This window comes from Leguminivora glycinivorella, chromosome Z (assembly GCF_023078275.1).
Source record: "Leguminivora glycinivorella isolate SPB_JAAS2020 chromosome Z, LegGlyc_1.1, whole genome shotgun sequence".
Classification (NCBI taxonomy): Eukaryota; Metazoa; Arthropoda; class Insecta; order Lepidoptera; family Tortricidae; genus Leguminivora; species Leguminivora glycinivorella.
The window spans coordinates 35,683,267-35,738,420 of NC_062998.1; the positions used below are offsets into that span (position 1 = coordinate 35,683,267).

General features: G+C 37.1%; 3 protein-coding genes and 1 non-coding gene across 7 annotated transcripts; 1 reads left to right on the forward strand and 3 right to left on the reverse strand.

Annotated features, from left to right (window-relative positions):
• Positions 1-5,721: 5,721 nt before the first annotated feature.
• LOC125241319 lies at positions 5,722-10,861 on the reverse strand. The gene is made up of 4 exons (XM_048149733.1): positions 10,765-10,861; positions 7,845-8,615; positions 7,573-7,650; positions 5,722-6,241 (listed from the first exon to the last, which is right to left on the reverse strand). Exons 2-4 carry the CDS (start codon positions 8,611-8,613, stop codon positions 6,237-6,239), a joined length of 852 nt encoding a protein of 283 aa, XP_048005690.1. The 5' UTR covers positions 8,614-8,615; positions 10,765-10,861; the 3' UTR covers positions 5,722-6,236.
• Positions 10,862-15,255: 4,394 nt separating this feature from the next.
• On the reverse strand, positions 15,256-16,342 carry LOC125241341 (flightin). 2 transcript variants are annotated; one of them, XM_048149762.1, is made up of 4 exons: positions 16,182-16,342; positions 15,894-16,079; positions 15,519-15,782; positions 15,256-15,398 (listed from the first exon to the last, which is right to left on the reverse strand). In XM_048149762.1, exons 2-4 carry the CDS (start codon positions 16,058-16,060, stop codon positions 15,383-15,385), a joined length of 447 nt encoding a protein of 148 aa, XP_048005719.1. In that variant the 5' UTR covers positions 16,061-16,079; positions 16,182-16,342; the 3' UTR covers positions 15,256-15,382. The 2 variants fall into 2 exon arrangements, with proteins under 2 accessions (XP_048005719.1, XP_048005718.1); XM_048149761.1 differs by having other exon boundaries at positions 15,256-15,782; positions 16,182-16,341.
• Positions 16,343-18,053: 1,711 nt separating this feature from the next.
• Trnat-ugu lies at positions 18,054-18,125 on the forward strand. The gene has a single exon. It is a non-coding gene; the product is annotated as a tRNA-Thr (tRNA).
• A 13,741-nt stretch (positions 18,126-31,866) lies between these two features.
• Positions 31,867-42,722, reverse strand: LOC125241634. 3 transcript variants are annotated; one of them, XM_048150200.1, is made up of 4 exons: positions 42,571-42,629; positions 41,359-41,438; positions 39,159-39,461; positions 31,867-32,789 (listed from the first exon to the last, which is right to left on the reverse strand). In XM_048150200.1, the coding sequence occupies exons 3-4, from the start codon at positions 39,450-39,452 to the stop codon at positions 32,310-32,312; spliced, it is 774 nt and encodes a 257-aa protein (XP_048006157.1). In that variant the 5' UTR covers positions 39,453-39,461; positions 41,359-41,438; positions 42,571-42,629; the 3' UTR covers positions 31,867-32,309. The 3 variants fall into 3 exon arrangements, with proteins under 3 accessions (XP_048006157.1, XP_048006156.1, XP_048006158.1); XM_048150199.1 differs by lacking the exon at positions 41,359-41,438 and having other exon boundaries at positions 42,571-42,722; XM_048150201.1 differs by lacking the exons at positions 41,359-41,438; positions 42,571-42,629 and adding an exon at positions 42,044-42,149.
• Positions 42,723-55,154: the final 12,432 nt, after the last annotated feature.

The following is a 55,154-nucleotide window of genomic DNA, read 5'->3' on the forward strand; positions in this document are numbered from 1 at the left end:
CTAGCGCTTCGTTTCGTGAGCGTTTCGTGAGCGATTGTGCCATTCGGCTAGCCACCCAGGTAAGGGCATTTATTTGTGTGATGAGCACAGATATTTATTCCTGAGTCATGGATGTTTCCTATGTATATAAGTATGTATTTATCTATCTAAGTATGTATATCGTCGCTTAGCACCCATAGTACAAGCTTTGCTTAGTTTGGGGCTAAGTTGATGTGTGTAAGATGTCCCCAATATTTAAGGGCATTTATTTGTGTGATGTGCACAGATATTTGTTCCTGAGTCATGATGTTTTCTATGTATATAAGTATGTATTTATCAATCTAAGTATGTATATCGTCGCTTAGCACCCATAGTACAAGCTTTGCTTAGTTTGGGGCTAAGTTGATCTGAGTAAGATGTCCCCAATATTTAATTATTTTTTTATTAATAATTTCGTACCTTTTGGCGTTGAGACCCTTGGCCCGTGGGGTGCAAACGCCTTAAATTTATTTAAGGAACTATCCAAAAAACTGTCAGAGGTCAGCGGTGACCGTAGGGCTGGCAGCTTCCTCGCCCAAAGAATAAGCCTAGCGATTCAGCGAGGAAATGCTGCCAGTGTCTACGGCACCATGCCTAAGGAGTTCACCTAGTTTTTAATATTTTTAGTTTAGTTAGGTATTTGTTTTTAGATTAAGGTTTAAATTATCATTAGTATTATTGTTTTTATTTATAATTTTGTACCCAATAAATAATCTGGAAGTCGTTATTATTATTTTTATTTTATTTATTTTATACTCCATAATCCAAAATAAAACATTCTGTAAATTAGCTTTATTGTACTAAACAAGGAAGTAATAACACGAATAGTGTACGAAAACTTATTAATAAGTATTTAATTTCAGATGTCGATTATATGGGTAAAGCTAACAGGAAATGAGAGTTTGCGTATTCACCTTATAAAAGGCTGACTTTAAACAAGTTCGTGAGTTCATTTGTGAAAATCATCTTTCATCCAGTGTCTACAAATAAATAAAGACAGGTTAAAGAAGGAATGCTATAACAAGATTCGATACCGATTTTCATCTCGGACACACAATTTGTTTATTTTGGTAGAGTCGTGGCCAAGTGACCAAGTTATTCAACGGTCAAGATAACGTATAATTTCATAGAATAGAGTATAAAAATAACACTTGTACAAGTGGAGCTCTGAACTTAAGTAGCAATTCATTATTATTATTCGTTTGTCTTTTTCTTTTCTCCGGACATTCCAGACGTGGCGCCGAAGTCAACAGCACAGAGGCCCTTTAAGCCTATGACTTTTTAGTCTAAAGGCAAGGGATGCACGTGGTGGATTCGAGTCGAGTGCACAATGTTTACATCCGGAGATGGTCCCCGCCACCTGCAGACTATTGCACTTTTGTCTGCGACGGGAATTAAGGCTATTGTTGTTGTTGGATGAACTGGATAATGGGCTACGGAAGGGACTATAGGATACCTTCCGTCATAATGAGTCTCGGAATAGTAAAAGGCAGGCGGTGACTTGCCAGCTGAATGAGTGGGCCCTGCAAATGGCTGATTGAGTGGGCCCTGCATGCACAGTGCGACAACAGAGCGACAGTGGCTAAGAGGTTGTCAAGAGGTGAATCTGCGGTAGCCAGATTCCGGAAATCAGTTCAGTAGGCCGCCGGAAAAAGCAAGCACACAGGTAAGTCTTCAGAAGTTACCCTCGAGGGGTTGTATAAAAATTACAAATTATTATACCCTGGGCAAAGGCTTCGCTCTTCGACTTCCACTCGTCCCAGTTATGAGCGATCGTCGGTCAGTCGTACCTATATATATATATATAAGTATACATGTCCAGGTCGTCTCCGCCTTGGTCCTGGATCTGTCAGCGCTCTGTCCGTCTTTCGGCTAACGTCGCTATTTTAGCCCATCTTTGTGGGTGCATACTGCATACGGCAGACATGTCCTGCCCAGTCTCATTTTATGTAAAATAAAATTACTTGTGTATTTCAACGTTTTTTTATTAATCCTCTTAATTAAAAAAAGAAAACTGTTTCAACTTATAGTGCAGCTGAATGCAGAATTAGCTGCTTATAGTGCAGAATTAGGTGCCAGAAGTGTCAAGCCCTAGCGTTGACTAGTAAAAAATGGATGTACACATCTTACTCAAAAATATGTCTGTCCCATAGCACTTAGTCTGGTGTAATAAGAGCATAGTACCATATTTATGAGACGATTTTTCGATACATATTTTTGCACTTGACTGTTCATAATAAAATTCGGTTCAAGGCTTTTCAAGAGTACCGTCTTTTAAAACCTAGTGATTTAATGTTATTTGCCTGTATGTTATGTTCAAAATGATGCAAGGAGAACAGGCAAGGTGTAAAGCAAAATAATTATTAGTATTAGGTATAATATAAAGCTATGACCCAAGTCAAAAAGTGTACAAGTGCAAGGCGCGTACAGCTCAGGTTGAAAAAAGTGCAAAACTTACATGACATAATGATTTTTTTACACCTAAGTTACGCGAAACGTGTATAGTCTCTTTTTGCAGGAGCAACAAAAGTATTCTTAAATAAAAGATAAAAGATCGTTATCACGTTATACGACTTATAGGCGAGGCGGACAGCAGCATTTTTCTTGCGGTGTTAGATCACCACCAGTAGTTCTTCTGGCATGAATGTATTTACGAATAGTTTTCTTTTCCCAACTGACGCATATTTTTTCAATTGAGCTTCTTGATGCTTTTTCACAAGCCCACGGAGTTTCAAGAACTCTAGTGCTTCATCATCAATTTCGAAATCTAACTTGCATTCTGTAGAGAGATCAAATGTCATGCGTCAATGTCGTAATCAAAATTTCTCAAAAAAAAAGAATTGATGCATATTATGTATTTTCTGTATGATTTAATTGATTTAGTGTGTGCTGCAATCTGACGGTGGAATATTGCCGAAATATTCCCTATTACTATAACGTATCATTTATCGGTGTTAAACTGCCAAGACTAACTATTTCCTTTTGACTAAGTAAAACTACTTAACGCTAGTTTGTAGCTGACTCTAATAACTTTTGCAGGCTGTGTTAAACGGTATAACTCGTATTTACATAAATAGGTATTTAGGTATTACCTGAGTAATATAATAATTGATATAGTGGTGAACTGAACTATCTAAATAGTTGACTGTATATCAAAACCCGTTGATTGACTTGGTACGAGTAGAATAAGTGTATACCAACCTTTGTTTGGAGGACATTCACAATAAAAATTAGGAGCTTTATGAGGTACACTGTCGATTTTTCCAATCAAACGACGTCTCGATACTCTCGATATTCCTGGCTCCGTGGCAGGCTTATCTAGCATCCACCTGTCCCATGGTATATGTTCAGCGAATATTAAATTGATTTTAAGCAGAATCAGTAAAATCGGGAACATGGTGATCTGTCCAAAAAGAAATAAAAATGTTTTATGTACCTACTCAACTTTGTGTGGGTAGTTGTTCAAGTATTATCATTGTTGTGTTTATACATATTATGTAGTTTATATTTATTACTCTGGGAGACAGTGTTACATGCACCTGCACCGACCACAACCTTGCCAAGAGTTTATCACTAGTCTAACACTGTCTCTAGATATTCGCTAGCGTAGCATAAGGGACGCTGATAATCAATAATGTTAAAGTACTTATATTTTTCCTATTTTCGCCCATTTCTTTGCAATTTTAAAGATTTTGTATAAAATGTTGTATTTGTCAGTTTATATTCAGAGATGTACAAAATGGTTTTAAAAAAGCATTTAAATACAAAATGCAAAATACTTTTCAGATTTACTATTTCAAATGCAAAATACCAAATAGTTTTGAGTTTTGTATTTCAAATGCTAAATGCAAAATAGGTATTTTCAAAATACTTTTTGAAAATAAAATACCTTTTGACCAAATCTCAGATATTTTTATTTATTTTCGGTATTAATAATCATGAGAAATAGAGTCACAATGCCGAACAAAAACGTCTAATAACATGGCACCTAATGAAAGTAATGAATGACATTTTGGTCATATTTATCAGTAGGCAATCAATAAATTATGTTATGTTATTTTATTTATTAATAACATAACAGAATTTATTGATCGCCTACTATTTTTAGGTATTATTATACCTATTATACCTACTCACTTAAATAATGTAAAAAAACTAGACTAACGAAAAGAGAGCCATAGCCATGGAGCCCCATTTTGTTGATTGTGCATTGTGCATCTAGTTCTTATATTTCATACCTATATCACCTAAATGCTCTTTATTTATTTTCATTCTATAGCTTAGGATTTTTACAATAGGAATAATAACTCAACACTTAAAAGTAGGTAGGTAATTAAATCAAAATCAGTCATTAGCACTCAGCACCAGCAGTCCAGCAAACAATAAATCCGTTAAATCGTCGGCGTCAGTGGCGTCGCTTTCCATAGATAATATTCGTTTTCGTTTGACATTGACAGTGTCAAATTGACACTAGTCAGTCAGGCGCGCATGGCTAGCAGCATCGGTCAAATTCGGCAATACAAGCGTCATTTGTTCACATTTTGTTTGACTGGTAATGTTGGCTAAACTTAATTTAATCATAAAGTATTTTGCATTTTGAAATGCATAATTATTCAAAATGCAAAATACATCTCAAAAAGTATTTCAAATAAAATACAAAATGTTTTTTACTAAAAGGCATTTAAATGCAAAATACAAAATAGGTATTTTGCATTTTGTATTTGCATTTTAAATAGAATTATTTCAAATAAATCGCATCTCTGTTTATATTCTTTACTTAATAGCAAATATTAGTGATTTTTAACATTATTATTATTTAGAGCCTCATGTCTTCCTACTGGGACAAAGCCTTCCCCCTGTTTTTCCACTCTTCCCTGTTCAGAGGAAAGGCTTCCAAAAAGGAGTCTACGTCATCCCGCCATCGCTGACGTGGTCTGCCGGGTCCCCGATTTTACTCGTGGGGCTCCTACTCCGTAGGTATCTTGGCCCACAAGTCATCACGCAGTCACGCATCCGGCAGACATGGCCAGCCCAGTCCCATTTCAACTTAGCCGCTTTTCGAGCTACTACGTCTATTATTTTAGTTTTAACATTAAAATATTTCGAAACCTTTCATATATTGCGAATTGCATCTAGACTTAAAAAATTTAGTTTTCATCGAATCGCATCGTGCAACATTTGTGCTAATATGAAAGAGTGATAAAGAGATATGAAGCGTTTTGATAGCGTATGTCAGCAATTCCCGTCAACTTTGTACAATGCCACGTCAGCAAATTTTAATTGATCCTATTTTGTTACCAACATTTAGTAATATAATTCGACTTTCGTAAGATATATACAGGGTAATTGTTATAATTAAGAAAATATAGAACCTTAATGACGAAATAAAACTTAATAAAATCTCTATTCATCAACAAAATCTTGGTAACAAAATAGGAATTAATAAAAACAAATTTAACTTTTCCCTTAATTTTTGTACAAAGTTGACGGGAATTGCTGATGTACTCGTATGTGTAGACTTAAAGTTACGCAGACGCTATCGGATATGTCAGTGTCAGATTAGAGGCAAGCTAGTCGTGGCCATAGACACAACACAATTTAAGGGTAAAATTTCTAGTGAAATCGACATTTCAATTACTCATTTCTAACTACCTATATGAAGGTATAATCATCGAAACAAATAAAACAATTTTTGTAAAATGTTTACTACTTGTTTATAAAAAATTATTGCCCTCGGGTTTTTTCTGATGTGATTGGCAACACGGGCATAATTCCAAAAGGTACTAAGCCAATATGTTTTTGCCGCCGTGTCCACTCTATATGTAACGGTCTTAAGCGGTGTGAAGGAACATTATTTCTCCAGACTTTCGAACTCATAGTCCGTTGCATCCTTCGGTCGTTTTGTCCGGGGACAGTGTGAACGCGATGCGAGCTCTTGTCTCTAATGTGTAGATTTTGGGTTTTTCTAATTAATTCGTGTTCCGGTAAATAACTACCCTGAGCTTTTCTAATTCCGAACTTTCCCAGCATTCTGGTCAATGATGTTTTATCTGTAGGAAATACAGTACTTATTGTAAGTTTTGAATGATTAGCGATGGGATATAAATTCGAATCTGTATTTTTATTCCCACCTCCATCTTCAGTAGTCGAATTTTTATCATTATTTCCATCCTCAGTTTCAGTTTGGCCCGGGTAGACAGTGCTTAGAGTGTTGATGATCATGCTGTATCCGGGATACATAGTGCTTTTAGTGTTACGGTGAGGCGTTGGACTACTGGGCGGGCAGGTCACAAAAGGAGGCCTGGTCCTCTTATTACTTAGAAGAACGGTATCGAAATCTCTTTCGTCATTTGGATATAGTCCTTTATAAGCGTCTCTTCCGTAATTGCCAATAAATAAAGGGAACGCCATAGCAAAATTTGTGTCATTGCCGTAGTTACACCCTCCTTCACAGACTCTAAATGGCGCAGTAAATAAAAGTTGTTCGGGGGTTACAGCAATGTCTAAAAACCAATGTGGGAATGGGATAACGTGGTGTCGTATTTTTTTTGTTTTGAGTATCGGTATGGGTACTGGGTAGTGAAGTGCTCAACGGAATAATCACCTACGTTGAAATAATGATACCTACCCACATTAAGCAGACAGTTATCCTACGAGTGGAAAATCCAAAAATGAAGAGGTGCTAACAAACATTACATAATAGTCCGCAGTACGTAAGTAATTAATCATGGGATTGCATTATTAAGCAACGACGACCCTATGCTAGTCGAATTATTATGAAATATGAGTAAAAAGGCAGATAATATGGAATTGCAAGTGAACTATAGAATTGTAATTCTAAAGTAATTTTTATTTTTATAATCATACAGAGTGGGGCCTGTAACAAAGGCGAATAATTAAACTGTAGGCTATTCTCCTTATACAGATCAACATTTGTTCGGCGACTTTTAAAAATAACTTGTATTTTGATTTTTATCACCCTTGAAAGCTTTTTCTAAGAGGTAATGTATTGCGAATTCTGTTAAGTCTAAAGTGTGACAGACAACGTCAATGACAACAATAATGGCGTACATTGAAGCTAATATTTATTTTGTATGAAAAATTTAAAATTTAAAAACTTCATAATTTTTAAAAGTCACTGAACAAATGTTGATCAGTAGAAGGAGTACAGCCTACAGTTCAATTTTTCGCCTTTGTTACAGGCCCCAGCCTGTATAATTGAAATAATTAATAAGCCATTTCACTAAAACTGATATTCTCAAGCACAAGACACAATGTATAATGTTAACAAGATTCTGAGTTATGACCGCATACCAATAACATTTCTTTAATTTTTTTTGCCATAATTTTTAAAGAACCTTCAGTTGAAAAGCAAGTAAGTTATTGTAAATAAAAAGGCAATATTTTGATAAGTAATTACAGCTACGTATAAACAGTAATGAATTGATGATTCATGTTTTAAGGTATTCGGATACTATTAAAAAACTATTATTACAAACGTGTGGTAAGGATGGGCTTAATAGATCAACATCACACATAAATTTTGTAACTCACCTTCTTTGTTGAGCAATTTTTTTACATACAGTTCTCCATCTGTGGCGTCGGCGGCTGAGTCAGCATCTGATCCTTGTTCTTGGAATAATAAGAAATAATTTAAAGTCATGCGAATTGCTAGGAATCGTAAAGTCATATTTGTGTATAATAAAAAAAAAACATTACAACTTACAGATTGTTCGATCCGATTATGGATAGAGCAATATAATTCGTGCAATTTATTTTTCGCAACAAGTTTCATATAGATTGAAAAGTTAGTATTTTTATATTACCTTCGTAGTTTTTATTGCTGTACTCGTATTGAGCCCTCCATATTTGTATCGGTCTTAACAGGTTCAAAGGATCACCTCTCCAGACATCCAAACTCATGGGCAGTTTCATTTTACGAGCGTCTCCGCCGGGGATAGTGTCTACGCCATGCGTGTTCTTGTCCGAAAAATGTAGACTTTTAGTCTTTCTGACTGATTCATGTGGCGGCAAATAATTACCCGGAGAAATTCTATCAGCAAACTTACGCAGTAACTTGGACATTAACGTTTTATACGTAGGAAATGCAGTACTTTTTGTAAATTTAAAATCATTATTATTATTAGGGGTAGTTAATTTTTCAGTGGGTGAAGTTTCATCAGTATCGACAGTATCTTCGGAGCCATGGTCCATATCAGGCGTGTTCTCAGTGTAGCCGTAGCCGGGGTAGCCGGTGCTTCGAGTGCGAGTGTGGATGGCGGGCGTGCTGTACACCGTGCTGTACTCGTATGCCGGATACCCAGTACTTGTAGTCATGTGGTTATTGACCTTATTAATCGTTGCCCTTATGGGAAAGCAGGACACTAAAGGATACATGGTGGTTTCAATAACACTTGGAATCTGATCAAAATCTCTGTTTTCATTTGGATATGGTTCTTTATAAGCTTGTCTTCCGTAACTTCCAACAAATAAAGGGAACATCATTGAAAAATTTGTGTCATTGCCGTTGCCACACCCTCCCTCACAGACTTCATAGGACGCAGTAAATGAATGTTGTTCGGGACTTCCAGCCATGTCTACAAGTAATAAAAAACAATATTGGAATGAGATAATGTTGCTTCGTGGGTATCTTTTAGGTTTCCTGTTTATGTATGGATTCAAGTATTTCATTGAAACAGAAAGCGAAGAAAAATTACACCATTCTATAATTTGACGTATTTAATAAATATGCAATGTGAATTTCTCCAACCTACACCAAGTAACTAACCTTAAAAAATGAACTACCTACAGTCCTACAAACGTATTAAGGCAAATACGGTTAAGTGTGTCATATGGGGAAGTGTGTGTTTATTGAAAGTTCATACGTTTTTCACTAATAGTGAAAGTATGAACTCGCAAAAAGACTTGTGTCACTTGTGTCAGTAAGTAAAAAGGCCAGACACACTTATCCCCGTATGAAACACCTACCCAAATTGACCTTACAGCTAGGTTTTGCCTATTAGCAACTAACAACAAATCTTCGCGCACCGCAGAGAGCGATAACCACGAGAGCTATGAGGATACCGTATACCATCTCTTTAGAAGTGGCATGTGTGCTGGCAGAGTCTCTACCGTGGGATCTAGATGCAAAAGCCCTCGCAGTGGTTTATATCGCAGGCGCGAGGAGGCGCATTTCAATGGAGACTCGACAGCACCAAGAGAAATCCAAGTACGGCGAGACGGAATTCGTGAAGAAATGGTGAAAATTTGGGAGCAGAGACTAGCGCAGCCCAGTGCAGGCCTTCTCAATTGAAACGGTTCGTCCAGTCCTCAAGCAATAGCTTGACCGGACACATGGTGTGCTGATTTTCCGGCTCACACAGATCCTCTCGGGACATGGATGCTTCGTCAGGAAGCATCTCAAGGATAGAGCCAGAAGGGAAGTGACTGCAGTGTGTCCTCACAGCGTCTGCCCGGAGGATACTGCACAACACACTTTGGAAGTATGTCAGCATGGGAGGAAAAACGCAGCACTCTAAGCGCTGTGGTTGCTCATGACCTCTCTCTGCCCTCCGTCGTCCGAAATATGGTGGACATAGATAGGTCATGAAAAGCTGTGCTGGACTTCTGCGAAGCAGTCACGGCCCAGAAAGAGATGGCAGAGCGAGGTGGGAAAGACGATCCAGCTTCCCAACCAATACGCCGAAAGCGTGTGGGGCGGCGGCGACTGCCGTATGACCGCCAACTACCTCCTTAAAGGTTCCTGTGGGCGACAGACTCGGGAACGTCTGCCGCTTACATAAAGGTCCCTGGGGTGGCCAGCACGCTGTATCTGTGGGGCTCTAGGAAGTAATTTGGAGAGCATCATGTAATCCTCCACAGATGTGTTCGTGGCTGGCGAGGTTGCGGAGGAGTGCCGAAATCTGCCTGTGACCTCGTCCTATTGCCCTGAGGCGGCAATCGAGGAGTTTTAGTGGGTAAAAAATGGGTCTTATTAGCCTATATGGGAGGCCCATATAACCATCCCAGGCCGATCCCTGCGCCTGGGATGGTATGCGTAACGCATTCGTTAATAAGGCCTTCCCACACAAATTCGTATAATACAAGGTGAAGTCATACGATTTCATTAACTATATCAAGATGAATCACAACTTTCGATATGTAAGTTGGATAACAATGCAATATTATGGTACCAATGAGCTGTCCTGACGATGAGATGGTCACATGGACGAAGTAACTGGTAAAAAGGTTCGTGTGCTTATTAAAAAGTCCAAATCATTTTAAGCTGTGTACAAATTATGCGCGGCAATCACTCGAACATTGGATCGGGCGGGCAATGTAGTCCGGGTTTCCCGAGGCAGCGCGATTCAATGTTCGAGTGTTTGCTGCGCATAATCTGTACACAGCTTTACTTAAAGTTTTCTCGATCAGTATTAGGTGGCTGTTGAAAAAAAGGGCATCACTGTAACGCCGTGTCTTGCGTGGGCGACGGTCGCGCGACGATCGCGCGACCGTCGCCGTCGCGTCTTATCACGTCGTCTACTTCCATATCGATAAGGTTTGTTTTCGTATGCGTCGCATCGCCGTCGCGCGACCATCGCGCGACCGTCGCCCAAGCAAGCCACGGCGTAAGAGCTAGTATTAAATCATAGTATTTTGTTGATTATGTTGATAACAAAGACATCTATAACTCCGTATAGACACCTCGGAACCCTCAAGAAAATATATAATAACAACTTAACTCACTGTCTTTATTGACATTCAGTTCTCCATCTGTTGCATCGGGAGCTAAGTTAGCATTTGACTCATCTTTTTGGAATAATAAAAGATAATGTAACGCCGCACGAATTACTAGGCAACGGAACTTCATATTTGTAAATAAAAAAAAACATAACGACTTACAAATTGTTCAAGTTCCATTATAGATGTGGCAATATGATTCGTGCAATTTATTTTTGCAACAAGTTTCATATCGTTGGAAAAGTTAGTGTTGTTTTTATTACCCACGTTGCTACTTACGAAATCGCGTACAAATGAAATGTTTGGTTGACAGATGTTCAATACGTGTAATTAGTTTCCGTTAGTCATGCGCTCTTATGCCGTGCGTCGGCCCGGCGTAGTGTATCGTCGGCTGATATTTATGTAGGCACATTAATTTATGTCTGTCACTGACTCCAACGTCTTTCCAATTGGCGAAAGAGTTAACAATTGTCTCGCTGGGTGCGAGGTAAAAATAGTCGCCCAAGACCGTGGCCCAGAGAGTGAGGGAATGTTAATAAATTCAAGTGTAGTGACATAACTCATACGCATCTCTGTTTATACTGAACATGCCAACAATAATTTCAAAAATACTTGTTAACAATAGAAAGCTCGGTGAAGCTGAAATGGACCGGAAATTATGATTATATTGATTATTGATTCGTAACAGTATAGAATCTAACAATATAAAAAGCCTTGGGAAGTTAGTCATCCTTGCGTTATCCTTGACAACTAAGGGAAGTTGGTATTTTTATATAAACCTTGTAGCAAAAAAATGGTTGCCGGGTTGAACTACCTAATAATATGTAGGCATTAATCGCCGATACTTACTCTACATTTCCCAAAGTTTCATAATTGAGAAAATTATAATTATGGCTCTTGCTCTAAAATCAGTGTATTGAAAGTCGTATGCGAGTTCTCGCTCCGTGTAAATGGGCCCTAAGAATTTGTGTGGGTCTGTGGGTATCATTTTAGATTTTTAACACACCGTACACCGTGTTAACGGTTTTTATACACCCTGTTATTTTGTTTTCCTTTAAATTCGACACGTCGTTAAGTCAGGTCAGTATCTGACGGCAAATGTTAAAATAAATCATATTATATTATTAAATAGTAGGTATGTAGTAAAGGTTGTGAATGATTTGTTAAGTTATTAAATTTGTTTAATGTAAATATGTCTCGATAAAAGTAAGAGTTAAGACACTAGTTTCTGATTTAATTGCAATTAACCAGATCAGATCCTTCCCTTAAAGTGAAAGGATATAAATAAAGACAGGTAGTATGTGCCCACATACTACCTGTCTTTATTGATATCCTTAAAGTAATGCGCCCGCATTACTTTGCATCTGATAGCGGTACTCAGAATTGAGTCTATTTCAATAGAAATTGTAAATAAGTTTATTCTTTGTATAAAAATGTCAATAAACATTGTGCATTATGAACTAAAATAATATCCTATGTGGCTATGTATGAGAGATAGATTAGGTTTCTTATGCGCATTTGCGCACTGAGAATAAAAATGAAGGATCCTACCTAAGTATGTCACATACATGTATAATAATGATTTTATTCTCTTTATTCATTTTAATTCTTAGGCTAGGTTTTATAATATGATTATAAAAGTAAAATACAAAACCACATACAAAACAATACAAAATATATAAACACATTATAAAAAACCTAACCTAGGGTGCCGCCAGCAGCGGGGCAGGGCCCAAGCTGCCGGTGGTTAGGGCTGCAGAGAGAGGAACCGTCGGACTATCCGCGCCGTGTCCAAGATCACCGCCTTCTGCATCTGATCCTTGACCCTTTTATTATTATTATTATCACAATCTTATCCTCTAGCCAGTCGCTGAGACACACGTCCAGGTCATCCAGCCATTTCCGGGGTTTTCTTTTTTCACTGTTTTAAGGAACCAATTAAATACTTGAGTTTTAATATCAACTGGATTACATGAAAGGGTCTTGCTCTTGACAAACGAACTGACAACATAGTGATCCGAGATAGTCATCCTAAGTGTAAGGATTCCCTTTCTTTCTTAATTAATTGCCAAACGAACCTTAAGGAAGTTGATAATTTAAATTGTTTTTAACGAACCAAATTATGTTATTTTCCTGTATTTTTTAACTTTAAATTCATTAGGTCCGTCATTAGGTATTATACAAGAAATATTAAAATATAGTGAAATACGTTTTGTTTACTTGTTTTAATTAAGATTTTTAGTTAATGTAGCAAACGTTTTAAGGTAACTAATTAATTTCAACTCTCCCGCCGCGGCCGACCGCGAGGAGGCGTCAAAACGGGCCCATTAAAATTATTGTTGACTATTAAAACGATCGATCATTCGGCTATTTGCAAATGGAATGATGGCGAGGCGTGTCTATTATAACAAATTGTGCTCATGAATTACAAATATTTTAATGCGTCAATTTGTTGAACTCAATAAGGGCCGATTTAGACAGTACGAGACCTCGCATGCGAGTTTCATTAGCAATTCGGCATAGCAGACCGGGCGCCTGAATGTGATGTAACCTCACTAGTCACCAATGTGTCTAAAATCGCATGCCGTCTAAGCGAGCCTTTAAATTCTGACGCATTTCTTGTGTAAAGCTGTATTTAGCTTATTCATTTTAATGAATGGAATTGTTCAGTGGTCATTGAAAACCGATTGTAGGTTCAATCACAAGATTCAATTATATCGAATCAATGATTGTATGTCAAATACACAATGGAGAAGAGAATGCAGCGGCAGTATTTAAAAGTCGGTGTCGTAAGTAAGTTCTATTCTTAAACATCCACCTAATCGATGTCTAGGCTTCGTTGGTCATTGTAACATTTAATTATCTTCAATTTGGCCGATTGCCTGCTTTACCTGCTAGGTATCCCATAGTCTTGGCGGGTTTCCAAATGATTACATTCACTGAACTGTCAAAGATAAGTTATTTTAGATACCTCGACATTGAGAATTTGAGTTACGGGCGTTGAGTGGATGTGTCATACAGATGTGACATTGGACGACTGAATCTAGTGTCATTTTACTTTGTTCAATAGTGTCTTTTGTTAAACTGTCATTTCATTTTGATTAATGATCGGTGCATTATTGTACAAAATAATTTAACAGCTTGCTGAAAGAATTATATATTCATTTTGTATTGTTACTAATGACTGTTATTTTATTTAAACTTCCGCCATTGAGAAAATAACAGTCATTAATACTTACGTTAATAATAATTATCTTTATCTTTAAAGATAATGATTGCACGTCCGTCTTTAGAATTAACTAACCACCTAACAAGTATCTTTTAGGACTTTTTAAACTTCATTATACTTAGGTCGTTCCAACTCCATCTGTTGCTGACGTACAAAGCTTTATATTGTATTTTTAATTGTGCATGGGTCTTCATGTATTGTGCGGTAGGAAGTAAACCCTCTCGTATGAGAAACTACATTTTCTGCAAGTATTTCGTAAGTCTGGTACCCTTTATTAATTTAATCTTCTTTGAATGTACTTGGGAAATCATAGACTGACAGCAATAATGTGTTTTTCATAATTAACCTAAAAGTTATAATGTGGTAGCCACGTAATGCGTCGATGGTCAGGATGACCTTATATCTTCTGGGAACTTATATCCTTAACAATAATATGAATGAGTATGTTTTATTGGATTTTTACTTATTTATTTAGTATTCCTTATATTAAATAAAAGTGTCAGTGATTGTTTATAAGTTCAAACAATAAGATACTTTTGGTGGTACAATAAAGGTGACAATGTAGATTAATGACGATGAGAAGAAAATACCAAATGTGCAGTAGCGTTCATTTTGATCCTTTCTTCATTTCAGTTCACGACTTTCATGATATGAGCATTAAAGCGTGATTATATTTTTTATGCTCGTGTATATATTAACTGTATATATTAACTCAAAATGTCCATCATAATTAGTAGGATAGCAGCTATTTGTCAACAATCCACTTTTAAGTTATTGCCGGTTGAAACTGTTAATCAATATGCATATATTTTTTAAAAGCCCATAGGTACCTAATCATTAAACATTTAAATACATATTTTTGACCATAGTAAACTATTTAAAATTTATCGGATAAGTATTTACAATATTGGCTTTTAAGCGGATCGTGATATTTACAATACAAAGTATCTAATTGTTTAAAACAAACACTGTCACTTTTATTTTGAATAAGTATATAGTACACATGCTGATATCGCATAGCACTAAATTTTATTAATGGTAACATCGCTTTGCATTGCTAGAAACAAATAAATATTGAAATAATTCTGAAATGTTCATACTTATTACACATCTGTAAAAAAATACTATAATACTCTAGCAAGGCACAGCAGGTGTTTAAAAGGGATGAAGTGACGATTCGTTTAAAATCATTTTTTGATTACCTTTTATCGAACTTGGACCCAACACGGTATTTAACGCAAGCATAGGTTGAATAATGAAAACGACAATAAAACTTAAATATTTATTGCCTTATTTCGAGACATATTAGAGATAGGAATGCGGACAGCTTCCGAGCGGAGTTTGGTTACTCTAGAGGTTGGTTGCACCGCTCGCGCGGTTTCGTGGGCAGCTCCGTCACGACAAGGAAATCCTGTAACAGTACCAGTAAGGTCACGCGGGAGCCTGGGAGGAGTCCGCGGAGCGAGGCCAAGCGAAGGTGTTAGAGCGAAGCTAGATGGAGACGGTGTTAAAGCCGAGTTTAGAATACTTCCTCGAGATTATGGACTTGGTGTGGTAGCGGTGGAAGCGCGCGCCCGTGGAGACGGCGCGCAACAGCGCCGTGTCGCGGCTGGCCTGGCGCGCGCGGTAGTTGGCGTCCTTCGCGATGTACGTGCGCAGCGCGCGCTCGCCCCACGTCTGCGCGCGCGGCTTCTCCGTCACGATGCCCTTGTTCCGTCGGTCCAGGTAGTTGATCACGTCGTCGTAGTAGTTGTGTCGGTAGTCGTACATATAATTATATTGCAGGAACTTGGGCCTGAAAGGAAAAATAAAGCCTTAAAAGAAAATAAACGACAAGGACAGGTTGGGCCGTGGCGCAGTCCTCTTCTCCCGTATACAAATGGTTAAAGCACACGCGCTCTCTCACCTGACCCAGTGTTTGAATACTAGTTTCTTAGGCTCTGTGACGACGACGGGTTCGGGTGCCGGCGGCTCGGCCTCCTCGGGCTTGGCCTCCTCGGCGGCCTCGGCGGGAGCCTCTTCTGGCGGGGGCTCGGGGGCTGCGGATTCTTCGATATCAGCATCGTCCCACATTTTGAAAGGTGGTGGGTTTCTGCGTATAAAAATCACTATACGTTAATACAAATGTACACAATACACTAATATTCGTTCGACACACAAGTGTTGTTATGTCTAAGTCACAGAGTTCACGGACCTAACTGGGATTGGAGAAGCGTGTGGATCGGGTGATCGCTTATCTACGACTGGTACCGGCGTCCCCGATGGCTCTCGCAGCCTCCCGATTTATCTGTTTGCGCCCCCACCTGACTGTCGCAAGCGCTGTGTGCGTGATGTTTGCTGCCAATGATGTTCTGTCAATACACTGACCGTGCTCTTCACACGCAAATTCCTCGACATTTATATCCCGTTGCCAAACAGCAAAGCGCGTATGCGGATATAGAGGTGCAATAAACGCTCATTTAAAATTCCTGATAAGGGAAAAATAATTAATCTTTCCTTTAAATTTTCGCACTAACTCTCGTTGACTTTATGATGATAAATTTAATTAGTTTATGGTTTAAATTTAAGTACACAAGATATTATTTTGCCACTATAAGTAGTGAACTTATTGGTAAATGGGTGAATCAACTTTTTCTTGCTTTTTGCAAGAATTACCCTTACTTATTATTAGGTCTTCTTTTGTGATTTTTAACCTTACCATCGTGAATAAAGAACCTTATTTCACGTATACCAATTAGGGAAAAAATTAAAAACTATTCATTTTTAATTAAAACAATATGTGACCCAGTGGAAGAGACACTTTTTAGGGTTCCGTAGTCAACTAGGAAACCTTATAGTTTCGCCATGTCTGTCTGTCCGTCCGTCCGTCCGTCCGTCCGTCCGTCCGTCCGTCCGTCCATCCGTCCGTCCGTCCGTCCGTCCGTCCGTCCGCGGATAATCTCAGTAACTGTAAGCACTAGAAAGCTGAAATTTGGTACCAATATGTATATCAATCACGGCAACAAAGTGCAACAATAAAAAATGGAAAAAAATGTTTTATTAGGGTACCCCCCCTACATGTAAAGTGGGGGCGGATATTTTTTTTCATTCCAACCCCAACGTGTGATATATTGTTGGATAGGTATTTAAAAATGAAGAAGAGTTTACTAAGATCATTTTTTGATAATATCAATATTTTCGGAAATAATCGCTTCTAAAGGAAAAAAAAGTGCGTCCCCCCCCTCTAACTTTTAAACCCTATGTTCAAAAAATATGAAAAAAATCACAATAGTAGATCTTTATAAAAACTTTCTAGGAAAATTGTTTTGAACTTGATAGGTTCAGTAGTTTTTGATAAAAATACGGAAAACTACGGAACCCTACACTGAGCGTGGCCCGACACGCTCTTGGCCGGTTTTTTCATACTAAAGTGAGGGACAGCTATGTCCACTGGGTCACTGCTCGAAACAAAGTTATAAAATAGGAAATCCTATAATTACATGTTGTATTGCGTAGCTAGTATATTTGTCTTTAATATAATAAGTATACATTAATTAGACTAAAACCCAATAAAATTTTCTGACCACATGTACTTAGTCGAAGTATGCGAAATTTTGCTGGCAAAGAAAAGTTGATTCGCCCAAATAATAGTGCTTTATTGAGCATTTTGTAAATATGGGGCTAATTTATATTATGCCAAATATGTAACTATACACCTGAATGAAAATAAATAATAATAAAAGCCAATTATCAAACATTGTGCGATGAGCGATATCAAGATCTATATGATTACTAGTATAAAATTTAAATTCATACACCCAATCAATTTTTTTATATTATGCAAACGTCTTTCCTTTAGTTTTTAAATAACTTAAAAATAATACAACTAGGGAACAAATCAAACTATTTTATTGAATATTTTTGATTTGTTATTTTTCAAGTAGTCACACTACTATATATAAATTATAAATTGAAATAGATATCATACACGAAAGAAAAAACGGCAAGGCCCACTGGTGGCCGAGCCGGGAATCGAACCCGGGTCTTCAGCTTACGCGGCTGACGTCTGGTCTAGTGGTAAAGCGGCGGGCGTGTGGTCTAGTGGTAAAGACGTCAGCCGTGTAAGCTGAAGACCCGGGTTCGATTCCCGGCTCGGCCACCAGTGGGCCTTGCCGTTTTTTCTTTCGTGTATGATATCTATTTCAATTTATTAAAAAAAAAATATATTTATTACTTTAAGTAAGTACTTCAGGAAAAATTATATTGATCTAAGCTTTGTTGATCATCGACAACGAATCGCTTTGACGCATTATTGTTACTCGTCGACTCTCATATCATACATATGCTCGTATGTCATAAGTTCATAACAATGCAAACCTTGCGTCAGTTGCGTCTTACGTGGGCGGCGCCGCTACTGGCTTGCGTGGGCGACGGTCGCGCGACGGCGATGCGACACATACGAAATCAAACCTTATCGATATGGAAGTATGAGACGCGACGGCGACGGTCGCGCGACCGTCGCCCATGCAAGACATGGCGTTAGTGCGAGAAAAACATGATATGTTTTGAATGATTTTTATTACTTCAAACAAGTGACTTAAATAAATACATGATACCTACGACTTTTAGAACCGGTTATTAAGAAACAATTAATTTTGATATCCAAGCAATCAAGCAAGTGCTTTCACTTGCTTATTACAATATTATTTAGAATTTGGAAACTTGAGCGTAGTGAGGGTTTCAAAGCTCGTAGGTTAATTGAATGTTGCCACCGAGTGAAACACAATTTTTCACCACACCAACACTATGAAAATATTAACTGTATAATATCAAACTAAACCCAATCGGCCATCAAATAATTTAATATTTATGAGTAAAATCATCATTTATACGCGAATTCCAACCAGATTTGGGCATCAAGTTGAAATTTGTATGAAATAACTATTGTGGATAAAATGCAACTTTCTTATCCGTTTTTGAAGTAGCAAAAGAGCCTTCACCAGTTGGGATGGTGAAAAAAAATGTGATGACGAGCTTATAATACCTACTCGTAACATATTTAGAAGTGTTGTTGTGTAAGCGCTATCACTGTTAGGTAAGTAGATTTAAAACACTTTGTCTCTAACATTAGAATTTGTACGCCTTTCCCATCACGGAATAATTCACGGAATACCGAATAATAAATGGTGTTCCGGTCATTTAGGAGACGTGCGCAGAGCTGAAGCCAATAGGTAAAGATCATTTAAACAATAATAAAAACTACGGATTAATAATGTAAATAAATTTAAAAATATACTGTACAAATTCTAAGTAACAGTATACTATTCTGTGCAAGTTTCTCTCAGATTTGGGAAATTCTATTACTTTTTAACTTGCCATATACACCGTGTTTTTTTTGTTTTCCGTTAAATTCGACACGTAGCTAGGGTTCATTACCAGGAACCACCCTGCATATCACTTTTAGTTAAATTCGCAAAAAAAAATTCATCATTTTTATACACATAATAAATTAATTTATTAGTGTGAGAGACCCTTAACAATAACATTCAAGTTAGTGTCAAGTGATTGACGGCACATACATGTCAAAACAAATAACATTAGGAATTGGTAAAGGCTGTCACACGTGCTCAGTAATTATCTTTATTTTCTTAATAACTCGATAATCGTAAGAGTTAAGACGCTAGTTTCTTAGAGAAATTAATTGTATTTAATGTAATGAATCTTCTCTTAAAGTTAACGGAATTCAATAAAAACAGGGTGTATATTTTTTACTATATAATTTTAGACTAATTGTTAAGACTTAGTTTATTAATGCAATCTACATGTTCTCTGTAGCCATATTGTATTTGTATGCCATGTGGCGACGCGTAGTGATACTTTTCTATATATTTAAGATCTACTGTTGTACAGTAGAGTTCATTAATATCTTTACATTTCTTCACCTTAACTCGTAGCAATAAGGTGAAAAATGTACACATATTTATGAACTCGACTGTACCAATGTGTAACAAATAAATGATTTGGAATTTAATAAAACACACAGACATTACCTCAGTCAGGGTGTAAGGGTTGATTGAACTGTACATATAGTTGAGTATTAAATTATTTTCATTAATATTAATATTTAGACACATTGTAGGTACTAATTAGTTAATTGGTCTTTTCTCTGCATAAATTCGCCACACTGCTTATAAAAGAGCATCAATCATTTAGCATATTTACTTAGTAATGGATACAAAATTATTAATGTTCTTTGAGAAATCCGTGGAAAAGAGCCAAAGTGGTGTAATTTCCTCGCATCTGTAAGACATATGATATTTTTAGATATTATGTAAAACATTATAATGCGACATTAGCTATTAGGTTATGTAAGGAATATACTTGACTAAATTATTTCAATTTACGTTTTGACAGAATGCCATGAAGTAGTAAACGTTGACATACCCATTTAACGAAAATGCTATTACAGTATGTATCTGCGGAAGGAGAAGAGTCGTGAAATGTATGGGGTCCAATACATTCCAAGACTCTCGACTTTCCGAACAGACTCTACTCATTTAAGTTTATATTATGTCTTATTTTATTCAACATGTTTTAAATGTTATCTTTTTGACAAATGTTGTTTTTCTGCTTAGAATCACTAGCTCATTTATTGCTAATAGGTAAAAAAGGTGTCCCATACAATTTTTTTCCTATTGTGTTATTATTTACCATATACTTTGTATGGAGTAACAAAAGAGTAAAGTAACAAAAATGTATTGAAATCTGGGACTCAGATAAAAACTGCTCTAAAAAATCTGAATTGACCTAAAATAGAAAAAAAAATGGAATAAAGGAAACGCTCTAACAGAAACCACTTTGTATATCATTTTTTTGTTAAAATCGTTTAAATTAGTTAAAACATTGCATACATAATAAATTAATTGATAATGTGAGAAAATCTTAAGAACAAACTGACGGTACATTTCAAAATAAATATGTACTTAGTATTATGAAGGAATAAAGGTTGTGGTACATTTTAAATTAATACTTTTTATAACTCGATAACACTATAAGAGTTACGGCACTAGTTTCTTAGAGTTAAATGTATCACGCAAAAAGTCCCTTTAAGGAAACGGAAATCAATAAAAACAGATTGTATATAAACGCGTACAATAGGACATAAAAATAAATAGTAGGTAGAAAATAAATGAGGGCGCCACTTTTTTTATGTGTTACATTTTATGTAAAATCGTTAAATATGTTAACAGTTTTGTTTGGGATTTGTAGTATTTATTTACTACTTTTATACTACAAGGCTATGTATGCGACGCCCGTCCGCCCAACGTCATTGGAAAGATTGTGTTTTGTAATAAATAAATATACGAATTAACATATCATGTATTACTATTATAGAACTATTATTGTCCTACAAATTCCCCTTTTTTGATTTCTCTCAGATATCTTTATTTTAATATTGTAATTTACAAACAAAGTGAACTGGTTGAAAGTTTGTCTATGCACGTATTAATTTAAATTGGTCCGGATTTGAGGTAGAATTAATTTTTGCGATAATTGCGTGTTGGCAGACGATTAGGCGCGTAAGTATTTCAATGACATCTTAGTTGCGGTAACAATTTGTGAATGAAGGTATTTATATAAATAATTAGCCCAATTTATCTTTACAGACAACGCTGCCAAATTAATTTATAGATAAATATGCATGATAGCGATGTATTAGTAGAGATATATGTATAGGCATCTGCATTTGTTAGATACTTTATTATGTATTGATGGTCATTGCCAATTAAAAACAGCACATATAAATTGCTTATAGTACTACTAAAGACTGCAGGGTATCTGAGCATTGCCAGGTAAACAAATTATATATACCCACGATTGGATCTTAGCACGGTTATGGGCAAGTAGTATAAATTTAGTCTCACTAAAAATAGTTCTCCGTCTTCATATCATATGATTAAAGTATTGCGTTTTAATTAAAAAATAAAAGACTTTGCTATTTGAGTCATGTGTAGCCGAGTGAGAATCAGCACCATATACTATTTTAAGTACCTAACTATAGTCGCCATCAGGTAGGCAAGCATGGTCGCGCGATAAATGATAAAACATCAGGCAGTCCTACTATCTGTAACTGCGATAGGGACGGCCTGATGTTTTATCGTTTATCGAGCGACCATGCTATCGCTGCAGATATATCGGATTGGCCAAGGCGCTCACCAATAAAATAAGTGCGTTTTCACATTATCCGATCCGATATCGGATATAGGAAGGATTTCAAAGGAACAAATCTAAGATGGCGACGTAAATATAATATATGGGAATTATGGGATATCGGTCCCGCATTCGATATCGGATCGGATAATGTGAAAACGCACTAACCGACCAAGCCTTTATTTTCCCGGCATCGGAGGTCGTGTTGAGATAGTTTTGAGCACCTCTACAGCTCCGCTATTTCTATGGTGAATATACCTCGTCACAAAATGTGCAATATGTACGGCACTAGTAAGAATAATAAATAATAACAGAAAACTAGGTTTGTAAAGTAACTTACCTTCACAGATTGATGATTTTTAATATAACATTTCAAATCCGATTTCATGAATGTTACACTGACTGTTATCCAATGCAGGCATTGGATAACAGGTTACACAATGGTTAAAAAATAACATTACACAGATTAAGAATCCATTCAAAATTTACAACCTATGAACTTGTAATATTCACATTTATTATGCATGTCACAAGTAGGTACCTGTTTACCTGGTTACCTGTTTTCAATTTAATAATATATATTAACAATCGCTGTATACGTATAAGTAGGGCTACGATGTCCCTATTGCTTCGGATATTGGTATTTATACAAATTGTATGGGAAAAGTTTTTCGTGATTTATGACTTCTAGCCGGAAAATATTTTTTGCTCCCATTTTTTGATTCGGGATAGGAATGGGATCGATTGGCGTCAAAAAAAAAGTTTGTCAAAAATGCCCTTTTTCTCGCACCTGTATGTTTTTTCCAAAATCTGTTAATCGCATTTCTCATCAATTTGAAATCGAGGGAAGGTCTCTTTAGACAATTTGCGCGTAGGACCACGGAATCTTATACCTGCCCTTACTGACCCGGTATCAAAATACATCCTGTATATTATGTGGTGGTTCATACCTAAAACCAAAGACATATATAACTCCGTATAGACAGATAAAGTCTAAGAAAAAAACGTACCTCAGTACCATACAGAAAAGGTACGGTGGCCTAGATGGCATTACACCTTTGGGGTACGCTCAGCTAGATGGCGCTAATATTAATATTTGACATTTTAAAACATATCAAGCTAAGAATATGGGCCAAATTGTCAAAACTGAGGTTCAAAAGTTTTAAGCCTGTGTCAAGAGATGGCAATCTATGCACTGTGATTACACATTTTACTTCGACAGTAACTCTCTATAATACTCGATCCTCTTTGCCTAAAACTAATTGTGCAAGGACACTTTTGCTGCGGAAAATCTCATATAATTATAAGCGACACTCTTACAGCTGTTTCCTAATGCATAAGCGTGGCTAAACAATAACAACGGGTGCCATCTGCCCGCCAGTGCTGATTGATATCTATTTTTATTTGCTTTAATTTCCTAGCAGTGAAACGGACGTTAGAGTTTATGGTTTTTGATTTAATGTGTTTATTTGACTGGAAAATCAAAACGTATATTTGACACTGAGATGACTAAATATTGAAGGCGAACCACCTTGAAGAAACTGTTAAGTATAACGAATTTCTTATTAGGTAAGTAAATTTATTCTTTAAAATAGCGTACCTAGAAAACAGTTCTCCTTTCTAGCAGCAAGATGATTCTGAATAAATAACTAGTGAACTGTAGTATTTAGTGTTAAGAATCTATTTTTTTTTTAGTTCGAATAGGTAGACGTTTGACCACGATCACACCTAATGGTATGTGATGATGCGGTCTAAGGTGGAGCACGCTTTCCTATGAGATACCTCTTTGGCGGTTCGCAAAAGACATGTTGAAGCGAAACGCTTACTTAGTGCGTATTTTCAGAATATTTACCGTGAAGCGATGCCGCATTGCCGATTGTCTGGTGGTCTTATGGTGGAATATATTTAAATCTATTTTTTAAAAGCATCAATTTAAATATATTTTCAGTCCAATTTATATAGATGGTTTTATCCAAAGACTCGGCACCTTTCTCCGTCTATACAAAAAGACACATCACTATTTTTAGGTCATACTAATCTGAAATCTTTAAAAGGCCTCTTTAAAATGACAGTCATCATTTTCATCCAGTGGACTTGAAACTACTTTGTTAACTGGATTATAAATGCCAGAAATCGAAGGATATTCACGGAAACAGCGGTAATCAGTGCCGATCATGCTGAATAAACAGTAGTGTGCATACTTGCGGCATTGTATTACCCTTGGCCCGCCACTGATTGATTTACCTATGTACCTACGTTGCGCTGTATTGACGAATAGTTTGGCTTCAATCATTGTGCGGGTGACCTAATGCCGATGCCAATCTACAGGACGGTCATCTTCATAAAAACCCGTGATGGCCGTTTTGGTCGAAAAAGGTTTCGTAATAACTTCGTTATCGAGTATTTAGCTGATTGCTAAAAAGGGTTAATGGTTTTCGAACGCAGAATACTGCCGTAAATATAATGTGAAAAAGTTGTCAATATATTGCTTTGTGAAAACAAACTTTTGTCTGATTAAATTACGATTACAGTCTGGCAAAAAAAAACAGAAACTAATAAGTGGCAACACTGTAGGCACGTGCCGTTGTGCCACGTAGGTATACATATATAGGTATGATAATAAAGGGTAACAGTTTTGCCCCTATAATTTCTACTATCATTTGCCAAGCTGCAAGTGGAACGAGCTGTTCCCACGAGGATATATGATATATTTTGAACTTAATTAGATACTGAAATACGTATTCAACACAACTAGATTTACAAGATAAATGCTCTTTTCACTGAAAACCTTTTATACATACAGGCTTAGGTGTACGAAGCTATGATTTTATTCCAATAACAGGTAAGTAAATTAGTCTGGTCTGCTAAATTAGTCTCGTCGCTTGTGGCAGGCAGAGTCCCATCGCCTGCGGCGTCTGTATGTACGTAGTACGGTGTGTTCGCAGATGTGCGAGAGTGATTGTTCTCACCCGCCGTTTGCGTGCCGCGGGTGAGAACAACCACTCTGGAACATTTTCAAATACAGGGTGGTCGTAGCAAGTCGCCCGCAGCGGGTTAGAACGGCCGTGGTCTAATGCATATGAAGGATATAAATAGTTAAGTCTTGAAGAAGATCGAGTTTCGTCCGCTTAGAAATAAGGCCAGGGTTTAAACCTAAAATACTAATTTACTGAAGATTCAGTATATTTTAAAAACATGAGCAATAGGGTTATTAAGGCAATAGACTCAAATGAGAATAATTAAAGTTGTATAATTTACAAGAATGCCACACAAAAATTGGAGGGTATACAGGTCTACGCCCAAAGTGAAAAAGGCGTGGAATAGTACCGTTCTCGAGAACATTTTCCGTGTATACCGTCCAGAACGTTTTCTAAACCGCCTGTAGATATTTGCGCTCGTTTTGCGTCTCTAATTAGGTAGTCATTTGGTGACCTTGCACTGACCGCGTGGCGCTTTACCTCGATTTGGAGGATTTTTGACGGACTTCATGACAAATACATACAACGTGTGTATTCCATACAAAATAATTCTAACCGCAATCGTCATTTTACGACATGACGTTTACAGAGTGGGGCCTGTAACAAAGGCGAAGAATTGAACTGTAGGCTATTCTCCTTATACTGATCAACATTTGTTCAGTGACTTTTAAAAATTATGAAGTCTTACATTTTTTAATTTTTCATACAAAATAAATATTAGCTTCAATGTACGCCATTATTGTTGTCATTGTCATTGACATGACGTTGTCTGTCACACTTTAGACTTTTTCACACAGAATTCGCAATACATTACCTCTTAGAAAAAACTTTCAAGGGTGATAAAAATCAAAATACAAGTTATTTTTAAAAGTCGCCGAACAAATGTTGATCAGTATAAGGAGAATAGCCTAGAGTTCAATTCTTCGCCTTTGTTACAGGCCCCACTCTGTATAATGTCATGTCAAATTAAGTTGGACGGCGTAATTACATTCTCTCGCACTCTTAATTATTAATAACACTTTTTAGCAAAATGATTATCCTATACGATTCAGAGACCAGCACGTAAAGCATGGTCACGCGATAGACGATAAAATATCAGGCCGTCCCTATTGCACTTACAAAAAGTGCGATATGGACGGCCTGCTATTTTATCACTTATCGCGCGACCATAATTGCCTGCCAGGATACATTATTCGCCCGTATGGAATCCACTACACACGCTTCTTACAATAATCATACATAAATACACGTGTCACATACATAAATGCCTGTATTCTCAAAACGGGTAGGCAGCGCATTATGAGACTGCTCAAGGTTCAGTCTTAGCAAAAGCGGGTTGAAAGAAAACGAAGTTCTGATATTACAGTGACTGGTTACTACGACAACCCCGAGAGGAAAGGGGACGGTGAAATCTTGACCTGTTACGACACACCGACTTCCAATTCGATCTAGTATGATATACAGCATGTATCTGAACGAAAAGCCAACACTTAAACCCGTTAATTTTTTTTTAAATACGTGCTCCTCCAACATTGTCGGTCTTTTTTTTAGCTATGTTTCATTTATACCATTTCTCGTACTTTCATGTTTCATACAATTATTTCATTCATACATCATCTTTCTTACTTTCCTGAGGGATTATCAGCTAACTGTAAACCCGTTAATGTTTAGATCACACTGAGTAATTTCTGCTATGGGACCAAGACTGAAATCGCGAAAAAAATATTGAAGCTCCCATAGAAAAATTCAGCTTCACTCGACCAAAATATAAGAAACTAGACAATTTTTTTTTGGGAATTCGGGGTTGGTCCTATACTAAAAGTCGCTCAGTATGATCTAAACGTTAACGGGTTTAAATGTTGGCTTTTCGTTCAAATAAATGATATGATATATTTATCTTCCTACTACAATGAATCGTATTATGGACATAGATGCGCAAATGTGGCAACTCTGACCTTTAATGACAATGACATGACATTACGAATACCTCGAGAAAAACGTAATCTAGTATAATGTCAGAATCAATATTGGCGTCATAGTTTGATTATAGTTTGATTGAAGAAGACAGTGTCAATACAGTAGTAAGAAACGATAGCAAAAAATCACCTCGTACATATTGACAGATGATTTAAACAGCGTCTGAATGTGAGAGACAACCCCTCTCGTGACTATAAAGACCTATCCGGGAGCGACATGAACGTCCGCATTTCTTACATTTAAATTGAGATCCAATCGCCGAGGAGACAGTATCGCGGTTGTGTCTTTTTGCACGCTTTACGGCCAAGCCATGAAACCAGGTGTTGTCATGGGTTTCTCTACCTTTTGAGACGATATTCTCCACTCATTGCGGTTTGATGCAAGGTCCTCCCACGTGTTACAGTCGATGCCGAAAGCAACCAAGTCACGCTTTATGCAGTCCTTAAAACGTAGTATGGGTCGACCTACGTTACGTAAGGATACTTACTTACTAAGGTACAGCAAGGATACCTCCTACAAGTTTGACAGCAGTTCAGCATTGAATCGTGTTGTCCTTTTTCAACAATGCATGGCACTATTACTTTCGCCTATTTAGGGTTGTCAAAAATTACGTATTAACTAATCTGTGTGTGTTTGTGTCTGTTTGTTTGTCCGTCTTTCACGGCAAAATGGAGCGACGAATTGATGTGATTTTTTAAGTAGAGATAGTTGAAGGGATGGATAGTGACATAGGCTACTTTTTGTCTCTTTCTAATGCGAGCAAAGCCGCGGGCAGAAGATAGTATCTTAATATTTTATTACATTAAAAATCGGGGCGCACTTGCATGTGGTACATGTTTTCAGTAGTGTTATATTTAAAGAAAGTTATAATGAAAAACCAAATTTCATATTTTGGTTTGATAATAATAGGTTTCGCTAGTTAGCTACGCTTGTGCAAATACTAATGTGGTAAAGCCTAGGGCTACGAGCGTAGCGTCGTAGCACTGACTTCGACAGGTCACTCTCTGGCATTAAAGGCCGTGTTCGAACTAATCTTCTAGAGATAACTGCGATGTTACATACGAGACCCATACGACAGTACCGCCAGTTTCGACACTGACATGTCGGATCCATTGGTACCAAGTGTAAAAATATGGGTGTACACATCTTACCATAGATTATACATAAGGAGATCATACCATCCCATACTCGTACATTAAAATGCGACCGCCTAAGAACACGCATACACTACACCACACATAGATGGCGCCACAAAAAATGTCTTGTAGCTTTCGATTATACTTTTGTACGATCTCCTTCATACTCAAAAATATGTCACATAACATCTCAGTCCGGTGTAATAAGAGCGTAGTACCATATTTATGAGACGATTTTTTCGATACATATTTTTACACGACTGTACCTAGAAATTATATTTGACGAATACCTAAATTACAATGGAATTTTAAGCATTTATTGCTTACAAACAAATTTAACTAGACAATTTTACTACAAAAAAAACTATAACTAAACTACTGAAACTACTTTAAACATATGGTTCAAAAGTTAGAGGGGGGGGACGCACTTTTTTTCCTTTAGGAGCGATTATTCCCGAAAATATAAATATTATCAAAAAACGATTTTAGCAAACCCTTATTCATTTTTAAATACCTATCCAACAATATATCACACGTTAGGGTTGAAATGAAAAAAAAAATCAGCCCCCACTTTACATGTAGGGGGGGTACCCTAAAAAATCATTTTTTTTCATTTTTTATTTTTGCACTTTGTCGGCGTGATTCATATACATATTGGTACCAAATTTCAGCTTTCTAGTGCTAACGGTTACTGAGATTATCCGCGGACGGACGGACGGACGGACGGACGGACGGACAGACAGACATGGCGAAACTATAAGGGTTCCTAGTTGACTACGGAACCCTAAAAAAATAAAAAAACTTAATTATGAACTTATAAATAAAACTATAACTAAACTAAAACTACCTATGATATTAAACCCTACAAATAAATATTATAATAATATTACAATTAAGGACATCACTGATTTAATTAGGAATTAGGCTACGGTTACATATTAAAATAAGGATGAGGCTGTAAATAAGCTTACTGCCTTACTACTAGTCTTTTTAAACAGTAGTACTAACGATTTAATAACATAGGATACAATTTTACTACTTATTGTTCTTAAGTTTTAGCAAGGATAATTTATATAGGATTTACAGTCTCCATACTAAGAATCGTACATAATTTTTTTAGCGCCACCTATTAAATACTATCATAACTACACTGATGATGCCTACAATTTTTTTTTCTAAATGTGTATTATGATATTAAAATAAAGAAGCATGTCACTTGTTCTTATAAAAAATAAAAACATAAAAATATTTCGGGAATATATGATTTTGGTCACTTCCAGGCTGCGAAACAGAGCCATCTAGTTTTAAGCCTAAAAGGCCCATACATTTCAGAGGTACGCTGTTTTGTATGAGCTTTGTCTGTCCAATATTATATGGTCCTTGGTATTAGTTTTAATACTTTTAGTAGGGATTTGTCGCTATTCTCATGTTGTGCTAGCGGCGTCCTCTACTCAGGAGTTCTACGTCACACGCCTCCCTATTGCTATTTTTCATTCTAACACTAATCGCCATCTAGCGGAAGCCAATAGAAATAAATACGCGTCTGCGCACAGTACTTTTTATAGCTAATCTTCGCGCATCTTTTTTCTCGTGAACTGAGACAGATGGCATAAGTGTTTTAATTTATTAATGCAGAGTTTTGATCCAGCATGAAATAAAGCGAGTAACTTAAGACTTCAGATTCATCAGAAGACTACACTTTAGAAATACAACACTTTAAGGAGACGTCGGGCGACGTAGTACCTAAATGGTTCTAGAATTTGGTCTAAAAGTGGTAAGGGTAAGTAGTAGTAATATCTGTGTGCACCGTAGCCGAATGTACAAACGCTCACGACACACTCACGATAATATCTCTTTCGTAGCTATCTGTCTCTATCGCTCTTGCGTATTGGCGCGACAGAGCCAGACTACTTTTCACGGCGTTTCGTTTTCGTTTCGCGTCGCAGAAATGCCATTCGGCTAGCAGGTCGCTTTATAAACGAATTCGCTCTCTATAATTGTTATATTATCTTTATTGGTAATATTAGTGTCAGGCAGCAATATTACTTAAATTAGATATTATCGTGTTAACTATACTATGTAGATCAAACGACTGTAATTTCTGAAGGACTTGTACATTTAACTTGTACATTTAACCCTTTGTTTGGATAAGGCTCTCTTGCACGACACGAACCACTTAACTGAGGGTTAGAGGGCTGTCATCTGTCAAATTCCATATAAAATGGTGGGCTGACCCTCCATTTTCAGTGGTGCAAGTGGCTCTAAGAAATATATTATTTTGTTCCACGTATGTTTATACTCGTATAAAGAGACAGAAGAGAATTCCAATGTGTTAGACTACATTGAGGAGGCACACTGTCATTTTATCCCGCCAGGTGGCGCCTGTGCAAGTGTCTAGGCATGTCACTGTCATTCATATGTGTGAGAGAAAAAACGTATCATCTTCTCGCTGTCACGTATGAAATTCTTTATCTGTGCAATGCAAGTGCTAGGACCAACAGGGTGGCGCCATCTGTCATAACATAGCTGTAATGTATTGAATAAAGGGTAGTTAGGATTCGTGTACCTACCTACAAGGTTTAAATAAATCAGTCTCAAATATACGTGCGTGCTGTGTTATTTGTCTCCCAATAATTAAATCCTAGTACATATGAATAACCTTTGAGTGTGCCTCCTCATTGAATTGGTATTTTTGGCGCGTTTCATGATTTTAACAACGGTAATATCTAAAAAATTTACCATTTGTTAATTTTAATCAGATTTGACTGGTAACAAAAATACAAAAACAAACTTAACAATATTTCGTAATTTATATTGAATATGATTTTGATGAAGGTCAAATCGGTAACTATTAATGTGCAATTGCCAATTAAATTCGTTCTATTGGTTGGTCTTTGTTTAATCCGGACCGAAACCGACAAACTATTTTTCAGTACAGATGGTGCTTTTTTTACGCATTAGTGCGAGAAGTGGTTCATTATATGACAGGTCGAAACTTCGGAGGGCCATCTGTACTGAAAAACGTCGTACGATACACGTGCGAAAAGGAAATTCGTAACTCGTGCCGATTTAAAAAACTCCTTCGGTCGTGTTTTTATTTATCGCCACTCGTTTCGAACTTCCTTTTTTACGTACTTGTATCGCAATGTCGCCACTCGTCTTTTTTGACCTCCTTTAAACGCCTGTTGCATAAAATACTATAATAGATCCTTTATTTTAATATTACAAACTTCAGCTTACGGTTCCCCCACATCTAGCGTCCCGCGAGCGCAGCGTCGTGCCAGCTGTATGTAAAGAGACGCCGTGTCGATGTCGTGTCGACGTCGCGCCGACGCGGCGTCAGGCTTTGCCATACAGTTGGCCAGACGCTACGCTCGCGAGACGCTAAACGTGGAGGATACTCAGATTACAGACTGACTAGTAGCTTCAAGTTTCAAGAGAAACATCGTGAAGAAACCTGGCAAGTTTTGCTCCTAATAAGGTCTTCTAGTTTCTCATCTAGGTGAGAATAGATTAAAAGGTCCACGTTTTTGTATATTTAATACCAAGCAAAAAAAGTTTCTCTTCTACATACAACAAAAAATAAAATAAACTCAAATCACAACAACGAATAAGTATTTATTTACTTACAAAACCATAAATAAACAGGGAAATACGTAGCGCTTTATTCTTCTATCCAACGAGTATAAAATTAACATCAACTCACCATTGTACAAAATGAAAATGCAGGAGAGTACTTTCCAGCAAACCCTCTACCTCAAACCAAATGATACAGTGTTAACATACTCGACATAAATCTAAACTTTTAAATTTAAGAACGACAGTAGGTTATTACAGAGTACCTTTAGCGTAAATTTTATTCGTAAACGTGAATTTGCTTAAACGAATCGGTAACCCTCGTTTTGTATGGCATTTTGAACAGCGCGCCTACGGAGGTTTTGGAAACACAGCCTATCTAACCAAATTCATTCGAAGATGAAACGTATCATTCTCGAATTAAATTTACACTAAGGGCTCAGATAGTAGATTTGTTAGGAGCGTTTAGAAAGTGACTTGTTTCTTTTCCCTCTGTTCCCTGATGGTGATCTTGGTGGCGGCCACGGCGGAGTCAGCGACGTCGGAGTCGGCCACGAGCGCGCGCAGGCGCGCCGCGCGCTTCTCACGCGCCGCGCTGCGCTCTGTCAGCTCCGACATCTCGTCTTCCAAGTCTGAGAGGCGCGCCCGGCTCGCCTTCGCGCGCTGCGCGGCGGCGCTCTCGTCGTCCTTCAGAGCCGTCCACTTCGTCAGTGAGTTCTCCTCGTTCAGTCTGCGAGCGATGCGTTTCTCTGTGCGTTCCTCGTTTTCTTGCAGGGCACGTCTCGCGCCGCTGACCTCGGACTGGCCGATTCCAACTGTCTCCAAAATTTTGTCAGAGATCCTCATACGGTTTTCCAGATTTGATACTGAGTTTTCGAAGTCGATGTCCTCGGCGAAGCGAGACTGTTTCTTTCCGGCGCGGATTCTCTTAAGTGATTCTGTGATCTGAAAGTAAATAAAAGGTCTCATCTAAATTTGTTTGTTCTCTAGGCAACTGAAATATGGAAGTGGTCTTTGTAAACTATCAGAGCCATGGACAGAACCGACAATATAATTTATGCAGCCTTTTGAAAATTAGATAGTTACAATTTATATAATTTGTTTTGTGTTGAATTATTAATTTTTATAAAACCTGCTGCCCATTCCGGTCCAAACTACATAGGCGACGTATTGTCTCGCATATGTTCGCCACCAAAGGTGACGTGGAATTTTTCTATCAACTAATAAAAGCAAATTATCTGTTTTTTTTTCTGTTGCGACGTATCGCATTCATTCTATCCGTGATATGTTTCTGATATGTTTTTGTCACGTATAAGGTATATCTAAATAGTCTAAATACTGATGTATAAAAAAATACGACCCTATTTTGGATAAAAGCCGCACAACCACGCAAGGCGAGAATATTGTCAGCCGCTCGCTCTAGGTCACCCAATCATGGCAAATATTTCTACGAAACTGATCGTGTAAAGTTTGATCGAGAATTCTATAGTATGAGTAGAGCGAGCATTGAAAAACGGGTTATACACAGTAACTTACAAAAGAACAATATTTAATAACACAAATTTAGTGCCTTCTGGGCACTATCTATAGTTTAGCTAATGTATTTTCTTTATTGTACGTATGTATTTCTTTATTACTAATTGTTAGGCTTGTGCCGTTTCGTTCGTTGATCGGAGCGCTCCGATCTCGTTCAGTCGCTCCCACGAACTAGTTCGCTTTTTTAGGTCTTTTGCTCATTTAGTTCAGCCAGACCAGCGACCACTGTGGTCCGAAAGATCAGAACGCATGGGACCGAATAGTGTCAAAATGATACGAATAGTCCACAGATAGTAAGATTCCGGGCCCGAAGGTTGTAAGTAACCGAAGTTTACTATGAAAACTTGACGTTTTTTTGTTGATCTGCTAGGTAGCTCTCGCTCTCGGTCGGCGCAGTCACACACTCGTTCTCGATCCAAACCGCTAGCGCTCGCCGATCCTATACTGAACTAAATGAGCAAAGACCGATTCTCAGAACACGGAAAGATTCAGTTCATTTCGGTCATTGATGGGATTTTATTCCTAACAGTTCATAGTTCGTGAACGACACAAGCCTACTAATTGTAGGTATTTATAAATTTATGTTGTTAACTTGTAATTGTATTTTCTCTTATACAAACATGAAGTTAATCTTATTTATAGCTGCTTAACGTGAAACTGTATAAAATAAAATAGTTTCGCCGGTACGTAATTGCAGCAACTTTGTTTACTCTAGTTCAGAAATAGATTTTCGTAGCATCAAGGTTTATAGCTGACGCGACTCGATCATAGAAACGCGATTCGACCCGTTACATTTAATTAAAACTTAAAGAAGTCAGTTGGTGATAAATCTATTTACGTTTTGTGGAGCATCTTGTAGAAAGTAGGACTCTCCAGTCTTCCATGAGCTTTTGACGTTTAGAATATTACTCAGTAGCGTAAATATCACGGAAACTGCGCTCTTTTTTTGTTTTAGTAGGTAACAAGGATGATTTACATAGGATTTACAATCTCCATACTAAGAATCGTACCTCATTTTTTAGCGCCAGCTATTAAATACTATCATAACTACCTACACCCTACAATTTTTGCCTACAATGCCTACAATTTTTTTTTTCAAACTGTGTATTGACGTGATATCATGATATTAGAATAAAGGAAATATGTCAGTTGTTCTTATAAAAAATAAAAACACGCAAAAATATTTGGGGAAAATATGATTTTGGCCATTGCCAGGCTGCGAAACAGCGCCATCTAGTTTTAAGCCCATACATTTCAGGGGTACGTTTTTTCGTATGGGCTTTGTCTGTCCCGTATTATATGGTCCTTGGTAGGTAGATACCGTTTGGGGGCAGGCGATCTCCATACAATTGTCATTACACGCAACCACATCGCAACGCATCGAAAACTCGTGATATTTAGTGGGTCTATTGTAACACATGTCATTGATTGAAACTTACAATGTGACACGATAGTAGCGCATTAAGAATGGGCAAGTTTCTCAAGTTGGGCGGCGGGTACGGGCTCAAATTTACTGTACAATAGAATGTAGAATTCTAGTTAGGGACTCCATTTGTATTGTGGGAGGGAACTTGGCAAAAGTTAATCAATTACTTTAAAGTATATATGTATATCGGTGTGTATGTTTATAAGAATGCCTAATTTTAAGACTTCCCTACATCTTCCTTACTTTTGGTTTCATTCGTTATTAATTATTTGTTGTTTAAGTGAATAATACTTATGACTCATACCATACCATATTTTAAGTCTAAATAATAATCCACGGTACCTACAAATGTTTTTAAATTACGACAGTAGGTAACCAATGTAACTACGACGTCTACGATGTACGTACAGTCAACCAATCTGAATCCTAGGCCACTGTAGAACCCTTTCACAGTAAGTCAAACTGACTTCTACAGCAAATAAAGCACGGTGTCAATATGACAGGGTTCTAGAGTGGCTACTAGGATTCTAATTGGTTGACTGTACACTTCAGTGTACAGTACATACGTATATGTATGTACACATATTTATATAACTGTTTTTATTGACGAAGATACCTATTTAGCAAGTATAACGTTTTTTTATAAACGTAGGTTTGTTTTTTGTGTGCTACACTCTGCGTAGAGGGATTTACAGGGATTAACCTCAATCCGTCCCAAACGGGATAGTATTGGTGCGTTATTCAATATTTTTAGATTTTCATGTATGGTTGGTGTATGTAACCTGTGCAAAAAATAAATAAACCTGATCATAGGGCTGTAAATTACAGACTAATATGCTGATTCATTATAGCGGTTATTTGTCAGAAACTCAGATGACAATGCCTACTTATACACGTAAAATGACATTTCATTGTCAAAAGGGACTCTACGTATTAGCTTCGACTCCGTGACCGCCTACGAAAGGTCCGTAACACCATTATTCCGGGATGGGAAAAACTTTTACTTTTCCATATATGATTTGTCCAATCTAGATTAAATTCAAAGATTATTTATTCATGGAATGGGAACCTCATGTACTATCAGCCGCAAAAGTGCACAGCGAATTTATAAATTAATTCATTTATAATTTCTCCATGCACTTTTGCAGCTGATAGTACCTCTACGCTGGATCAACATTTACGCCGTGTCTTGCGTGGGCGATGGTCGCGAGACCGTCGCGCGACCGTCGCCGTCGCGTCTCATCGCATCGTCTACTTCCATATCGATAAGGTTTGATTTCGTATGCGTCGCATCGCCGTCGCGCGACCATCGTGCGACCGTCGCCCACGCAAGCCACGACGTTAGGAAAAAGCAAAGATGGTGAGAGTTGAAAGTTTGTTCACCACGAGAGAATCCACACGAGCATGTTCCGAGCATTTACGTTTAGTCATTTCATTACGACTGCTGCTTGACGCAACGTATAGTCAACCAATTTAAATCCTAGACCACTCTAGAACCCTGCCTTATTGAAACCGTGCTGTATTTGTCAAAGAAATCAGTTCGACGTTTACTGTGAAAAGGTTCTACAATGGCCTAGGATTCAAATTGGTTGCTGTACGTACGCAATGTTGGTACAAACACGCAGCACGCCATTTTCCATAGCGCTTTAAAGACGCTAGCGTGACTTGATGCCCTAAAATATGTGGGTATATTTGTAAAGTATAACAAGATAAATGGCTTAAAATCCGTTTAGAAATCAATGTGTATATTATATTTACACTCGGTTACTAAGTGGGTCCAGCATCCATTTGTTATTAGACTGTGTCAATAGTTATTATAACCAACCAACCATGTCTTGTATAACACGTTTATATTGTAACCAATAAATTTATTTTCATTTTCATTTTTCATTTTCATTATAGTATTAGTAACGGCCTTGTAAACATGAGTTATTTGACGAATCTATATTAAAGTCTTCGTAATACGGCATTAATTCTTGGCAAGATTTCCAAAATATCCGGTTGTTCCTATTTGGCTATTCGTCCAGTCGCATGTGAGACATCAAGCTTCGTAGGGATTCACAGCTTTTAATTAGAAACTGACGTAGCTTCGACGTAACAAGATTTTGGCATAACATATGGAAAATTGAAGTGGTGCCAAAAATTTCATGATCCTAAATAATAAACAAACACGCGATAACTTACTAACAATAATATTTTATACATGTGATTTCATAATGTATTGTTGTAGCCGTATTAGGATATGAATAATATCATTAATATCTTTACTCTTTCGCCCGGAGTCACTAAAATACTAGAAATTATGATTTGTCCTTGTCAGTCTGATGAATATCTATCTTACTTCTAAAACTCCTAATCAAAGAGAGAAACTGGTAGACGTATTCTTGCCTTCTTGGTAACAAATTAACAATAAACCCGTCTCGAGTAAATTAAATACGAGGGCTGATTTCGGTATTTTGTCAGGACTATTCTAAATAGTGATTTGCTGTCAAATTAAGTCTAATAAGGTATTTAACAAGTAACTGAAGCTGTTAATTTTGCAAAATGGACACCTAGTCTAGCAATAATACGAGTACCAGAGTTGAATATTAGTTAGGTACCTAATTACTTACATATAAAAATATATAACCGTCAATGTTTATATCTCGGTGACTAACTTGAATAAGCTTTCAGAAAAGCCTTCGGATTTTAGGGCGTGTCAGACTACAACGTATTTAATCACAATATAAGTATAATAAAGAGTACTATCGTAATCTGTGAACAATAGGCTACTAGACTCATATCTAGTTTGGCATAAGAAATGATTGTCTTCTGTAATATTTGACATAAGTAACCAATATTTAATGATTTTTGATATTAAATGTGTACGATGACCAAGTATTTTTAATTTAAAAATGTGAGTATTTTTTATTTATTTTGGCCACCGAAAACGCTGTCGGCCGTTATGTGACGTCATAGAATTCATGTCATATCAATCACTGACATAATGACCTTTATGCCTCGTACTTAAAGTGTTAGAAAGTGTTGTTTTCGCACTGAATGACTTCATTCACAGAAAATCTATAGATGACATGGCTGATGTTGTTTTTGCCTGATTACGTAAAAATATTTTTTGCTGTTTTTAAGTCATGATAAATATTGTGATTTTTTTTTCGGTTAATTGGACAGTAAATAATAATATAAGACAAACTTTAAAAAAGGGTCAAGTAGCCTATTCAGTGACCATTTTACGATTACGTACGATTTTACCCGCAAACCGAAAGCCTAATAGAATTCTCACGAGCCGTACAAGCCACCGTATTCGCATTGCATAAATTGGCCAGGAATGATTAGTGACCTAGTCACAGGTATCGAGCTAGAAATAAACCCACGTGTGCGGGGCCAAAGTACATGACGATTAGTGGATATCCTAATTATAGCTGGAATGTCATATTATTAGTTGGCACTATTTGACTATTGTTGTGAGTCTGTATTTAGTAATCTGGTAATCATAGGTACATAACAACTAATGCCATTATGGAACAGGATATCCTAGTATAATGTACGTGTAGTATAATATTTATTTTTAGTAAGGTACAGCGGGCCAAATCCCGACTGGGGTGGCAAACCTAACTGATGCATTTTTTTCCATTATTAAACTATTTAGTTGAGTTCCACATGTTCAAATTTAACTAGTGGACACTCTATTTAATATTGCAAACATTGTAAAACATGGGACAGAATCGATCAGTTGCATAAACTATAAGTGGGTTTCTACTACCTCTTGAAACAAATAATAGCTTATTTTTAATACGTTTACGAGATTGGATATTTTTAATTATTCTGTATAAAAGCCGTAGATAAAATAAAATACCTAGGTACTAAAATATTAACAAAAGAGGAAATGTCGGTGAATAAATGAACCGAAATCCATTAACTTCTGTAAAACCATACAGGAATTCAATAATACATACATACATAGGTACATACATACAGTCACGCCTGTATCCCATAAAGGGGTAGGCAGAGCACATGAAACTACTAAAGCTTCAGTGCCACTCTTGGCAAATAATTCAATAATATCAGTAATAAATCATGTATCATAAAATTCATAAAGGAGAATTTTACTTCAAAGGTAAATAACGAACTGATTTGTGACCTTTAGCATTTTGAAAAGCGCTTGCGAATTCATTGACTGTTATTAAGTACCTACGACCATATTTTGGATTGATGCCTTTTTTAGAGTACCGTACGTACCTATATACAGTAAACCCTCAAATTGGTAATATTTGATTTCGGTTAATTGGACAGTACTTAATCATATAAGACAGACTTTTAAAAAGGGTCAAGTAGCGTATTAGAAAGATGCTTACGTCATCAGCCAGGTCGTCTTCTTCTAGAGCGGAGGAGAGCGGGCGGCCGCGCGTGGCGCGCGCGCCCCTCGAGTCGAACAGCTCGTCCCTGGCGTCGTCAACGTCGAGCGCGTGCTTGATGCGCGACTCGACGTCGGCTCGGAAGCGGTCGCGGTCGTGCTCGGCGGCGCCGGCGCCGGCGCTCGGCGCGAGCTTGTGGTCCAGGCGGTCCAGCACCGGCCGGTAGTAGCTCTCGCCCTTGTCATAGTTGCAGTCGTAGACGCGCGTGCGCCGGGTTCGACCTAGTCGGCTCATTGTGGCGATCTTTATTAACAAAACATTCTTCATTTTACTCTAACGCCGTATCTTGCGTGGGCGACGGTCGCGCGACCGTCGCCGTCGCGTCTCATTGCATCGTCTACTTCCATATCGATAAGGTTTGATTTCGTATGCGTTGCATCGCCGTCGCGCGACCATCGCGCGACCGTCGCCCACGCGAGTCACGGCGTAAAAACAAATTAAATCATTTTCATAGAAAATATTTTAACTTGTATTTTTTAATTACACACTACTATTATGTTATAAACATTAAATAAATGTCACATACAAAGAAAAAGTGACCAAGGCCTCCAAAAGTGTTCCGAGCTAGCATCGAACCAGCGTACTCCGTTTACCGGACGGATGCCTGAACCACTCGGCCATCGGTAAACGAAGCCAATGGTCGAAATTTCCAAGTACAGTTAGCCAAAAAAGTGGTTTACCACTTTTGTGTTTCAAATAGAGTCGGAAATTAAGTGGTAAACTACTTTCTTGGCTGACCGTACCTATATGACATTTCCAGCTCGGAACACTTGGAGGCCTTGGTCACATTTTCTATGTATATAACATTTATTTAATGTTTCTTTATTTTAGTTCCAATTCGTTCACGTTGACTGAAAAAGTGTCAAATGTTACTTTCTACAATGGCATGCTCGTTGCGGTTAGATATCGAATAAAGCAGTAATAGTCAATCTTGACCTAAATCGGAAATTAGTAAATTGATCTAATCAAGAGCGCGAGTTATTTGTAGTATCAACAAGAAAACTTTGTATTGCTCATGCTAGGTGCTCAGTCTGGTTAAGATAGATCGAAAATTGCAGCCTTTTACATTACATACGGGGTTTCAGAACAAACAAAAGGGCAGCTGAACGCAATATCGAGGGTAACTACAACGCGAATACCTAGGTATTTACTCTGTGAAGTGGAGGCATGGAACGAATCAAGTGCCCTGGTTGATGACAAATGAAATATGTTGTTTATCTTACAATCGTGAACACAGATCTCTATAATTAGAACTATCTATTTAGTTTACCTAATTATAGAGGGGAGTTCAACGGTTGGCATAAAGGAGGGCTAGTGCCGTCTTTATCAGTTTTATGCATCAATTGAGGAAACCAACTAACATTTTATCACGCTGTACGTCGCTGCTACTACTGTTAATTTTCACTTCTATTTCTTTTCTAGGTATGCTGTATGTAAGTTCGGAGTTTACGTGGCAGCAAATGTGCTATCCTTTGAGTATGCTTCCTCATAGAAAGATATCATTAGACTTAAGTAAGTTCCTAATAATTGTTACCATACAAGATCTGTACGTTACATATTGTAAAAACAATAATGTTAATTAAACAAAATAATCCAAGAAGTATAGGAGTAGAAGTAAGGTACAGTGGGACAAATCTCGACTGGGGGGCAAATGTAACTGGTCCATTTTTTCTATGTTTTACAATAAACATTGTAAAACATTATTAAATAGAGTGTCCATCGGTTATATATGGTAGGCGTGTTCAGTGGATACATGTAGAACTCAAAATCATAGTGTAATAATGGAGAAAATGGATTAGTAAGTCGATATTTGCCCTGCTGTACCTTAATGATTTTTTCAAGATAATGTTTGTTTATCCACAAAATTGTTGTTTTCTATTTTAATTTCGTTAGTGACAATAGTGACACTAGCCTAGACAGCAGATAAATCGAATGACGCAAGGAGCATCGGAATCGGCCCACGCGCACGCGTTGGTTCCACCGTGCGTCAAAGGGACAAACATGTTTATGTTTACTACGTTATGTTTTCGATGAGTTATGCAGAAATATTGAAATTGGCTTTCACATAATCCTAAAACTGAGTTTTCCCCAATAGTGGACACTGCTTGTGAAACGGACATAAATTAATAAACTTAAATACCTCTGTAAGTCGTTGTTTATTAAGGTTGAGCAGTTAGCAGCAAAGTAGGTACTGCAATATGTTTGGTCAGTAGTGTGCACCTTCAAAAAAAAATTGTATAGTGTATGTGATGAAAAAAAACATAAATAACGTTTTTTTAAGTTACATACATGTATAAAAAAATCCTACTTTGATAAGTAAAGATGAACTAGCCACGATAGAAATATTGTTACTATTTAGAAAATAAAACTTCTATTTGATTACAATGTATAATCTCGTTTCACGACCAGTTGCCGGCGCATATTAACATTTCTCTTCAATCAATAATTTATGTACATTTTCGAAATGCTGAGGTTAAAAAATAATCCAGTAATTTGATGTTCTTACTGTTTAACAAGTAAACCTATCTGAATCATTGTACCTATTTGTGCTTCATTGATGTCATTCGTCATCAAAACAATGAAATACTTCCATAAGCCGTTTACATAACATGCATGTGTTGCTTGCAATAAGTAGGCAAATCTTCAAATATCGGACTGCGTGCGAGCATCAATAGCATCGATCCAGTAGCGCACGGTTGTTGCGAGGATTATTGACTTGACGTAATCCTACACAATTAACTCATGATAAAATCAACTCTTGGCATGAAGCCGCCGGAAAGTCATTGAAAATATTCAGCGTCAATGAATTTTTTTTTAAAGCTTACCAGTATTTACTACATGTGCACACTGAACTACAGGCCAGCGTCAACAATGAATTACTGTGAAATTATATTGAATTAAAAACGATACGTATTCGTAATAATGCGATCGATCATCGTCGGAGATGAATGATCTACTGTAACCGGCGGTGCAAACAGTGGAACATTTTCAAAATAGATTTCGCAAACATTTGATACGGGTATATTTTTAGTAACGAAAACCCGGTTTTTGTCTGTCCGAGACGAGGTATTGTGATGTGCACTCAGTGAATGTTGAACGGCGCAGTTAAAAATAACTAATCTGAAACACATGCTGAATAAACTGATGGCTGTGGTTTTAGAAATGTGATTGTTTTTAAGATTTACGTAAACACAACAGAACACTATAATGAGGACAAAATAATAAAAAAAATCGCTATGCATTGAAACGTCTGTTGGTAAACCGACATGAGCGCTTTCGCCAAACAAATCATGCACTAATCGATCACGAAGACACATATGATAAGAAAAATAATAAGAAAAGAAGAACTGACCTGGAACGTGTTAAGACGACGAGACGGCGGACGGGACTGGGCCGCGCACGACGGGATCGGCGCCTGCGAGGTGTGGGTGTGACTATGTTTAACTGTGAGCCATGCTAAAATATACGTAATGACTTTTGCTTACAATGATTTCCTAGCCGGAAAAGAAAAGAAAACTAAACTCGAGCACGGATTTCGTGGAGTAAATATATTACTGTGTCAATTAGATGCGACGTTTGAAAGAACGCCAAATATTGTTGACGTCGTTATTGATATCGTAATTTACGTATTTGTTGACTACGTTTTAATTACAAGTATAACTTATATCCACTCAACACTATGTACCAACAGAGATCTTACAAAAAGGTTTAGAATATCAAGTATCGAGTCTTTTCCATTAATACATATTCCTGTATTTAAATGAATGTTGCAAAAATTAACCCAGAGGGTAATCAGACATGTACCTAAATATACGATATGGATATGTACCTACTTATCTGATTAGCTGATTACCCTCTGGGTAAATTCTTAGTAGGTACCATAAATGTTACCTACTTAGCAGAAATAATAGCTTTAGAAACCCTAGCTTTTATAATTGAATCTAAGTAGTATAAAATGTTTAGGTAATTTCAAGCGAAATTTGATTGAGTATTTATTCAGTTGTTTGCAAGAGAGTCTACGAATTCGCAGTACCACGTAGCGCCAAAGTTTGTTATATTAAAATTTCTTATTAGTAAGTTGACATATTCCCACGTCACGCAACAAGAAATCTATCTAACTAGTACCTATATGTTTGTATTTATACATTATCGTCCTAAAGGTACAGTTATTAATGCAAACATTGCAAACTAGACTTAGTCTAATACGTTTATGTCCATCTTACTCGAGAACCTAAAACGATATTGCACCTACGTTTAACATGACATGCAGTAGTCAACTTTATATTGGCTGTTTTTTGAGATAGAAATTTTAGATTGACCAAATAGCAATTGACGATAGTTGATGAAATAGATAATTCGGAGGATATTGTACAAAAACCTACAATAATTTTTCCTGTTTATATCTACAACTAGCTGTTGTCCGCGGCTTCGCAAATTCGAAAATTGCGGAATGCTCCATACAAACTTCCACCCCCCATTCTAGGGAAGTGGGTTAGAAAGAGATAAAAAGTAGACCATGTCCCTTGTTCCTCGTAGATAACCAAGTTTGATAACTAGTTTTGTATGAGGAAAAATAATTCTTCTTAGCTACCTGGGTTATGAAATAAGATTTTTTTTCTTCGTAGTAAACCATTATTTTTTGCAGTTTTCTACGAAGAATATATTTTCTTCTTTGCTTACCCGGTTATGAAATGGGTTTTTTTTCCTCGTAGAAAACCATTATTTTTTGCACTTTTCATATTCGGGTAAGTTAAGAAGAAAAAATCTTCGTAGAAAACTGCGTACAATAATGGTTTTCTTTGAGGAAAAAAAAATTAGGAAGAAGAAAAGGTCTTGATAGAAAACTGCATACAATAATGGTTTTCTATGAGGAAAAAAAATCTCATTTCATAACCGGGTAAGCAAAGAAGAAAAAATATTCTTCGTAGAAAACTGCAAAAAATTATGGTTTTCTACGAAAAAAAAAAACTTATTTCATAACCCAGTTAGCTAAGAAGAATTATTTTTCCTCATACAAAACCAGTTATCAAACTTGGTTATCTACGAGGAACAAGGGGCCTGTCACTTTGCATCCCTTCAACTATCTTCACTTAAAAAATCACGTCAATACGTCGCTCCGTTTTGCCGTAAAAGACGGACAAACAAACAGACACACACACTTTCTCATTTATAATATTAGCACGCCTAACGAAGACATTTAACTGTCCGTCGGCGGAAATAATTCGTGTATAGGCGAATTTTGGCATAGTTGTAGGGAATGGTGTTCTAATCCACATACTCAAAGTACTGATGAGTAGGGGAGGAGCTAACGGGTGGAGGGGGGTGTAAAGGTCCCTTTTTTTAGTTTTTCGCGAATAACTCTTAAATTGTGGCACATAGCAAAAAATGTTCTGAAACACAAGTAATCTTCATAAAATTCTCTACAAAAAAGTCTTATACACTTTTTATCTGGGACCAATCGTTCATAAGATATGGAAGGGAAAAGATGGACAATAAAGGAATAAACTCATTTGTTTATGAACAATACGTTTATTCTTATAGAGACGCGGTAGCGTGTCAAGCCAGGTTCAAGTAACAAAAGTAGCAAGCAGCACCGTGTGTAATATTACACGAACCGTTTGGAGCCACATTTGACCCCCTTCTAACTCAAAAACTATTTCACATAAACGTGTTATAATGCAACGTAAAAAGAAACCAACGCGCGTAGTAAAAGTATGAGCTATAAGCGCTCCTCAATAAGCCCGGTACTAGCAGCCCGCCTTAGTGCGTTTTCACATTATCCGATCCGATATCGGATGTCGGAATTCAAAGATAAAAATCCAAGACGGCGCCTTAAATGTACGGGATATCGGTCCTACTTCCGATATCGGATCGGATAATGTGAAAACGCACTTACCCCGCGCGCGCGCGCAGCCCTTTATAAGTCACCGCGCGGCCGGCGCTCGCTCATCCCAGTCGTCCTCAAAACGTCGACGTAAGACCGCCCCACAAGGATGGGGCGCGACCAGATACAGCCCTCACAGCGCCCAGCGCGGAAGGGGCTACTCACACCCCAGCAGGGGTGTTGAACGACATTACAGCAGCGCTCGCTCAGTTTGTCTCGCGCAGCGATCCGATCACATTGTAGCTGACTTGACGAGCCAAGAATCACGACCGCCCGGTATTGCTTTGATGGGATAAATTCATAAATAAAATTCCTAACTATCTTCCGTCTCTACTTCGATGGGAGCTCCGTTAGTGCATGCTCCCGAGCATACACCACAGACACTGGAGCAGGTAATTCCTGCTTTTCGGCAGCCGCATCGCACCCCACACCCAGTCTTGCATCGGCAAAATATAGTTTTGAGTTATGGAGTCAGGTGCCACTGGGTCGTTGGTTGTCACTGGCTTTAATATGCCATCGCCTCTTCTAGTTCATCCCCATTCAGTAGGTGGTAAATAAATTGTACGTTAAATACACAAATATTGGTACGCCTTTTTTTTCGGATTCAATAAGTAAAATTTTCCTAAAATAGAGGTAAGTTTAGCACGTGCATTCAATATTCAAGCAGGCGTACAAATATTTTGTACGCTTGTGAGGATTAGAACACCATTCCCTACAACTATGCCAAAATTCGCCTATACACGAATTATTTCCCGCGAGATAGGCTTCATTGAGTGTGCTATATTAGTATGGAATATGGATACATCGTTCGCTTCAGAAACAAACAAAACAGAGATGCCGTATCGTATCGGTGAAAGAGAGCGATATACTTATAGTTCTGTTTATCTCTGACTGCCGGCGTATCATGCTTCTAATTTTATCACTTATCCACATGGATAAGACTTCTGTCACGCTTTGGCAAGTATGTCAGTGTGAGAGTGACAGATGTCTTATCCACGTGGATAAGTGATAAAATTGGAAGCATGGTACGCCGGCTGGTCACATTGCCAACGACGACGTTCGCGCGTTCTTTAGACTCTTGACTTGCCCCATAAAAAAACATTTAAGTTGTATAATAGAAGCGACCTGAAATTGATTAATAATACACCGTGTCCAATAAGTCCGAATACTCACATTTTACCTCATAGGGATCACAGGCCATCAAATTCTTATTTAAACTAAAGAGTATATTCCTCTTAATAAAATACAAGCACAAAGTACATGAAATTTCCGAAGTGTCTAAGAAAAACAAAGAGGTAAAGTGCCAACAAAATACTTGCTCGGCACGCAGGTGACGAGTTATTTTTTATAAGGAGAATCTGTATGTGATAAAACAGTCGCCACGTGTCCAAAATAAACTATTAAGGATAGATAACGTTCCGGGCAATTAGAAAAATGTGCCTAGGTTCCAGAGCTCACCATCGGCCCAGGTGTGGGATGCAGTATGTAAGCGAGGTAAACTACCTTCAGTACTTACAGATAAAAGCGTTAAAATCAACGTTTTTTTCTTTAAAACCAAGGTTTTGGAGAAAAAAATGCCTTAAAGTTAAAAAGGATGCTTGGGAATGAGTATCATGTGTCCCAACAAGACGCACCTCCAGCACATTCGGCAAATGGTATTCTAGCGTAGTTTCAGACTAATTTGGCAGTTTTTTATCCGAAACATGAGTGGCCACCCAGGCCTCCAGGTTTAGGCGTATTAGTATTATTTTGTATGGTCATACATGCTTTGAAGACTAAATTTTTATAAAATCATAAACCTACATCATTTCAAAAAGGTTATCGAGAGTATTTGAGATGAAATGTGAAGAAAACGGTGCGTGCCGCGTGTGATCCGTTTGAGAAGCGTTTGAGGCTGGTAAACAAGTTAATGCTGGAGTTATTCCAAAACATTTGTTGTGAATGTAGTAAATAAGAGTGCCATTCATAAACTATAATAATAATGTAGTAACTATTTGTTCATTTTGTTTTATTGGCTATTTGTGCTGTATTCAAACTTATTGGACACGGTGTATATGGTTATACAAATAAGTACTATCGAACCAACTGAGTATGATCCCCTTGGCAGATAATATGTTTGAATCTTTCAAATCTGTAAGGTCTGTCGCTTATATTATAATGCAATTATGTAGTTTTAAGTAATACTAACTCAAATATGTCACTACACACATGTCAGTGTCTAATAAAATGATAACAAGTTTTCCGAATTTCGATCTACTTACATTAAGACAGTTTGGCAAAATGAGCTAATGGTGGGTGGGTCATGATTCAGTTGGTCCGATAGTACAAAACAAACAAAAAAAAACTTACCCAATTTACCGAAAAACAGTAAATCTCACGTGGGTACGATCAGCTATATGCGTGTTTTTTTTAATACAAAAATTCTAGTTAGATTCTATTTTTGTAATAAATAGAAATGATATGAGCAATATTTCTGATCTCTTTACAAAAATGTCACTAAACACGCAGTTTTCACATTACTACGTATATTAATTTACACTGAGAGAAAAAACAACCAGTTTTCATGTTCGTTCAGCAAGTTTTTTGGCTAAAATAGTGCCTACGTGCTTTTCGGTTCAAACAACAAGTTTTTGTTAAGTGTAACGAGTACATTCTACAAGTTATTTGTTATTTGAATCAACAATAGGTATATTTTAATCAACAAGTCGATTTTATAAAGCAAAATGACACATATTATTGTTTTAAACATATGTTTGGCTGATTAAATGAAATATTTTTTAACAATTTTGACCTTGTTGTTCGAAGAAATTCGACTTGTACCATCAATATTGTAATTAATTCCGTTTACTAAAATACTTTTGTTTCAAACGGATAAACCCGCCGCAACAAGTCGAACTTGTTAAAGTCACAATGCAAATTTCTCTCAGTGTGTAAATAAATGCACAATATTTTTCACGCATGAAGTCAATTGATTGTAAGATTTGTTATTGTAAGTACGCGGTTAAGTTATGTTTATATAAAAAAAATAACTTAATTTTAAATGCAAAGCATTAAAGTTTAAGAAGAAGCTAAACAATCAAGAACAAATAAAGGTAACTTACCTTTTTTTCTACGAGAAGGTACGTAGTAAATACTAAATAAGACTTTCAACTCAACATACTTTTGCTATTAGCGTCAAAAGTTCGGAACTAGTTTGGTCTCCCAATTCTTTTGTTTATTTGCTAACCAACACAGGGTGCGTAGCCGAATGGCACAAACGCTCACGAAACGAAAGATATCTATCTCTATCGCTCTTGCGTATTGGCGTGTCAGAGCCAGACTACCTTTCGCGGCGTTTCGTTTTCGTTTCGCGTCGCAAAAATGCCATTTGGCTACGTGGCCAGGTCTATCAGCGATTTTTCAGTCAGCAGCGTAAAGAAAGTATCTTACCTTTTCATTGATATTTTTGATCACATCACATTGCAGCATTCTGAAAAAATAAAATAAAAATTTAAACGTGGAAAATGTCTGCCTTAGGTGAGAATTGAACTCACGGCCTCTGATTATTCTGAGCCTAGAGGCATCGATTGCAGACGTTTCTGCTAATCAGAAGTTAAAAATTCATCAAAGAGCTTCTAAAAGACAAGTGGATGGTGATAAGCAATAATGTGTCAACCCACAAAAACTAAAAAAATGAGATTTTAATGCCATGTTATAGCTGGATTTTTAAACTTCTATTTGCAAAAATGCCCTTTTCATTTTGAAAATTTTTACTATCCCAAAAGTAAAAAAATAGGTTAACACAAATCCTTTATCGTGTGTTGCCTGTTTTGCATTAATGTGTCAAGAACCTTAACTTATTATAGTAATTGGCAGAAGACATATTTAAATTACAATAATGTGTTATGAGGGTTGACTCAACGATTTTTTTACACTTGACTCATTCTTGCAAAACGCAAAAAATGACATAGTTACCCACTATGAGACTTGAATGATTATTGCAAAATGATATTTTATTCGTTGTTTTATGCTACGACCCGTGTTATAAAACATAAGTCATTATTGTTAAATTATATTCGGGTCATAAATTGTTCGTTTTTGGTGTAAGTACCATGACACTATATTGTAAAATATAACTGTTCATATTAATTTATGTTTGAATAAGTTATGACTTAGTCCATTAGTATATTTTTGCACATGAATGGTAAATTCAGTACGAAATTGAACATTTTAAGTCATGAATATACATATTCGTTATTATAATTTGCAAACATTTTTTACAAGTAGGTACGTGTTTATATAAAAATCTAATATAAGCTACTATTATTTTTATAATTACTAATTACATTAAGACGTGTTAATGTATGCATAAAAATATTGTTTGATTTTTGAATACTTACTGAATGGTAGTTTATTATTTTGTTAAAGGTATTTTATGTTTTGTTCTTGTACAAGTCATGAGTTATTCATAATTTAAATGACTTAGTCTATTTCTTAGCGTAAAAAAATATTTTGTTGTATATTTTAGATAAGTAGTTTATTTTTTTTAAAGATGATTATTTGGTTTTTGTAACGATTTTTTGTTGAAAAAGCACAGATAATTTAAATATGTGTCTAGAAATGATCATTACTCTAATAGTTAATTTATATTATTTATTCAACAGGCGTTTAAAGGAGGTCAAGAAATATGAGTGGCGTACTTTCCACGAGTATTTTGGAGTCAGTTAAACACCATTGCATACAATACTTTTACAAAGACCATGCACTTAGTTTTTAATAGTTTTTTTTAAATAATTCTCGCGAAATTCACACTGTTTCCTGTATTGCAAAGGTTTGCACTGTCAGCTCAGCTGCCCAAAGCCTTCCCGCGCACGCACGCAGTATCGTTAATGCAATGCGTTGCCATGATTACAGAACCAAACAATGCGTTTTCAGTTTTTTCGATACGCACACTCCTGTAAATGACGAATAACAGTTCGGGAGTAGAAAAATCATTAAAAGGTTTGATTAATAAATAATGTATTGATTCCTACATGACGACCGGTCTGGCGCAGTCGGTATAGTGACCCTGCCTGCAGTGCTACGCCGCGGTCCCGGGTTCGAATCCCGGTAAGGGCATTTATTTGTGTGATGAGCACAGATATTTGTTCCTGAGTCATGGATGTTTTCTATGTATATAAGTATTTATATATTATATATATCGTTGCCTAAGTACCCACAACACAAGCCTTCTTGAGCTTACCGTGGGTCTCAGTCAATCTGTGTAAGAATGTCCTATAATATTTATTATTATTTATACCTAATAACATAAGTGACCATGACTGATATGTTACTTAACACTTATAAAGTTAAAAATATGCATAGGTAGCACAATAGGTAGAGTATTTTACAATAACAATTTATGTGCTTTAACATGTTTATTTAAGACTCATAGATATTTTTAAACAATTAGCAAAAGTGGGTTAAGTATCATAACACAGTCTTGAAAAAGTTTGACGTCGTCGAACAATTCGCAATAAAAGAAAACGGCATTATTTCGTCAAATTGAAGTTTGTTTTGAAATTAAGCTACAATAATCACTACTACTGAACGTATTATAGCTGAAAAACACAACAATCTATATAAAAACAATTTTTTTTAAGAGAAACACAAAAAAATGAGAAAAAATCTTTAGACGCCATTTTCTCAAAATGGTTGGCGTGTGGGTTGACACATTGTTGCTTATCAGCATCCAAGTCTGTTTAATGGCAATTTAATAAGGCTAACCGAGACCTCCTATATTTATATTATGTTAATATAATAATATAAAATTGTACGAATTGTTACTGTAACATGAGAACTATTTCTTCAGCGTTATCTATCGGGCGGCAGAACCTTCCAAGCAGTGGCTCGCTACACTCTTGAGCAAGTTTGTAGCTCACGCAAGTCCTAACATTCATTTGGCTATAATTTACGCACAGAAAATAGGCCCCATCCTTTGGGAGCTGCGAGCCCGCCTCAAAACATAGTTGGGGAACTGTAAATTATTCGGCTGTCGAGGGATCCCAAGAATAACAGAAGAACTAGGCCTGTACACAAGTGGTCAGTCGATCTCGCTCCGTATTAGCGTATTGTAGTTATCTCTCTCTATCGCTTTTCTGTATTAAGGGACCCAGTGGCTATAACTTCTTTAGACGATATATAACGGCGACTGCGAGAACTAATAGAACTCCTGCGAATTGATAGTATATGGGCCCCTTTATTTCGCCACGGAGCGTTAGCGAATGGCCACTTGTCTACGAGCTTGTGGGACGAAGCGTGTAATCGATTTTATCTTATGGACTCCACATAAATAATGACAATAATGAGCATTTTTACCCCCGACGCAAAAACTACGGGGTGTTATAAGTTTGACGTGTCTGTCTGTCTGTTTGTATGTCTGTCTGTCTGTCTGTGTGTGTGTGTGTGTCTGTCTGTGGCATCATAGCTCCCGAACGGATGATCCGATTTAGATTTAGTTTTTTTTTTGTATTTGAAAGTTGAGTTAGTCGGGAGTGTTCGTAGTCATGTTTCATGAAAATCGGTCCACTATGTTCCGGTCGGGGTTTTTTTCAAAATTTTAATTTTTCCGACTTTTTTCGACATGTGCGACCCAGTTAATATGGTTATTTGGTTAATAAACAACAACAATACCGCGTGAATGTTTGCTGCTTCAGTAAAATACTAGTAAGTAAGTACCTATCTAGTCCCGGATTTTTTGTAACGCCAAAATAACAAAGATCTGATGCTGAATCACTAACGATCTTAGATAATTTAAGATTAAGGGCCCATTTAGACGGTACGAGAACTCGCATACGAGTTTTATTATATTGCGGTATTTGATGGCTCTGCAAAATTGTATGTGATCTCAGCAGCCCGCAATGTAACTGAAATCGCATGGGAGTTCGCAACTTCGCACGCCGTCTAAATCAGGGTGGCTAGCCGAATGGCACAATCGCTCACGAAACGCTCACGAAACGAAGCGCTAGTAGATATCTATCTCTATCGCGCTTGCGTATTGGCGCGACAGAGCCAGCGGCGTATCGCTTTCGTTTGGCGTGGGAGAAATGCCATTCGGCTACGGGGCCAGGTCTAAAGCGGGTGACCGAGCCGACGAGCTAACGGTACCAAACAGTCTACTCTCATCTTTGGCGAAGTAATGTCGTGTTTCCAGACGAGTTACTTTGTTACTTGGGTATACTGTTAATCAGGTTGTAGAACAAAAAAGACGCCATAAAGCGTGGTAAAAAATTGTCTGCAAGGGAAACAACGCTTGTCCCATTTAAACATAATGACAGAGTTCATAGGTGAACCAAATGACTATCGAATTATTTTGAAGATATCCGAGGAAGTGAAAATGAATGAAAATTAAATGAAAATTAAATGTGGATGTCGCTGCGCAGCACATCCGTTCGTCATCAAGGTCACAAAAAGACTGTCAGCTCGCCAGCTCGCGTGATCGACTGGCGGATTTTCGCACCGCGGACTTTGAATTTCAAGTATGCACAAAGAGCTGGCGAGCAAGTCCGACGGTGTTTAAGTCCGCAAACTTTCAAGTGCTTCATTGGCGGTTTAGAACTTTGGCGCGCGAGTTCGTTGGCGATGACGTACCGGCGGTTTTGCTCGCAAATGGATCACCCGCATAAGGCCAATTGCGGGCGGGTGCAGCCCATGCGTGCGTCCTATTGCTGAGTTTAGACCAGCAAGTTATTGCTGCAAGTCTTGAGACAGAATTATACGCAAGAAAGAGATGAAGATATTTGCCATTCACTCTTACCTATAGTTGCGTCTCAAAACTTGCAGCAATAACTTGCTCGTCTAAACTCTGCTTATGACACAGGCTGCTAGGGCGGCATCCGTGTAATGTTGTCTTCAGTTTCGCACACGCCAGCCAAAAATCCGGAACACCATTGTTCCATGATGGGAAAGGCTGATTTTAAGTGTTAGGTACTTATTTTGGTTTATGAAATGAATTCGTGTGATTATTCCCAAGAACCGAACGCACCTGTGAAAATTTGTTATCAATATAATTTTACTCACACTGACACAACACGAGGAATGATTCACTGACTATACATTCTCCCTTAAAGTTTTATCACCAAATATTGCTTGTTACTTTGAAAATAAGATCACACACAAAACTGTATTTATTGCTATATCTATATTACTTATCAGTTGTCTTCAATATACGCCTTATAATTAAGGTATCTGTACACTATTCCGGGATAGTAAAATGTGGTACATTATTTAAACATTTAAACATTTAAACATTTATTTCAAATAATTTACACGGCATCACAGCTTAAGCCAATACACCGAATAATTAAACTAATTACAACTATAATTACAGAATATGTATTAAACTAAGTAATAAATAAAACCTCAGACAATTTACATGCAAGTGCTGGGAATCCTATCGTCCATCTTCTCACAAAACCTCAGACACTCTCGGCACACATTCGGGCAGTCCGAGTCTCCGCGCAATATTCGACAAGCCGTAGTCAGCAGGATGTTGTTTCGCCTTACCTCTAGAGAATTATATCCTAGGCAGCCAAGTAAAAACTTTGTCGGATACAAAAATGGATAATATCCAAATCTTTTTTTATACAAAAATCGCAAAAAGGTCTTTTGGATTTTCTCCAGAAGTAAGGCGTATGACGACTCGTATGGGTTCCAAATAATAGATGAAGTCTCAAGCTTACTCCTCACCAATGCGTTGAAGACCGAAGCAATGGCTCCGGTGTCACGGAAATCCTTGACATTGCGGGTTACAAAGCCAAGCTTCCTAAAACAATCCTTGGTGAGTGTTCGCATGTGTTCATGAAAAGTTAGGCGCTCATCAAATAGAACACCAAGATCTTTGACAGAGAAAACTCTATCAACAACCTCCGGGATACTTTGGTTTTTGTCGCAAAATAAGGAAACTATCAGTAAAATCTTAAGTTAATGCAATATTTAATTAACTATAGATCAAATAGAACCGAAAAAGTCGATTTTCGGATATTTATCTTATCTTTTGAAGCCATGAGGTACCTCCAAATGCGTCAGTCGCAACCACGCAGTGGTTTCTATGGGCGTGTTTGACGGTGAGCTTAACGCGGCAGCGGAACTTCGTAAGGGTTTGCTGTGATGATGGTAAGTTTATTGATATTAAAATTGTATCATAATTGTCTTATAGTTATTAAAAGACATTTATATCATCTTTTCAAGTTAATTTAAAACATATTTTTATTAAAATGCCCGCTCCCGGAATAATGTACACCATTTTGACGAGGTGTACATAATTGCGGGAGTATCACGGAATAACGGAAACACAGTCCGTAATGTTTTTGTGTCCTATTACTATTTACGGTTTAGTATATTTATATATTTGATGTAAATACATTAAGTAAAGATTACAGATTATAGTGACATAATTACGGTACATATATTTTTTAGATTTTAATCTCATAATTGAATACGAAATGTATACTCATTGAGTAATACGTGCGAAATATTAGACTGTGCCATCAATATTAAATTTGTTTTATTTCATAAAATTAAAGCACAAAGTTTATTTATTTCAATGTTTTGAGTGTAATTGTTATATAATCTTCCAATATACTAAGAAAAAAAATCTTGTTTATGTTTTAATATAGCCTTTTTTTGACTGCCGTAATTAAGTACACGACTTTATATGAGTGTATCTTATTCCGGTATACTTATATAAAGTATATTAAAATATATAAACTCATAAAATAAGGTACAAAGACCCGGATATTATGTTCTTAAACTTCCTTAGTTAGCTAAAAATTTTTATACCGCATATTCGTTTGTCCGTCAGCCAGTCTGTCCGTCTACGATTTAGCTCAATCATCATTCGTACTAGAAAGCTAAAATTTACATGAGGACAATACATAATAGGATAGACATTTATAAATATAAAATAGTACCTATGTAAACCGATTTCATCAAACATGGCTAAGAAGAACACTCTCGATTAATTCAGCTCTTTCAAACGAAAAAAACTAATCAAAATCGGTTCATCCATTCGAAAGCGATGCATTAGACAGACT

Excerpts from the sequence above, each read along its gene's own strand:
- LOC125241319 (XM_048149733.1), bottom strand. The coding sequence starts at position 8,613 with ATGGCTGGAAGTCCCGAACAACATTCATTTACTGCGTCCTATGAAGTC. Across the intron at positions 7,651-7,844 it reads CAGCAATAAAAACTACGAAG|AACAAGGATCAGATGCTGAC; the intron begins GTAATATAAAAA and ends TATTATTCCAAG.
- LOC125241341 (XM_048149761.1), bottom strand. The coding sequence starts at position 16,060 with ATGTGGGACGATGCTGATATCGAAGAATCCGCAGCCCCCGAGCCCCCG. Across the intron at positions 15,783-15,893 it reads GTATTCAAACACTGGGTCAG|GCCCAAGTTCCTGCAATATA; the intron begins GTGAGAGAGCGC and ends TTTTCCTTTCAG.
- LOC125241634 (XM_048150199.1), bottom strand. The coding sequence starts at position 39,452 with ATGAGCCGACTAGGTCGAACCCGGCGCACGCGCGTCTACGACTGCAAC. Across the intron at positions 32,790-39,158 it reads AAGACGACCTGGCTGATGAC|ATCACAGAATCACTTAAGAG; the intron begins GTAAGCATCTTT and ends ATTTACTTTCAG.